The sequence below is a fragment of the Diospyros lotus genome, chromosome 9 (assembly GCF_014633365.1).
Source record: "Diospyros lotus cultivar Yz01 chromosome 9, ASM1463336v1, whole genome shotgun sequence".
NCBI lineage: Eukaryota > Viridiplantae > Streptophyta > Magnoliopsida > Ericales > Ebenaceae > Diospyros > Diospyros lotus.
In genome coordinates, this window is record NC_068346.1 from 18,597,031 (window position 1) to 18,669,119 (window position 72,089).

A 72,089-nucleotide genomic window follows, 5' to 3' on the forward strand; every position below is an offset into this window, starting at 1 on the left:
CTCGTGCCATGTATGAAGAGTGCTTAACTTAGAATTATCATTATCTTGAGTTGCGATTATTGGCAGAATCTCAAGGTATGTTAAGTGTATTTTGACTTATGATAGTTGCTTAATCCAGACTTTCTCATGCCATGTATGGAAAGTGCTTAACTTAGAGCTATCATAATTTTGAAATATAGTTAACTGCATAGCCTCAATTTTAATCCGTCAAAGTTAAGTATTTTGATATCTCTTTGGTAAATCAGTGGGCTGGCACATAAATTGCTTTGTCCCAAGATTGCCTTCCATACACAAACATCTTATTTTTAATCTGAAAAACAAATTGTTCATGTGAATTGGTCTGACAAACCCGTTTAGCACATAAAGAGTTTTCACCGCTTTCATTTCCATTTTGATCTCCCAGTGATTCGACCTGAACTTACCCAGAAAATTAAATTGTGCTACAGCGCACACTCGTACACTGGTGAGTATAAACGCCTTGTGCCTGCATTCATGTTTCTTCTTTGTTTATTTTGTATGTGTTTGTTTGAAATAAATGCACAAGGTTAAGCGAAGCCATGCATGGTAATCGAGGAGCCTTAACAGGTTCATTGAAGTTGGACTTCGCTATCATTAGGATTGTCCTAAGTCCTGGGTAAAGGATACTTAAGATCTTTTAGGGTGCTCTGGGGATTTGGAGAGATCCTCATAGTAGATTGATGGGATCGATTGATGTCAAGGAGTTGACGTATCCTGATTGCTACATGGCTGAGAACCTAGAAAGTCACATGCATATTGAGTAATATCGCGGATTGGTGATCCACTGCTATTAGTGTGTTCCTCGCCGCTGTTGGACAGTGATGTTGATTGTTATATTATGTGTGGGACATATGGATCTATGGTTATGAGATATGGCTATTGGATAGCAAGGCTTTAGAGGCATTTAGACAAAGCTGGTGCTTGGTAGACGGTTGATAGGTACATGAAGCGATCGACCATTTCAAAACGATGGACTGGTGCTCACATGTTGTTGACTGGTTGAATGCATTTGATTGGCGCATGAAGAAAGTCGACCGCCTCAAAACAGTCAACGAAGTACCTTATGTTGTCTATCGTTTCTGCAATTAAATACGATGCAGCTTTGTCGCATCAAAGCATTAAATGCTCTAATGCAAATGATGGAAAAAGGAATGGGAAAGGGTGAGGCATGCATGGAAATTGGCAGATAATAGGAGAGGATATGAGAGAGTTTGGGGGATTGAGGTGGCACGTAAGATTGGCACCTGATTGCTTTCCTCTTTCTCTTTTCTTCTTCTTCTTCTTCTTATTTTTCCTTTGCTCCTGCTTACTATCCATCTTCTTCTTCTTCCTCTAGAGCTAGGGCTTCTTCTTGTTCTTACTCCAGGATAAGCCGATGCAGCTCCCATCTTTTTCTTCTCCCCATAAAAAGGCTATTAGATAGCCAAGAAGAAACCAAGGAAGGGATCGCATATAGCTTAGGGTCACCTCCATTGAGAGGGTCCTAGCACGACTCTATTGGAGGGTTTTGTGGCGGCTCAAGGGTGGAACAACTAGGTTGTAGGGAAGGTGGATTCTGTAAGTAAATCAAAGATCGCTACGAGACAAGTAACGTAGTTCAAAAATTTGGATTTTACCCTGATCCCGGCAATTGGATCAATGTCAAAATCAAAACATTCACATACATAATAAAATAAATCTAACCTTTAGATTTTTGAGTAATTTGTGGATCCGATTCATTAAAGTGTCAGGCCTCTAACTCGTGATATGTGACACGCATCCTTTGGAGAGGAGAGCGAATTAGGAGTGCTAGCTCATTCTTCTTTTCGTAGCTTATGTATGGGCAGAAAGAACTTCCTCGTTTCAAATTGATGCAGAAAGAAAAAGGGAGAGAGTGAATGGCAACTTTTTTTAACTCTTGAAAAACAACAAAAACATTCATTAATTTGGATAACCCCTAAAGGGGTATTTATAGAGGAACAAGGCCTCCGAGGGTTCCCTAAACCTAAATGGATATTAGTCAGCCTTTTATTAGTCCAACTAGTAATTAATTAGTTTTTAAATGGCCCAAATCCAATTATAATAAGTTTAAGTAAAATATTTGGTCAAAATCCAATTTAGTCCAAATATAATATTTAATTTAATATTTGGTCCAAGCACTCTATTTAGCCTAAATATTAATTTAAGTCCAAATATATTTTATTTCTTATTTGTCACTCCAACAAATATAGAAAAATTATTAAATTAAAAGCTTTTTTCTAATTTAATCAATTGTCATTTTAAGAAACTCTTTTCTTTATGATAATCCCTCATCAAACCAACGTTATTACGTCTATTTGTGCTTTTTTCGTGAGAACCTATAACAGCATAACTTCTTGTCGAAGTGTCCCACTTAACCATACGTCTGCTCTCCTAGTTTAAGCTAGGGATCATACCATTTGTGTATGACTCATTAGGTTTCCAAATATGTTGGCAATGTGTCGGTACTAACACATAAGAAAAGATTGGCCTCTAGCAAGATATCATGCCTACCCAATTATTCAGAAGGATTCATAATCAGCAAATAACCTTTTATGAGCATAGTTATTGTGTAATTCGATCCTCTCGTCAATGTATCTTCTGTGATCTCAAGTTTGACGATGTGTTGGTTGATTATGATCACATGAGTTTTCTTCGGTCCTTTGGATATTCTCACTCAATAGAAAGTGAGTCAATAACTCATTATTGATCTATTTCATCATGGCTATGGATTTAAAGTGAATATCCACCGAAGGTGCCTTAGATACATCATCCTATATCAAGAGATAGACGAGTCCTTTCTTGGTTATACACCATCTCCATAAGCCTCATGATATATCAAACGATCTCCCATGTGCAGCTTTTGTCTAGGCCCATCGTAACGATGTCAAAGCATACTGGTCTTCTTATGAGATGACCGTGACAACCTTAGGTCCAAGGATTAGTTACTCCTATCTTATATGAGAATTCCATCAATATATAATCAAAATGGATTATCATGGAAACTCATGTCCAGTGACATGTTCTCCAACATTGGTCACCTATGTACTTGTCTAGGCATCCGCGTACCTATGGGTGTGTGACCCCCAATGCTATTAGATAGCAAAAACATAGTACATGCAAGTCTTACCGTAATTGTCAATGTCCATTCTTGACATTACTATGACTTGAGACATTTAATGATGTCTACAAATTGTGATGCATCATCTCACATCTTTATAGATTAATCACAGTATACATCATATGGACTTCTATTTAGTATTATCTAGTCATTACAATAATAATAAGAAACTAATAGAACTACTTCTTGTGAAATTAAATAGCTCTTTATTCAATAATAAATACGATTGCACTTTTCAGTGTACAACATGCCTAATCGGATTAGGTGTAGAGCACCTACACTAACATATTTTAGCTAGATAGAAACGGAGAAGATAGGCCCAAGAGAAAGCTCAATTCGTTGTCTAGGAGAGTTAATGCGGAACTGGAGGGAGAAAGGGAGTTTCCATGGTTCAGGGGAAGTCTTTGTTATCCAGGAGAGTTGGTGTGTCTCCTGAAGATGGTCTACAAGACAGGAAGTAATCAGAAGGCACGCGGGAATTTCTCTCTTGTGAGTCCTCCAATACTTAAGTCAGACAGTGTCATAGAGTCTAGAGTGTAGTATGCAGTATATAATGCTATGAAGAATATCCGAGAAAAAGAGTTTCCCCAGGAAAAAGTAGTGTTGTTGAGTGTCTAGGATGCAAAAGGTCACCTAGAATAGGAGTGTAGAAAGAGAAAAGAAAGATCCCAAAAGGAGTAGAGAAGAAGTCTTAGAGAGAAAGAAAGTAGAGGACCAGAGAAAAGAGAGTCCCTGAATATAAGGGGTTGAGGGCTATTTATAATCCTCAGTAATGACTAGGACACGTGGCACATGTTGGAATATGAAGTGCTTTTGGTGCAAGTGGTGTTATCCCAGGATTAAGCTTAGAAGAGGGCCTTCGTGAGATACCTCTCAAATGAGAGATCCCCCGGAGGAATGAGAGCATGAGGCAAGCGCGCCACGTTGTTTAAGATAACGTGGGGTAAAGATATGTGGGAAATGGGTCTCCCTAGGTCTTCTTCCAGAGCTGGGCTCAACCGAAAAGACTAGCTAGTTTTAGGAAAATTGTCGTGTGGTCCTCCAAGAGGATCAACCCAGGAGAACTACTTCTCCTGGGAATGTTGCCTTCTTTGGGAGAATTTGTAATACCCTTGATGAGTCATGATAAAATTATCGATTAAGGGAATAATGGCATATGAAAATTTTCATAATTGCCCTTGAATCAAATAGAAGGCACATATATATAGGATACCTTAAGAAGGGCAAAACGATAATTTGGAGTCCCGTACCATAAAGGTAAATTATTTTTGTGGAGAAAATATTTATAAATTGGGGAATTGGATTTGTTGGGAGAATTTAACTCTTGTTTAAATGCATGGGAAAATGCATGGATAATTAGGAATTAAAATGGAAGCCAAGTAGGGTAGATTGGTGACACTTGGCATGATCTTGTGAAGCAAGAGGTAGATTAAAAGAAATTCAAAAAGAAAAGGAAAATGGTCTCTCAAGCATTAAATGAGAATCATCATGGTGTGAATTAAAGAAATTCTTTATTAAATTGGATATTAGTCATGCATTTATGTGGAAAAATAGTGGATTAAAGTAAATGTAAATTAAAAAGGATTATGTCTTTCAAGAGTGATTTAAATTAAATCAAAAAGAAATAAATATTAGTCTCCTTTAAATGCTTGAAAATCTAGGGCATTTAAATTAAATGAGAAATGTTGAAAAATAGTCAATCCTGAAATTAGTCAATATTTCTTAATTTTGAAAATTAGGTAATTATGGGAATTGGAGCCTTGATCCAATGGTTAAGGATTTAGCTTGGAGAAGATCAAGATCAAATGGCTACAATTGATTCTTGGAAGTGGCATGGATTGCCAAATTTGCAAATAAATAAATATCTAATGAGCCTAATAAAAAGAATGGATGATGGAGATTTAAAGAGGCTAGATGGCAAGGATTGTGCTTTTCTTTAAGGGTGGAGATTTAATTTCATCTTGATCTATGGCTAAGAATAAACCCTCTTAAAGCACAAGGATTGTGCTAGTTTCAAGGGTTAGGATTTGTTCTTCAAAATAATGATTAAGGGCTAGAAATTAGTCTTGAATTTGTGAGATGTTAAGACATTTTATATAAAGAAGAAAAATCTCTAAGTGAAAGTTTTGCTTGGTGGAAGAAATTAGAGAACAAGGGGGAGTTCTCTTGTGAGCTTCCAAAGGAAAGGAAGGTAAGGTTTGATCTAAATCTTTTCTAGAAGAAAGAAAGAAAGTCTTCATTTCTCCTTTCATTCCTCTAGTCTTCAAGATCATCTAATGCTCTAAGAATCCTTTCCTTAAGGTGGTTGAAAGCAAAAGAAGTCTTGGAAGGAAAATCTTATCAAAGCTCTCAAGGGAGAAGAGGTAAGGGATGACCCCAAGTGGTAGGGTTTGCTTGCATTAGTAAGTGTCTTGTATGAGTTGCATGTAATGGTCACATTTGCATGATTTGTGTTCTAGTGTACCTATGGAGGTTATGAGGGCATGTAAGACTACTCATTTATTGCATTGCATTTTGCATTACATGTGTTTCTCATTTTTACATTTATTTATGCATAGCACCCTTACTGAGCAATGGCTCATAAGATCCTTTGACCTCTTTGTAGGTGAGGAATCTTCTAAAGGAAAGAAAGTTTGGGGAAGGTTGACGGAGATGGAGCAAGAAAAAGGGTATGTGAAGTTATATGTGTTTTAGCTTGTGTAATGTATGATGATGTATTTATTTAGTTGATATGTATGTATGCTTAATGTGGATGTATGGAGGAAAACTTTGATGTTTTGGAAGGTATTTGAGGTGTTTAAGTATTCTAGAAAATTTGGGTTAAAAAGGGAAAAAATATATATAAAATAAATATTTTTGGTTAGATGGCGGCTAGCGAGGTTGGGCACGCGCCAGGGGCGTGACGGGCGCGGCAAGTGCGCATGCGTGCAGGAGGCCTGCGCACTGGGGTGTGGCTGGTGTGGCCGCTGCCCTTTCCTGTTGTTGTTTTATTTTTTTTATATTTATTTCTTTTTATTTATTTTTGCTATTTAGAATTTCTGGGAATAAGGCATGTTTAAAAATAAATGAAGTAAATAAATAAATAAATAAATGTGGATTTGAGCCTCCAAAATAATTATTAAATTAATGTAGATTTTAATGCATTTTGGGAAAATTCCTATAATTTAGAAAATAAAATAAAGGTGTATTTTCCTTGAGTTTTGGAAAATGGATGAGGAAGCTTGATGTTTGAATTTCAAAAATTTACTTCCTAAAGGATGGAAATTTGAGGTATTTTTGAAATAAATAAAGGAAAATAAATAGAGATTTGTTAAGGAAGAATTTATTAAATTTTTTCAGAGGAAGATTAATCCAAATATTTTCTAAAGGATTTTGGAAGTGAGAAAAATGGGTTAATAATTGGGCCAAAATTTATTTTCTAATAATTAAGGCCTTATGCTATAGTTAAATGAAGCGAATATGGTTTGCTTATTCTGTTGAATCCTGGGAAGTCATCCTTGGCTCTTCATTAAGAGCTTGAGAAGGGGTGACACTTTATGAGGTTCCGGGTTTTATTTCCGTAGGGTCGTTTCAATATTTTCCCGGATCCTTGAGTGGAGCGAAGGGAGGGTGAAGCCTAGCTCCCACCTAGGGCATTTCTCATTGAAACATAGCCCGTCTCTTCATTTTTTGCCTTAGCGAGTGAATAGTTGGTTGATTATTCATGAGTAACACCTGTAAGTGGGAGCGGGGCATTATAGTTTGGTATCAGAGCCTCAAGTGAAGGACGCTTGGAGTAATGTGGTTGAAGGTTGATCCGTTAGCCTTGGAAGTAGGACCACATGTTTGAGAACCTTAGGAGTTGGGTCGAGGCATTGAGGCCTATGGTGATGTGAATAGAGTGCTCAGGTATTCCCGTGATAGGAATAGGAAAATATCATGGGTTGAGATGATATTTCGCAAATGCTGTACGGGTCGAGCCAAGAAGAATCAAAATACCAAGTATGGGTGTGGGTGTCGAGAACCCGAATGTGGAAATTTGGGGGAATATGAAGCGTTCTAAGGATGAGAGTTCCTTGTGATTGAAGTATTGAGGCTCGTGTGGGGACACGAAGCCGAGTCATGACAAAAATCATAAAGGGGCAAGGAGAGCCCGAGGTATATCTAAACTGGGAAGGGATTAGTACAGCATCCCTATGTTGGGTAGATGGTCAAGCATGTATAAGGGAATGAAATTGTTCCCGTAGAGGTGGTGTGTTAAGGGTTGTGTGCTTGAATTAGGGTGAGCTAAGGCTGAAATTAGCTCGAAGCCCAATGAAGGGAGTTGTCAACAGGTTCTATGATGAGCTTCAGGAATGGAGTAAGCTAAAGTTGCTTGCAGAGAGGCTCTAGGTGGAGCGAGCATGTGAAGCATATGCCTGTCATGGCCAGGGTAGGCATGACGTTGGTAGCTTGTAGAAAGACTCTGAGAGGAGTCGGGCATGAATAATGCATAGGGTGCTATGTAATTGTATGGTCATGGCAATCCCGGAGGGGATGTGCCTAGGGTATGGGTGGACCCTAGTTGGTTTCATGATGAAACAAGATTTATCCGAAGAAAGGATGTGTGTGTGGCAAATGGATCCTAGCGGGCGTTTGTATGAGATGAAAAATCCCTAGTAGGTCAAGCTGAGATTCAAGGGAATCCAGATTGGGGATTAAGGAGTTGGGCATGCGTTGATATGCGTGTGAGAGCCATTGGGTTAGAATTCCTAGTTGTGTAGGGCCAAAGGACCATTCATGTGAATGAGGAATGAGAGGCCAATCAAAACTCTCACTATGACGCTTGGGGTCTGGTGGGACACCTAAGGTCGGGAGATGAGAGGTGAATAGACCCTCATTGTGATGCTTGGGGTCGAGGATGATGCCTAGGGTCACGAAACCCTTGATGGGAGACGAGAAGGTCACCCAATGAAGGGTATGAATGGGTGTGTGGGCCGAGGGCGATGAGTGTGTGGCAATAGGACATCCATGGGCTATACGCGCATAAGAAATGCCAACTTTGGATGTCGAGTGGGCAGGGGCATGGTGAGTGATGTGGAGGCCCCGGATTTGAAATTCCAAGTCATGGGAGTCTGAGCGAGGCATGCTAGAAGGCCAAGCTGGGCATGGTGATTGAATGCATATGTGGGTGTACAAGGAGGGATGGGAGGTCTTGATTTACCTAGAGGGTAATGGTAGGTGCTCTATGGCTATGAGTGCCGGAGCTTGAGGTAGGCTTAGCATGTCGGTTGTGGATTGAGAGATCATTGATAATCAAGCTCTGGGATGAGCGGAGTGGTGAAGTGAATCCGATGGACTTGGATCCATTGTTGTGGAAAGTTTGAACTTTCAAATGTTGATTGAAGGCCGCGAGGTATGATCTTGTGGAGCAAGATCAGGAGGCCTTAAGGGTAGGAGTAGTTTGAGATTCTCTTAGGTAATAAGAGATGTAGAGGCTTGAGGAGCAAGGCTCATGGTGGGAGCTTGAGGTTATCAAGGCAAGGATAAACAAGTAAGATGGCTTTAGTAAGATGGTGGTGGGACCATCATAGCTCGTAGAGGCTTTAAAGTAACAAAATGCTACGGGTGCGAGGCTCATCGTGACGGATCTGATGCTATGGACCATGCGGTAGAGGACTAATGAGTTGGCTCGTAATGAGGGCAGGTAGCCCATGGGTCAGAGCAACTTAGTGAACTGTAGGTGAAGATCAGATGCTAAAAGTCTGGAGCAGCACCTTAAGAGATTTGGTTAGATGAGACCGATAATCTCTTGTAAGGGATAGGACAGCTAAAGTAGTCCTAAGGAGGAATCACAGAACGCGGTAATGATCCGATAGATTAGTGGCCGAGTAGGAAGCTTGGTGAGGATAATGGCTGCGAGTGTGGCGGGGTAGCCATGCCTGGTTTGATATCAGAGGTGGGACTGGAAGGCTTGGAGTCACACTATGGGTGCGAAGTAAATCAGTAATGGACCTGAGCCATGCTGTTGGGAACTGTTATTGGGCTAGTATAAGGGAGCAACATGGTAATGATGATTAGGTGTTGGCTCTCTGAAGCATAAGGCAACACGATGGGGAACTAGTGTTGGGCCAGTGTATGGGAGTGACACGGAAATGATGGCCAGGTGTTGACTCGCCTAAAGCACAAGGCAACATAGTGATTATGCAGATGGTCAGGGGCTGAAGAGTTGTGAGATGCACGATAGGGGTGGCGAAAGCTGTGGTCAGTTCCACAATTCAGCTGCGAGTAATAAGCGGTGTTGAGGTAGTTTAATGAATGTTGAGGCATTATAGCCTCTCGAGGTGTTTGAGAAAGAAACCCAAGAAAAAGAAAGGGGTCTAGCTTGGGAATAACGCTACGGTTGATGCCTACCGTTGACGGGTCTAATGCTAAGGACCACTAGATATAGACGGTTAGTTCACAAGGGGGACTGCAATCCTCTGTGTGGAGTAACCCGTCTGCGGTGGAGACGATTACTGGGGTATGTTGTAGGTTATGCCTGGGCCAAACCTAAATCTCCGTGAGGGTTGAAGTATCATGGTAGTGCCTTTGTTGTCATGGTAGCAAAAGGTTTGTGAATCGAAGTGGGTGATATCTTGTGGTGTGATAACAAGATGTGTGGTGATGCTCCTTGCTAAAGGATGCTAATGCAGTTGTGGTTAATTTGATCGAAGTTGATCGGGTAAATTTGATGTTTTACATTTGATATAATTTGATGATGAAAAACAATTGTATTTTGATGATGAAATAAAGTTATGAGATTTCAATGTTAAAGAATTTTATGATTCAAAATATTCTTTTTCATGTTATCATTTATCGTTTCAGTTTTTATAAAAAGAATAGTCGACTATGTGTTTATGTTCTGTTGACTATATTTGTGGATAGTCGACTATGTGGTTTAGTGCTGTCGACTATGTCTGAAAATAGTCGACTATGCTGATTTGATCTGTCGACTATTTAAGGCTTCTGTCGACTATTTTTTCATCTGTCGACTATCAAGTAAGGATAGTCAACTATGGCCTTTCATCTGTCGACTATTTTTGTTCATAAAATTCAAAATTTTCTTCACATTTTTGCAATAGTCGACTGTGCATATGTATCTGTCGACTATGGGATTTTTGTGTTATAAGATAGTCGACTATGTGTTTTTGTCTGTCGACTATGTTTTGTTTTATTTGTAAAAATAGTCAACTATGCATTTTCTTCTGTCGACTGTATCTTTTACAGAAAGCTTCCAACGGCTAGTTTTTCAACTCCAACGGTCACAAACGGCTACATTTCTCTTCAATCTTTTGGGAAGCCTATAAATACAAGTCAAGGATGATCAAGAGAAGACTAATGGAAGGAAAGGAAATTATTTGAGCTTACATCATGTACACATTTGTATTTATATTGACTGTGCTTTAATTTTCTCTCTTCAAGGCTTTGATCTTCACTTGTAATTATTCATTTCAAGCCTTGTATCATTTTTGAGAGACATTGTAACTAAGAGATTCATCTCTTAGATTCTCTTCAATTGTATACTTCTTGTTTTTCCTAGCTTATGTAGCTAGAGGGCCTACTTGGTTTAAGTAAGAGGTTGTATTTTCTAGCTTGTGTAGCTAGAGGGTCTACTTGTGTAAGTAGGAGGTTTTAGTGAATTGGTTTAAAATCCTTAGTGGGAGCTAAGGTAATGGATTAGGCTTGGTTTAAGCCGAACCACTATAAATCCTTTATCTCATTTATTCTTCTTACTTTACATTTTTCATTTTATATGTTCTATATTTTAAATCACTAAAACCTCAATTGGGTCAAAAAGTTTTCAAGTTCTATCAAGATTTTTAAAATATCCAATTCACCCCCCCTCTTGGTGTGTGCCATAGAACCTACATGTTCTAACAAAATTGAGATTATGGACCCTGTGTGACTTTATGGTGATGCGGGAAGATGGGTCGATTGGTGGAGTCGATAAGTGGCTCCAAAATATTATGTAAGTGCTGTGGAGAGCGAGACTTATGAGTTGGAAGCCAACCATGAGACGGCAATGCTGAAGCATGTGAAGGTTTCAAGGAAATGGACCTCTAATCTTGTGATGTGAGTTGGGGTAGGATGAACATGTGGCTAAGGCATGGTTTAGAATCTATGAAGGCTCGCAATTGCACAGTCTAATGTTAGTTCTAAATGTGTCGATGTGAAAATGAGGAAGTATCCTCATGTAGCACTGGAGGGGTTTCCAGTTGCTGACACAAGACCAATTGCCAGGTGGTAGCACCTGATGGCAATGATGGGAGCGTGAGTCTCGAGGACTATGATGTAAAAGCCTTGTTGATTTCCATGTATGCCTTTAATAAAAAGGTTCGGCAGGTCCTGGTGGTTAGACCAGGCGGATTTTGAGAAAGAGATCCAAGGTGATAAAAGTTGGTTAGTCAGGGCAGAATTGTGCCGCTAGAAAGAATGTTACTCCGCAGCGAGGGTTATAAATGGTAGAGTTGAAATGTGTCCTAGGTAGAACGTGAAAGGTTCTCACGAGAAAAGTTGAGCATAGGGCAACAATACAGGATAAACTTCCTAAGGCACTACAACTCTATCAGGATGGATCACCCAAGAAAGCCAACATGAAGGCAAGTGCCTGAGTAGGAAGATGAGTCCTACGGCATTGAGTGGAAGTGTGAATTCCACATGAATAGCAGGGGTGATTTCCAATGGATGGAATTTATATCGAAGTGGTAGTCAGTGATTGCAAGTGTAGTGCCTAGAGAAAGTTGTGTTAGTTGTGAGCCGAGTGATACGGCCAGAGTTAATCGAGTTGGTTAGATGGAAGATGAGGGTGAATTTAAGATGTCACCAATGGGTGACGAGAGCTCGAAGGAAAAGCTTGTGGGACGAGATTGGTTCCTAGGAATGGTGTTTAGGTGATGAAATCACCTGATAGCTGTGAGTGATACAACTAGGGGGATGCCTTAGTGTGTCGGCCATTGATGAGAGTTAACCTCGTGGTTAAGGGTTAATGGGTATGAAAGAAAGCAACTAACAGAGAGTCGATTGGTGACCAACTAAGGGTAGCTGGTGGTGACCGAAGGCACTGACCATTAATAGCAACAGCGGCGAGCGGCGGCTGGCATGGTCATGCAGCGTCGTGAGAGTAGTCAGTCAGTGGCGTAAGTGGCTTTGGAGTCGCAGTTGCGGTTGGATGTGGTGCTAAGCAATAGCAAGAGGTCGTCTTAGCCGATAATGGTGGCATTAGAGATAATGTGGTCGCTCACCGAGTGGTGTGAACTGGTTGTAGCAAAGTGTATAAGAAAATCTGGGAGAAGTCAGAGATTTTCAGGGGATTAGTGAGCCATCCGAGAAATGGCAAGATGGTAGAGAAAAGCTAATCCAAGAAAAGGGTTGTATGGGTCAAGTTGACCTATAAGATTGGAGATGCAATGATCGTGGAAGGAAATTCATTACTGTCATGGTATTTTCCTTGATGAGAAGGACAAAGGGAACCATTATGCATGGTTTAAATCAGGTGTCTATTGTGGATTGAGAATGAACCTGATTTATGTTGGCCGAAAAGTTTCATGCCTCTAGAGTAAGAGGCTCTGTCGAGAAATGGTGAGAATGGAAAGGTTCCAATGAAATTGAAGCTGAAAGTGGGTGATGAATTGAAAAGGGGTTGCTTAGGAAACAGTGCTTTGGTATAGGTATGAGACCCCTACTAGCGAGTAGTATCGGCCTAAGTATCTCTATATGCCTATGCGAAGAACTCCTAGTTTGGAGAAGGTTGTGGTCCAAGCGTGGTTAAGCTCGAGGTGAGAATGAAATGGTGCGGGCACCGCCAAGCTTGAGATGGATTCGGGTAGTGCACGTTATGAGCTGAAGCATGAGATTACCCACTATGAGGTGTGGGTATATGAGTTAGGTGTGAATCAACGTTCAGTGGCGATCGACTGGTCAAGGTGGGAGACCATGTGATGAATGGTTGAGTATGGCTAAAGGAGCCGAATGCTTGCTTCCCATATTATGTTGGCATGGTATAGTTGATCAGTAATGAGAAGTTGCCATAAGGATTGACTGAAACTATGTATGCATGTGATTAATGGCGGTATGCCATGGTGGAATGGGTGTTAGAGTGTCTTGTGGACACTAGAAGTGATATTGCGGCGGATGATCAATGCTAAGACGTTGCTGGTTGGACCAGCGTAAAGTCGTGGCCATGTGTGATTGGCAATGAAAAACGTTGTCGTGTGTGACCGGCGTAAAATTGTGGTAGGCTGATCAGTAATGCAATGTTAACGCATGTTTATTTCAGTTGATGGGAAAATGGGAAGTGGTCTACAAAGCGATGCTTCGAGGTAGTGGAAATCCATCATGAGATAGGCATTGCTGCAATAATCAGGTTCAACGACTAATGGTGCGGTTTGGCGAGAGGCCAAAGCGGTATTCGATTGATTAATAATCTCGAAAGTCGCAGGACCAAAAGCCTAAGAGAAGCCTTGAGGTGGGTATTGCCCGAGGTAAGGGTGAGAAAGGGATAGGCTATGAGATTCTCGAGTTTGAGAATTTGGTGAGTAGCCCAAGAATGTGATATCTGGGGCAGAAGAGAATGGTAAAGTAAATTTCAAGGACGAAATTCTTTTAAGTGGGGTGGAATATAATACCCTCGATGAGTCATGATAAAATTGTCGATTAAGGGAATAATGGTATATGAAAATTTTCATAATTGCCCTTGAATCAAAGAGAAGACACATATATATAGGATGCCTTAAGAAAGGCAAAACGGTAATTTGGAGTCCCGTCCCATAAAAGTAAATTATTTTTGTGAAGAAAATATTTATAAATTGGGGAATTGGATTTGTTGGGAGAATTTAATTCTTGTTTAAATGCATGAGAAAATGCATGGATAATTAGGAATTAAAATGAAAACTAAGTAGGGTAAATTGGTGACACTTGGCATAATCTTGTGAAACAAGAGAGAGATTAAAAGAAATTCAAAAAGGAAAGGAAAATGGTCTCTCAAGCATTAAATGAGTCATCATGGTGTGAATTAAAGAAATTCTTTATTAAATTGGATATTAGTCATGCATTTATGTGGGAAAATGATGGATTAAAGTAAATGCAAATTAAAAAGGATTATGTCTTTCAAGAGTGATTTAAATTAAATAAAAAGGAAATAGATATTAGTCTCCTTTAAATACTTGAAAATTTAGGGCATTTAAATTAAATGAGAAATGCTAAAAAATAATCAATCTTGTAAGACCCCATTTCGGCATAAAGTTGCCACGTGATTTCAGTGAGATTAAAATATCAAAAAATCGATTTAATAGTAAAATGAGTCGTCGAATTGACTGTAGAGAATGTCCTGGAGTGTAATTGGTTATGGAAAATGATATGGTCTCGATGAGCGTTCCAAAATAGGATTTATGAAAGTAAAAGAACTTTGAGTTGAGATGATTTTTGGTACAGCTAAAATACAGTTTCGTTTTAGGCTGAAATACCGAATTATAATAGAAGACTTCCGAAAAATCAACGGAACCCTAGGGGGCTCTAGTTTTTCATAACGATCAACTCTGAAGTGGTTTTAAGATGAAACAAAGGTCCGGTGATGGCGCATGGATGAAATTTTCCTTGTCGAGTAAGTTTGGAATTATTAATTTAGAATTTAATGTATCATAACGCAAATTAATTTATCGTTTGAGGATATAAGTGCAATTAGAGAATTTCCTAAGTGAAATGAAGATGAATTTTAGAATTTAAATGTGTAATTTTTATATAAGTTGATGCAATACATAATGTTATATATATATTTATGTATATTAGCTGTGTGAGTGTGTGCTGGTCTGATGGCTATGAGGATAAAAATGTATGCGAATGGAGGCGTGTGAGGCGGCCGAGATTCGCCTAAGATTTGAAGGAAATTTGTAGGGAGACTGGGCAGCAAAATTTGAGGAAAATCTGACGAGATAGGATTGCAACTGTAATATTTATATATATATATATATGTTGTGTGTGCTGTGTGCGTATGAAGAAATGGCCGAATCGGCCATGGCAGGGAGATGTGAGGATTTGGGCTTGGAAATGTGAGATCAAAGAGAGAGAGAGATCAGGCCATGAAGATGGCCGAAGGAAGCAACCGCTAGCGGCCATGGCTGCAAGCTCCAAGCGGCCATGGCAGCTCGGCAGGGGAGCTGGTGCGCGATGACGGGCAGCGAGGAGGGGACGCGGGCAAGCGCGGTGCAGGCGGTGCGATGGCCGGCGAAATGGGCATGGCGGAGGCAGTCGTGCGCAGGAAGCAGGGGAAGGGTAGAAGAAGAAGAAGAAGAAGAAGAAGAAGAAGAAGAAGAGAAGAAAGAAGAAAAAAAAAAAAAAAAGAAAAGAGGAGAAGGAGGAGGAGTTGCAGAGGCCACGCGAAGGAGATGAACAGGAGAGATGAAAAGAAAAGAAAAAAAAAAAGAAAAGAAAAAGAAAGAAAAGAAAAGAAAAAAATAGGAAAAGATATAAAGAAAAATCCTGAAAAATCCCCCAAAAAAGGAAATAAAGATGTATTAATATTTCGGAGATTTTGGTAAAAAAAAAAAAAATGGGTCGGGCACACATTCGCACGAAAATCGAGGTAGTGTACGAAAAATTGAGGTAATGCTCGAAAATTGATGTGGTGTGCAAATATCGAAGTAGGGTGCGAGAATCAAGGTCGGGTATGAGAATCGAAGCAAGTCTCGAGAATCAAGGTCGGTCACGCATTTCGAGGTTCGGTGCACGCATACCGATGCAATCTGAGAGGCTAGGTCAAAGTAAGTAAAATTCTCTAAAAAATTTCAAAAATTCAGAAATGTCATTTTATGTATTTTCATAGAGAAATATTTGAGAAAATAGTTAAGAAATGTTTAGTTTGGATTTATTGAGGAAAAATAGGAATAAATAAGAAGAAAAATAAAGGAAATGCAAGAAATTATGAAAAATAGGTTTTAATACTTATTTAAATAAATATGATGATTAGGATGTTTTGAAGCTTAAGTTGAAGTGATTTGTGCAAGTTTTGAGGTTAGCACGCAAATCGAGCCAGTCACACTTGAGGTTAAAATCACGCTTCTCGAGGTTTAAGCAGATTTCAAAGGTAAGTTAGTTTTCTCAAAAATTAATTTATTTATGAAAAGTATTTTCTGAAAACGTGTCCTATTGTTTGAAATGAAATGCCTATATGTTGAAATGATGTATGTTTCAAAGTATGTTTTGGCATGTTGACATGTTATGTTACGATGTGTTTGCACGTATGTGCATTGACATGTTATGATGAGATGCATACATACATAAACGTTACTATCCATCATGTATTGCATATGTTTGAGAGTACGGACAAGAAACGTCGGTTCAGGCCGATATGTAAGTTATTATGTCGGCTCAGGTCGATATGAAAGTTCTTAAAGGCTTGTCGGCTCAAACGGCCAAGTGGAAAGGACATTGTTGCATTTTGCACTCACGCATGCAAATTTTTAAATGAATGCTTATTTAGATGATTCATCATCTAACTTGGACTATGCCCCTGCAATATTCAAACGTTCCAGATGGAGATTGTAGCAGAAACGAAGATGAATGAGGCATGAAATGGCACTTGGCAAAGTGCATGATGAGATGAATGTGAATGAAATGTATGATATGTAGCCCATGTATTTAAGTTCTGCTACTTTGTTCTCTGAACGTTTTGAAAGTCCATGATGTAAGATATGATTTATGATTGAAGTTTAAGAAATGATAATGTATAACTCTATTTAAGGTTAATGTTGGTTAAGAACTTATATTATGTATTAAGTTATGTTGAGAGCTTATGTTCCATTAATGAATAGCCTTGTATTAAGGATTAAGTTCAAGAAGCGATGATGTAAGAGTTGATTTATGATTAATGTTATGATGTTAGGTTCGATTCTAGCTTCCGCATTTGATATATATGATAATTCTCTTTTGAGATAAATGTATGGAAATTTTTGGATAGATAAGAGCAATTATATAGTTTAGTCGTGGTTTAAATAGAAAAAAATTATTATCCCAAAATTGTCCCAGTTTAGTAGTGCCCAAAAAAGCAGGGCGTTACAAATCTTGAAATTAGTCAATATTTCTTAATTTTGAAAATTAGGTAATTAAGGGAATTGGAACCTTGATCCAATGGTTAAGGATTTAGCTTGAAGAGGATCAAGATCTAATGGCTACAATTGATTCTTGGAAGTGGCATGGATTGCCAAATTTGCAAATAAATAAATATCTAATGAGCCTAATAAAAAGAATGGATGATGGAGATTTAATCTCTAGTTTATCATCAAGGGTGGAGATTTAAAGAGTCTAGATGGCAAGGATTGTGCTTTTCTTTAAGGGTGGAGATTTAATTTCATCTTGATCTATGGCTAAAAATAAACCCTCTTAAAGCACAAGGATTGTGCTAGTTTCAAGGGTTAGGATTTTTTCTTCAAAAGAATGATCAAGGGTTAGAAATTAGTCTTGAATTTGTGAGATATCAAGACATTTTATATAAAGAAGAAAAATCTCTAAGTGAAAGTTTTGCTTGGTGGAAGAAATTAGAGAACAAGGGAAAGTTCTCTTGTGAGCTTCCAAAGGAAATGAAGGTAAGCTTTGATCTAAATCTTTTCTAGAAGAAAGAAAGAAAGTCTTCATTTCTCCTTTCATTCCTCTAGCCGTCAAGATCATCTAATGCTCTAAGAATCCTTTCCTTAAGGTGGTTGAAAGCAAAAGATGTCTTGGAAGGAAAATTTTGTCAAAGCTCTCAAGGGAGAAGAGGTAGGGGATGACCCCAAGTGGTGGGGTTTGCTTGCATTAGTAAGTGTCTTGTATGAGTTGCATGTAATGGTCACATTTGCATGATTTGTGTTCTAGTGTACCTATGGCCATATGGAGGACTAGTGATGTGGGAGGGGTTGGTTGGTGCCTTACCCTATGGAGGTTATAAGGGCATGGAAGACTATTCATTTATTACATTGCATTTTGTATTACATGTGTTTCTCATTTTTACATTTATTTATGCATAGCACCCTTACTGAGCAATGGCTCATAAGGTCCTTTGACCTTTTTGTAGGTGGAGAATCTTTTAAAGGAAAGAAAGTTTGGGGAAGGTTGAAAGAGATAGAGTAAGAAAAAGGGCATGTGAAGTTGAATGTGTTTTAGCTTGTGTAGTGTATGATGATGTATTTATTTAGTTGATATGTATGTATGCTTAATGTGGATGTATGGAGGAAAACTTTGATGTTTTGAAAGGCATTTGAGGTGTTTAAGTATTCTGGAAAATTTGGTTTAAAAAGGAAAAAATATATATAAAATAAATATTTTTGGTTGGATGGCAGTTGGCAAGGCTGGGCGCGCGCTGGGGCGTGACGGGCGCAGCTGCGCACCTGCTGTGCGCGGGGCCAGAAGGCCAGCCCTTGCGCGTGAGCGCGGGCGGCCTGCGCGCTGGGGTGCGGCTGGTGCGGCCGCTGCCCCTCCCTGCTGCTGTTTTATTTTTTTTATATTTATTTCTTTTTATTTATTTGTGCTATTTAGAATTTCTGGGAATAAGACATGTTTAAAAATAAATGAAATAAATAAATAAATGTGGATTTGAGCCTCCAAAATAATTATTAAATTAATGTAGATTTTGAGGCATTTTGGGAAAAATCCTATAATTTAGAAAATAAAATAAAGGTGTATTTTCCTTGAGTTTTGGAAAATGGACGAGGAAGCTTAGGTTGTGTTCTTTTTACTATTTTCAAGTCATTTTTAGTTTTCAATTTTCTAAAATAATGAAAATGCGTTCTCTTTGCTATTTTTAAAAATGTATTTTTGAAAATAAAAAAAAAATTATAAAGAAAACTCAAAACAACAAAAAGTTGTTTTGAATGTTTTCGTCCAAAACAAACACAAAACTCAAAACATATTTATTTATTTATATTTTATTATTGTAATGGAAAAAAATATTATAAAATTCATTAACTTTAAAATGTATATATATTTTTAATAATATATTAACATTAAATATTTATAATTTACTTAATAATCAAATTTATTGAATAAAATATCATTAAAAAAATATTTTCAAAATTTCAAAAAAGACGCGTTTTCTAATTTTCTATTTTGAAAAAATGACAAAGGGAACGCGTTTTCAATTTTTTAAAAACAGAGTATCAAAATAGAAAACTGAAAATGAATTCAAAACTCAAAACTGAAAATTGAAAAGTAAAGAGAACGTACCCTTAATGTTTGAATTTCAAAAATTTACTTCCTAAAGACTAGAAATTTGAGGTATTTTTCTAATAAATAAAGAAAAATAAATAGAGATTTGGTAAGAAATAATTTATTAAATTTTTTCAGAGAAAGATTAACCTAAATATTTTCTATAGGATTTTGGAAGTGAGAAGAATGGGTTAATAATTGGGCCAAAATTTATTTTCTAATAATTAAGGCCTTATGCTATAGTTAAATGAAACGAATATGATTTGCTTATTTTGTCGAATCCTAGGAAGTCATCCTTGGCTCTTCATTAAGAGTTTGAGAAGGGGTGACACTTTATGAGGTTCCGGGTTTTATTTCTGCATGGTCGTTTCAATATTTTCCCGGACCCTTGAGTGGAGCGAAGGGAGAGTGAAGCCTAGTTTCCACCTAGGGCGTTTCTCATTAAAACATAGCTCGCCTCTTTATTTTTTGTCTTAGTGAGTGAATAGTTGGTTGATTATTTACGAGTAACACCTGTAAGTGGGATCGGATTGCCCCCAAAGAAAGGGTTACAATAGTTTTTAACACTCAAATTAGTATACTAAATGAGCAGTAAAGTGCATTGAATACTTAAAACTTCTTTATTTATTTGTGGGAGTTCCATGCCTTTATATAGGTTAGGAGACCAAGATATTCGGAGTTATCACCTTTATGATTCTCATACTTGATGACTCGAGTTATGAGAAAATTTCTCGTACTAGATAAAAGCAGAAATGAGATGACTATCTTGGATTTCTCAAGTATGAGATGATTGAGTAAAGATAGTGTTGATCACTAATTATCTAAAAAAGAGATGAGCTAGATAGAGATATGGCCTTCAAATTGCTTGAAAATGTGATGAACCAAGAATTTATTTGTTGGTAGTTGTCCTTTAAACTGAGCTACAAGGAGCCATGTCATCTTCTTATCACTTAATGATACGATATATATACGTGATATACGTGATAAGATGAGGTTGCTTGTTCTTTTAGGGACGGCTTGGTAATTTTTATTTTTCTAAAGATTTCCACATCATAATGATATATAGTTGGAGAAGAAATCCCTAATGGTGAGACAATTTAAAAATATATAGTTGGAGAAGAAAGCCCTAATGGTGAGACAATTTAAAAGAACAAAAAAAGCCCTCATGTTGACAATGATCATTGTCCAATGGCCTAAAATTATTAAAAGGAAAAAAAAGCCCTAGTGTTGATAATAATCATGCCATTACTAACACAAAGGTCTTTTCTTTTCTTTGTGTTGGTAATCTCCACTCCACCTTCACTTCTTGGATTATATATCATAGCCCTTCTTACTTTTATGTCTAAATTTAAGGGGTATGCTTTAAACCACTATCAATCTCTCCACTTTATGAAAAAGTGAGTCAACAAAATGATATGGAGTAACGAGATATAAAAAATGTCACATCTCATTGAGTGGAGATAAAAGTACTAAAATGAGTATATAAAATTAAAAAAGAAACCCCGAATCTAAGATGAAACCCTTATCAATACTACATCTCAGAAAACATTACTCAAATTACACAACTTAAACAGGGAAATCAAACCCTGTTCCATTCTACAAAGCTTCAATAATCAATCTCACATGGTGTAAAGTGAGGAAGGGATTGAAAATAAAAATTAAAAAATGCAAACTTCGGAAATTTGACTGTAGATTGGAGTTTCCTATTTATCTATATTGGTAACTGTTTTCCTTCACTTTCACCCTCACCCTGTTGGATGAGATATTATACCATCATTGTTTTTTTTTTATATAATTATAATTTTAGCATCATAACAAAATTATATACCAATTTAACTATGGGTCGCATCTAAGCTTTGCCCCAATCAAGACCGCCGGTTGAAAGGGAGGGTCCTTCCCAACACTTAACAAAAAATTTGCAAGTGTTGAAACGTATACAGGATAAAGACCAACTAACTGAACCATTAAGAGTCTCTCTAGCAAATACCGGGGATCTCTATCTGGCCTACACCCCCTATTTCAACTGGGTGTCTGACTCTTGCTTGAATTCCGTTCAATGTTACATCGATGAATAAATTTCATTCTTATGCTCAAGTCATAATCAACGAAAAAATATAACATAATTCACTATTGCACATAAAAAATCGCGCAGTCAAATAAAAAGTAGTCCTTTTCATTGGTAAAAGGTAGAGAGGTCGATGTGTAGTTCACTCAGCATGACATATTACAAGCCATAATACAAGTCAGAACCAAGTTAGTTTGTTCTTCGTACAAGGGAGGACCCATGCATGTTGATAAAACAAATTCTGACTAGACAAGAAGGCGCAGAGAAAATTGGACATAAAAACTCGAAACTTGAAGGCAGCAGCAATGATTAAAGAAAACTTTGGCCCTTTTCAACTAGCTAAATGGCTGGGAGAGCTGTTGAACATAGTGTGCCACATATATGCTCTAGAAAGCACCATCTCCAGCTCTAAGTGTGTCCAATTTTGAGTTGGAAGGTGTTGCAAGAACATCACCATCTCTTGGAAATCAAGCTTCTGAAGCTGTTCTGACCACTGAAAATCAAGTACCACACATTAAGTATCTTGAATTACAGGCAAAAGAGAAGAAGTTATCATAACCACATTCATGTCTAATCCTGCGTACAAATCTGAGGTGTAGTTGTGGCCTTGTGGGCGAAAAAGTTTTTTTTTTTTTTTTTTTTTCATCATGAAAACTGACTTCTAGAGTTGAGAGAAATAATATAACACAGCATGAATGCACCCAGATGCTCATGTGACGGTTTCCGGCACATAATAGAACTGTAGAAGTATGTTTATTAAGTCAAGGTGATATGGATGTTACCCTACAATGAAATTAACATTGGGGACCATGGCATTAGATGGGTGGGTTGAGGGAAGAAATGCATGAAATGACACTGCTTTTGTTGAGGGTAAAAATTATAATATAAGAAGATAAGTTAACCCTTCATTTAACAACTTAAACCTTTATATGAGATAATGATTAGCAATTCAACGTGATATTAGAGCAGGCAAAAATACTGAGTTCAAACCTCATAACTAATTCAATATATTTTATCAACTGCACACATTTGGACTAATCACACCTGAGGAGGCATGCTGAGAATAAAAGATATAACATAAAATGGTTACCTGAACCCTCTATCTACCAACTTAAGATTTCAGATAAGATGGTGGTTAGCAACTCAATGGCTTGGCTCACAGCCAACTGCCCAAAATGTCATGGTAATTATCATTCAAAGGCACTGATAGCATGCATAGAAATGCTGCCTTCTTTTCTTTTGTTTTTTTTTTTTTTTGTTTTTGGTTCTTTTTGTGGAAGAGTTAAATAATTAAGGCAGCTTAAGTTTGTTTCTGTTAGTAGTTATTCTGTTAATATTGTTTTGCTTTCCGTGTGTTTTGAGCTATGTATATAAATAGCTCAACTGTTTATTTGTGGGGTGTGGTTTTATTTCTTGAGATCAGTAATACATTTTGTATTCTATTTTCTCTCAACCTCCATGTTCGTTTTACCTTGTTTTTGAATTTCACATGGTATCAGAGCCATTCTAATGGCTTCCGATCGAATTGTTGACTCCGCCCCTTCTTCTCCTCCTCCTCGTCAATATAATTTGTCAATATAATTTGAGCCTGTCAGTCACCTCGCAATCTGATTTCTCTGCAATTGTGAAGGCTTTTAGTTATATTCCTCTGAAATTGGATGCAAGAAATTACATTTTCTAGAAGGTGCAAATTCTCGCCACTATTCGCACCTTCGATCTTGTTTCGTTTTTGAACAAGACAACTCTTCCGAAGAATGTGACTACTCCTGACGGAGAGACAGTAATGAATTCGGAGTACATGAATTGGCTCTATTCTGATCAGCTCTTGCTCGGCTGGTTGTTTTCCACAGTCAGTGAAGAGGTGCTTGCTCAGGTGATATATTTAGAATTATAGGCTAAGGTATGGATTTTGTTGGAGAATTTATATGCTAGGCAGACACTAGCAAAATCTTTCCAACTTAAGCAACAACTATGATCTGTTAAGAAGGATAGTATGTCTATTAATGACTATGTTTTAAAGATCAAAACCATAGGCCACGAACTTGCAGCCATAGGAGAACCGGTAAATGATAATGAATTACTGCTGGCAATTTTAAATGGTTTAGATCAAGATTATGAGACTATTGCGAGTCTCATAACCTATCAAATGGACGACATAGACTTGGAGAAGGTCCAATATCTTCTACTCATGCACAAACAACGATTGTTTGCTAAGAATTCACCGTTAACAACACTTAACTTTGATGTTTCTGCACCTTTGACTGCGAATGTGGCGTCATACTATACTGCTCAAAGCAATGGAGGATCTAACAATAGTAGAGGAGGATTTGTTAATCGAGGAGGTGGTACTAGTTTTAGAGGCGGTAGAGGTCGTGGTAGAAACTCTAACAGACGTATCTACTATCAATTGTGGGGCAAGGCAAGTCACTTTGCAGATCGGTGCTACTACCGATTTGATAAGAATTTTCAAAGAATGACTGGTTATAATAATGGCAGATCACAAAGAGGTAATGGAAGTATTCCGCAAGTGGATGCTCGTGGTTATAGTCCTCAACTGGATGCTCATGCTTATGTGACTTCTTTTAGTGACTCTAACGGAGCATTCATGCCTGACTATGGTTCAATCCAGGGTTCTCACTATGGTTCAGTCCAGGGTTCTCACTATGGTAACCTTCCTTCTAAACCTCTTTTGCATCCTTCTGACCAATTTACTTCTCCATCAGGTGTTCCAAACTAGTCTTGGTTCGTGGATTCCAATGCCACGAATCGTATTACCTCGAATTTGAACAATCTGTCAGTCCACACTCCATATTATGGTGGGGATAAAGTTACTATAGGCAATGGTAAGCAATTACCTATAACACATGTTCTTTACAAACTTTTCCTCACTCAACCTCTGTTTTGTGTGTTCCAAACATTTTTCATGTTCCAAGTATGAAGAAAAATCTACTTAGTGTGTCTCAGCTTACTTGTGAACATAATGTGATAACTGAATTTCACTCTAATATTTGTTTTATAAAAGACAAAACTACCGGATGAGTGCTGCTCTAGGGACACCTTAAGGATGGGCTATATTGGTTGGAACCAGCTTCTAAGTCTATTGTTGACAGCAAGTCTGCCCATCCTCTAACATGTGTTTCAGTTCCTTCAGTGTCTTACCTTTCTTCTTGTACGAGTGATAATAAATGTACTAATCAACAATGTGATAGACAGTGCTCATTTGGCCATGAGATGTCTAAGTCTGTAACTAAGGCTAAGATTAAACCTAGAACAGTTGTATGTAAACAATGGCATGATCGATTAGGTCATCCATCTCTACATGTGTTACGTTTGGTGCTGAATAAAATTGGATTACCATGTTCCATTAATTATTTGTCTTTTTGCGATGCTTGTAAAGTTGGAAAACTAAGTCAGCTTCTATTTTCTAGGCATGATATCACAGTTAATGCCCCCCCTTAATTAGTCTATTTAGATCTTTGGGGTCCTGCCCCTGTATTGTCCACAAAGGGTTTTCGATACTATGTTATATTTGTTGATGCCTATACCCGATATACATGGTTCTATCCTCTTAGACTCAAGTTCGATGCTTTGTCAGCATTCATGATATTTCATAAACTTGCGAAAATTCAATATAAAACCAAGCTTTGTGCATTGCAAACCGATAATGGGGGGGAGTTTAAGTCCTTTGTTCCTTATCTTCAATCTCATGGAATTCAATCTAGACTTACTTGTCCTCACACTCATCAACAAAATGGTGTGGTGGAAAGGAAGCATCGACATATTGCTGAAATGGGCCTTACCATGTTGTCTCATGCTAGTCTACCATTAAAGTTCTGGGTTGAGTCTTTTCAAATAGTCGTGTGTCTCATAAATTTGCTTCCCTCTTCTTCTATATAGTTTCAAATTCCTTTTGAAAGATTATATAATCACACCTAACTACAGCATGTTGCAACCATTTGGTTGCACCTTTTTTCCACTTTTACGACCATATAATAAATACAAATTCAATTTCCATTCTGCCAAATGTGTTTTTCTTGGCTACAGTCAAAACCAAGCTGGGTATAGGTGTCTCCATCCTTCTGGTAGAGTTTATGTATCTCGCAATGTTGAGTTTAATCCTTCTGAATTTCTGTTTCCTCAGTTGTTTTCTACTTCCTACTCCTCTTCACTCTCAACTTCAAGTTCATGAGGTCATTCCACTGCTTTCCTTCATCCTACTGTTTCTTTTTCATCTTTCTTGTTCTATCCTAGAGCAGCTCAGTCCGTGTCCTCAGCTCTACCAACCCCTCCTACTGTGCCATCTTCTAGCACATTTTTGTCAGACACTTCTCTTACATCTAGCATGCCTGAACCTATAGCTCCGCCTGTTGCCTCTAAACCTAAGCCACCTGTTAAGTCTAAACTTGTTAGACCTATTTCGGCACCATCTGTTCACCCTATGCTCACCAGACTTCGAGCCAAGTCTCTTGCTCTGTCTCCTCCACAAGCCTTAGTGAGTTCTCTTGAACCTAGTTCAGTAAGTGAAGCTCTTTTAGATTCACGATGGGTTAAAGCCATAGAGGATGAGTATCGAGCCTTGGAGAGAAATCATACCTAGATGTTAATGCCTTTTTCCAGTGACATAAATCTGATTGGGAATAAGTTGATTTTCTGGATTAAGTATAATTCTAATAGGTCCATACTTAAGTATAAGGCTAGGTTAGTGGCAAAGGGATTTCTTCAAAAATCCAGGAGTTGACTATGCTGACACATTCAGTCCTGTGGTTAAGGCTCCCACTATTCACATTTTGTTCTCCTTGGCTGTTCAGTTTGGTTGGGAAATACAGCAAGTAGATGTAAATAATGCATTTCTCAAAGGAGATTTGAGTGAGACAGTATATATGGTCCAGCCTGAGGGGTTTGTGAGTTCTCAATTTCCTCAGCATGTCTGTTAGCTCAAGAAATTGCTTTATGGTCTAAAACAAGTTCCTCAAGCTTGGTACACTAAGCTAAAGACAGTACTTCAGTGTTGGGGCTTTGTTCGATCTGTATTTGATGCCTCGTTGTTTATTAAACAAGCTGCTAATCATGTGTAGTTTATATTGGTTTATGTTGATGACACCTTGATTACTGGCTCCAGTTCAGCTGCTTTGCATGGGTGTATAGCAGATCTTGGTCATGCCTTTGCCCTAAAGACTCTAGGAGTAGTGAATTATTTTTTGAGCTTTGAAGCATATAGAGATCGCTCTGGTCTTTATCTTAATCAGTCCAAGTATGTGCGTGATCTGTTGTGTAAAGCGTCAATGCAAGACTATAAGCCCTGTAGTTCTCCTATGGCTGCTGGAACTTATTTGACTGATGATGGAGAACTATTTTCTCAGCCTAGTTTGTATCGCACTCTGATTGGCTTACTTCAATATCTCATCTACACTCACCCTGATATAGCTTATACTACAAATAAGTTGAGCCAATTTATGACAGCTCCTAAAATGCAACACTAGTTGGCATGTAAGAGGTTGTTGAGGTATATTACGGGCACGATTGGTTTGGGGTTAGTGTTCACTTCCTCACCAAAAGATCTATCTTTAGTGGTCTACACTGATGCTGACCACGCTGGTTGTCAGGTTACTCATAGATCTACTAGTGATTATTGTGTCTACATTGGTCCAAACTTGATTGTGGGGGGATCTAAGAAGCAATCAGTTGTAGCTGGGTCTATTGGGGAGGCAGAGTACCGTGCAGTTGCATTGGGAGTGACTGAACTTTTGTGGCTTAAGCAGTTATTGATGGAGTTGGGTTATCCATGTGTAAATACTCCCATTGTGTGGTGTGATAATCTAGCAGCCAAAAGCATGGTTGAAAATCCTATGCATCATTCTTGTACGAAACATATTGGGGTTGATGTTCATTTTGTATGTGAAAAAATAGAAAATGATGAGGTGAAAATCAGGTATGTTCCTACTACTGAGCAAGTTGCTTATGTGTTTACTAAGGGACTATCAAGAGATCGTTTTGAACTGCTATGCTAGAAGTTGGGCCTTATAGAGACACCAGGTCACTTAAAAGTAAAGAAGAGTGCCAGAGTGTTGAAGGAATCGGAGCCTAAATTGAAGGGGAGTGTGGAAGAGTTAAATACTTAAGGCAGCTTAAGTTTGTTTATGTTAGTAGTTATGCTGTTAATATTGTTTTGCTTTCCGTGTGTTTTGAGCTATGTATATAAATAGCTCAACTGTTTATTTCTGGTGTGTGGTTTTATTTCTTGAGATCAGTAATACATTTTGTATTCTGTTTTCTCTCAACCTCCTTGTTCATTTTACCTTGTTTTTGAATTTCACACTTTTCAACTTGCAAGACTGATATGTGAATACTCATGTCAGAACTGATCTTGACCAGCATGCAAGACTGACAGTGTGGAAAAGCATGTTGTGTTAAACATGTCTTGCCCCCCAACAGGTTGTCAGGACAATGACAATCATTTTATGAAATTCTTTGAAACAAAAAACATTGTCTCCAGATGAATTTGGAACAGGTTTTTAGCAAGCCCATCTTCAAGTATGCCATATACCAAAGATGAATGACATTGACCCTTGCCCCGATGCCAAAATTTAAAACAGAAAAGTAAAAGAAATTGCAATAGGTACCAAATAAAATCAGCAAATCAAGTAAGAAGCTATATTACCGTCAAAAGAAAACTGGCAAATATGTACACAAGGAAATCTGGCAATGCATCTCCTTCAGCAAGGTAAGTGTCCCACAAGCGGGTAACGAGATGAAAAGGTATCTAGGAGGACATACAGATTTATTAGCTACCTGTTCTTTTTTATGATAAAATTAGTCATCTATCAATTTAACCATGTAATAATGCAATCTTGAGATAAAGGCCTTCACCTAATTTTTTCATTAAATATAAAATAAATAAACAAATAACTACTAAATGAAGCATAAAGTCAAAGCAAACCTCACGTATTAGAAGACAATTGAACCACCGGAAAGCAAATTGAAGGAATTCAAGCCCTTGCTCCTCCATGTGTCTTGAAACAGGTTCTGGAAAACTCAGAAAGAGCAGACTCATTGTAAGGCACATTATTTCAAAAAGAGCAGACCTGTTAAGATATAATGTTAACAACATAGATGTGGCATTCGAACACAATCCACAGAGAGAGAGAGAGAGAGAGAGATTAATAAAAAAAACAGTTTATTGGCATCGCCTCGTTCAAATTTTGCACCAAAATCACATAAAGAAAAGAAAAAGAAAATGAGAAGCCTAAGTATAACAGAAATTTGTAACAAAGACCAAAACTCCTGCATGTCAGTGGTTTTTCTGTGTTCCATCATTGCATAAAACTATACGTTTCAGGACATATAAACACGTTTTCTCCCATTATGTAGACAAGAATTTGCAGCAAAGCGAGTCAGGTTCCACTCTATGTAAGGTGTTTCTTAGGAGGTGTCAGATACTTCCATGATACCATTTGACCCATATAATATGACAGTAAAGAGTATCTTGTTTGCATGTTATTGTGATGAAACATGCTTTATCTAGTAACATGTTTTCTTGAATATTGCATCCTGGAGGTTGCTTGGGTTTTAGTTTAAAATTGCATCTAAGCACTTCATTTTCCAGAAAGCCTTTATTATTTTTCCAAAAGAGCAAGGTGGTCTAACTTTAGATATAAATGGGTCCCCAACATAACTTCAATAAACTAATATCTCAGTGAAAATTAATATCTAAGAGAAGAGATAGGTTGGTGAGAAGACCAAAATGTTAGCTGAATTAGAATATAAATTTTGGTATGCAAGGAGGGACTGGGACAGTTGTTGTGGGTAAGATTTTACAGGATGAGGTAGTTGATGTAAAGAGATTGGGAGATAGAATTATCTCAATTAAAGTTGCTCTAGAAGAGGGGGGTATGAATATTGTTACTGCAATACATCAGAAGTTGGAAAGGAAGAAGTGATAGAGGAATGTTGGAATGATTTAGAAGGTGGTTGCAAGGAATACCCAGAGGTGAGAAGACCATTATAGGAGAGGACTCAATGGTGAATGGTCATCTAGGCAGAGAAGTGAATAGGAATAAATGTGCATGGAAGTTATGATTTTAAAGAAAGAAATAATAAGGGAAAAGCTTTTGAATTTTATCATGGCATATTATCTCATTATAACTAATACCTTTTTTGAAAAAGTAGCTTATCTACTGCCCAAATAGACTTCCTATTTAGAGAAAAGGATTTTTTGTGGTCTTGTAAGGATTGCAAAGTTATACAGAGAGATTACCCACCACTCAATATAGACTTACAGTCTTCTAAGAAGCAAAGTCCAACAATAAAATTGTGTGATTTAAAGGGCAAAAAGAAAGATATTTTCAAGACAAAAAGTGTGACAAAATATATTCCATTGTGGAAGTGAGGCAGTACATTATGAGTAGGTAGAGTGAAATGAAAACCTGTTCCGGGAGAGTTGAAAGGAAAAGGTCCAAACCAAAAAGTCATGGTGGTGGAGTGGGGAAGCACAAGGAAAAAAAAAAAAAAAAACATGATACAGAAAACTTGCTACAAGACTCAACATGCATGACCTAATAAGAAAATTTTGAAGATGTATATTTTAGCTAAATGGAGGTAAAGAGGGGCATTACTGAAGCAAGGTGAAAAACTTATGAAATTGTTCAACCAAACTTAACACAAAAGACGGAAAAAGATATGCGTGCGTGTGTGTGTGCGCGTGTGTTGGCTTAAACAAGAGAGAGAATAAAGCAAGAGATTTGAACCAATAAAGGGTATAAAAGGCAAAAACCAAAAGGTACTAGTAAATGAGGAAGCAATCAAAGAGAGATGAAATGAGTATTTCTAGAAGCTATTCAATGAATTTGAAAATGAATTACTATGTTGGGACATCTTAGTGATTCTGAAAAGATAAAATTATGTTATTTTATGGATGCATTATAAAAATTATATATTCTATAGATGCATTTATCTAGAATAAATGAAGCAAGTGATACAAAAATTAAGAACGGTAAAGCAATTAGATAATGAACTCAAAGAGTTACATCAGGCTCTAATCTCTTTGCACTTGTAATGGATGAACTCAATAAACAAATTCAAGAAGAAATACGTAGGTGTATGCCATTTGTAAATGACTTTATCTTGGTGGATGGAACCAAAACAAGAGAGAGAGAGAGAGAGAGAGACTTGAATGCTTAACTCAAGATATAGATGAATATTTACAATCTAAAGGTTAATTTTTATGGAACATAAGTTTAGTAAAAAACAGTAGAAGTGTAGATGATATTATGGTGACAATTGAAGATCAAGTCATCACAAGAAAAATTAATTCAAACATCTTGGAATCTAGGATCAATTGTCCAAAATGATAAAGAGATTAATGAGGATGTTACTCAAAGAATTAAGGTACCATGGTTAAAATGAAAAAGTGTATCTAACATTTTATTTGGTAGTAAAATCTCATTAAAGCTAGAACAAAAGAATTATCAGAGGACTATAAGATAGGCTTTGCCACATTGGTCAAGGTTGAGAGAGTAAAGAAACAACAATTTCAAATCAGTACCTGAAAAAAGTTCAACAATTTCAAGATTTAAGACATTGATGTTAGAAGAGCTACCTACAGAGAATAGCTCTCACAAGGAACATGCAACATGAGTTTGACTTAGATCATGTAACAAGTCTTTCAAGCTAGCCACATGACCAGATGATCCCCAACCTTAACCACACTAATGTTAGGATAGGTTGGGCGATGAAAATTCTTTTTCCAAGACAGATTTAAAGAGTGCATACCATTGGACACACATCCAATTCCAATTTTTTGGGGCCTAGAAATAAGGAACTTTTTGCTTTAGGCAATCTTATTTTAGAGATTTCTTGGTCAAGAAGGCTCCCATTTGGTTAGATTTTTTCTTTTTTTAATAAATCAATTTTGATTAGCAATTATTTTGATTTCTAGGAATTAGACTTGACATTAGGTCATATGAATTTTAAGTTAGCGATTTCTATTTTCCCATATTTTCAGTTAATCAACCTTGTATTGGTATATAAAAGTTTCCGATATGAATTTTACATTCTAGAATACAACATTTCTTCTTCTTCTTCTTCCTCTTTTTTGTTTCCTTGTGCACACAAAAATCTTTTTCATACCCACAAATGACATGCAATTTTTTAGTATAAGCCAGAGTGATCTAGTTTTTGAACCTATGCTACACAAACAATACTAAACTCTTGGACATACCTATGCATAATTTTGATTTATATCAATATACTAAAATTAAGTTTAAGAAGATTTGGCACTTGGACTACATCTGCACCCCAAAATCATATACGCATCCATATAACAAAGAAGATAGTCATGGATAAGGATAGAGGAAGACCAAAGGAAGCCTGACAAGGCATGATATGAGATAAAATAGCCCCACAGAAAATATGATCATGGTTCGTTAGAGATCTCTGCATGCCAGTTTCTAAACAGAAGCATTTCCATTTTTTCGTAAAATTAAGTATTGTTCTCTTTCTTTCATTTTTTTGGTCAGGAAGTAGTCTTTGACAAACTTATCTATGAATTTCCAGTTTGCACTATAACTGGAGCAATAGTTTAGAAGCACTCTGCAAGAATTCCCTAATGTGTGGATATACAATAAACCTAGAAATAAAACCCATTAGTTCAAAAGTAAAAATTCCATACTTGAATATGTCCCATGCTGTACAAAAGGGCGTCCGTAGTGCATGGGCTCCTGGTTTTATAAGGCTTAGGAGAAGGTCATTTTTGTATACCCTTCCAAAGAGGTAGTTTTCCCAACTTGAAGCCATGACTTTCCAGTCACGAAGGGGTGTTGAGAGTAAAAATAATAATATAAAAAGTAAAGTTAAACCTTTATCTAGCAACATAGGCTTTTGAATCAAATGGTGGTTAATAATTTAACATGGTATTAAAGTAGGTAAAGGTCCTAAGTTCAAACCTCACCACTAACCCAATATCTAAATTGTTGCATTTGTTTGGACTATAGCTAAGTAGTGAAAAGCATGGCCACATGTGAGGGGACATGTCGAGAGTAAAAATAATAATATAAAAGATAAAGTTAACCTTCTATCTAATAGTTTAAGCTTTTAGATTAGATGGTGGTTAATAATTCAACAAGTAGCAACCTTACCATTGCTAACAAGGTTGGCATGAATATATAATTTTTTTAGAAAACAAAGGAGTCAATTAATATGGTTTTTTTTTTTTTCTATCAATTTTAGAAATTGCAGGTTTTCACATTTCTGAAACGCAGAAATTGACCTCACTCCTTAGCCTTCATCTATCAAGCGACAGTATACTTTGAATCCTCACAAGACCAAGCCTCCTTTGTTACAAGACTCACTACAATCTCTATAAAACTACATGCAATATGACTGAAGTTAAGAGTTCATAAAATCAGTGCATAAAAATAAATGTATTTCTAAGTTTATCTTGTATTCCTAGTAAGAAATACTTATAAAAGAAACAAAAGCAGATTAACTGGTTTCTCCACACATCAGGCAAAGCTTGACGAAAACATACGGAAAATAATCAAAAGTGGACAGCAAATGCAGTAAGAAATTGGGACAGAACTTAATTTAGCAAGTGGTGCAAGCAACAAAAACATTACACTATCAGTGGACATACCATCAATTCGCCTAACCAATTCCTTCAGCTTAAACACGAGCCTCTGAATTCCTGGTTGAGCAAATGTGTAATGGTCTTGCATGCCATCCAGCAACTTTGAGAGACACCAATAGCAGTCAGCTTCAACATTAGTGATTTTCTCAGGAGCTAGATCCAATGTAGACCAATTATCCACGCCCCCCTCCAAGTATTCTGACAAGAAAACTACTAAAAATGGTGTAGCAAGATCATTGATTCCCTGAACATATCCACTTGCAGGATGTCGTATAGCCCTGGGAATGGGAGAAAATGGAAAAGAAAAGTAAAGGAAAAGAAAGGGAAATTATAAATAATGGCCAAGAAGTAAGAAACTATTATGACCGGACCACCTATTTGAACAGGCTTTTTCCAGTGAAAAATGAAAAGAAGCATGTACAACAACACAGACAATAATTACAAGCCTTAATCCCACTAAAAACAAAAAAATCATACACTGTCAAATATGAAACTGATGGAGAAAGTGGATTAACAAATATGATATCTGTGGCCATAAATTGAGTGTGCAATTTCATGCCAAGGTACAAAAAGGACTTGAGGCTACCAATCCACAGTCTTCCAATCACAGTACGTGAGACATCAATATTCTTAGAAGAGGATTTTCTAATGCCTTTGCAAAGAGGTAGAATTGCTTTTATGCAAAAATCAATGCTAAGGTGCCGGACAATGTGGTAGCATCCATAAAAGGCCATTATTCTGGCGGACCTAACTTTTAAGGCACAATAATTGATATCAAACAGTTCTTCCCTTTCAAAAGAGCAGCACCAAGGTGTAACTTCAAAAGGGTGGGCAAAATCATTTATTTTCTTCCATATGTGCATGTGGTAAATGATAAAGCAATTCTTAACTTTAAAAACAAAACAAAAAAATAAAAAAAGGAATGGAAGAAAAAAAATAGAGAGAGGGGTACTTAACCAGGTATAAAGTATGCGCTCTAAGGATTTCTGAACAGCTGCTTGCTGAAAGAAGGGGACATCAGGAACAGTTCTAGGACAATCTACAGCGATCTAAGAAGGGAAAAGAAGATTAGCCACATTCGTAGTCAGAAAAAACATACTCAATGAGAAGGGAAGGTACATAAAAATTGAAAAAAGTGTTCGACACACATCTCAGTACCTGGCGAAGCATGTTAATCTCCTCATCTGTGCGCTCAGTATCTGAGATTTCACAATACTGAGCAACACAATCAAGATACTCTAGACGCTTTCTTCTCAAAACACCATCCCTTCGATCTGAATTAGGGGGTGCATATCCCTGTTGTCAGTCCATTTTTAAAATTTCAAACAAGCAACATATAGTAGAATTTGAGTTAAACAGATGAATATACTTTTCACTGTCTCACAAAGTCAACAGCAATATAACATTCCAAATCACCAAATAACAATCTAGTTCCTTCTAAAAGATACTATTACTTGCAAAAAGATGCACTAATAAATAGAAACTTCTCCAATCATTCTGGTCAAGAAGCTCGCCAATTTATGTGCCACCTTACATATTTAGAGTTATGCCACAGGAAATTCCAAATTCTTAATCATATTTTGACTTTTAAGATTTTTTTTTTTAAAAAGATGTATTAGTGAAGATATCCTTAGAAGAAATAATATGCATGATGGAAAATTATGAAGCATGGGCACTCCAAAATGGATGTTCCATAACTCATCAACAAGCTGAAACAGGCGTTAGACAAACCTTATGCAGTGTCCAACAATGATCCCTTGACTGAAATTGGGTCACCTAAAAAACTAATAATTGGAGCACAGGCTTTTGTTTTTGTATTTTTAATTGACACTGTATATTACCTTTGGTGTTTTTTGACCTGACTTTATCTTACTCTACATCTTTATGCCATATAATAGATTGAAGAGTTATTTTATATGCTTAAATTTTGTAAATTGAATTGAATCATCATTATCCATGTCAGTTTCTTGTTTCCCAGTCCAAATTGGTGCTCCATGCATTGAAGTACAACAAAAGGATGCCACTCATTTACAAAACAGGAAGAGAAAAAAACCTTTACAGCATCTAGAGTCTAGACATATTCATAATAAGGAATGTACATAAACTATATAAAATAAGATTGAGACATAACCCGTTAAAGAAAATCTACAAAAGTGTTCCTCAAGTTCTGCTTCTAGTATAATATTTCATCAGGAATTAATTCCCAAGGGAATTTCAAACTACCAAAATATTATTCTTGAATGTTGTGTGAAAAAATGATCTACAAGATCGCCTCCTAGCTGAAAAAAATGTGGTAGGAAAAAAAAAAAAAAAAAAAACCATTGTAAGGTATTTACCTAAAATAATATCCTTTTCTTTTTCCTATGAGCAAAAAGAAAGGGATCATGATCTTAGCTTCTATGATTCCCAAAACTAGTTGGATCAACATTAACTTTCAACAAGTTGACTGAGGATTTAAATCTAGCTTAAAGCAGAGTTGTGTGAAAAAAGTTATTCAACAAACATAATAGAGAGAACCATTTATCTGAAACATTCCAACTGCTGTATAACTTTTCATAAGAGTCACATTTATTTCTTTCAATAAGTAACAAGAAGGTATGGGGTAGACAAGTTGAAGCAGCAATATTATAGCCAAAAGGTTCTGTCAACAGTGAACTGCAAAATTCAGTTTTATTAAGATCTTGGTTTCATGACTATCATATTCACTAACGAGAAGTGTTCCAGAAGGCCTGGTCAGTTTAAATCTGATCTTACATGGTTATTTTGATGAATTATTCTTTTTTTTTTCCCCTTTCTTTTTTCATTGACAAGATACAAATATATAGGCAGAAGACAACACCTCATATGTGTGCGTGTGCACATGTGAGTGAGCAAATGTGTGTGTGATAGAACCTTCAAGATTAGGGTTCACAGAAAATTGGTTCCACCACTGGCCGGTAATCAGCCCTTGAAATGAATGAGGAAGAGAGATTTTCAACTGGGAAAAGATGGAAAGGAAACTGAAATCTGATTTTTATATTCCCAGAAAATGAATACAGCAGCTTATATACTAGAACTAGAATATTGGAGGGAAGAGTTCTTTTGGAGGAACTTTTCAACTAATTCTCAGCTATCTAACTATCTTCCAACTAACAGTAAAGAAACCAATAGACTGTTTACAGCAAACTAACAGAATTAACAAACCAACAATACAACTAATGAACATTACAGTGAACAAATAAACATAACTATTTCAACAGCTAACTTTCTCTGCAACGAACTGCCACATTTTCTTTTCCAATTGCTTCTCTCCACTCCTCTAGCATTTATCATTTCTATGCTTACCAATAATGCCCTTATCCTCAATGTTTAAGTTAGGATAGAATTGAGAAAGCTGCTAGAAATATTCCCAAGTAGCCTCTTCCACAGGTAAGCCATCTCACTGCACCAATACTTGCTTCCTTGAGCCCCATTTGGTCTCTAATATCATGTTGCTAAGAATGGCCAAGGGTGTGAGAACTGGTCAATTATTCACACTTCAGGACAGAAATGAAATGTGAATAGCTTGTGGATCAAGTCCTTTGAGCTAGGAAACATGGAAAACAGGGTGGATTTTACTGTTTTCTAGAAGCTTCATCTTGTAAGCAATCATCCCAATTTGCTTAGAACTTTATATGGCCCAAAAAATCTTTTACTCAGCTTTGGACACCTCCGTTTTGAGACTGTTTTTTGCTTATGGGATTGTAATTTGAACAAAATCCAGTCTCCTATACCGAAATGCAGGTCTCTTCTGTGCAAGTCAGCTTGATTTATCATCCTATCCTGAGCTTCCTGGAAATTTTTCTTGAGTTCCTGAATAAGCCGAGTCCTGGCAGCTTCCACCTTTGAAACCCCCTAAATGTAATCTTGAATATTTGGAGGTGGCCTACCATATAATGCCTAAATGAAGGTCATATTAATTGAGGTGTGATAAGAAGTTTTGTACCATAATTCTGCCCATGAAAGATAGGTAATCCATTGTACTGGCTGGTCTGAAACAAAGGAACATAAGAAATGCTCCAAGCATCTATAACCACTTTCAATCTGCCCATCATATGAACAGATCTTGCCAAAATTGGCTGAGAACAACTGGATCTCTACCAGTTATGATAGATTTTGGAAAAACCATGAAACTTGACTACCATGTTTATGAACTTTGCCACATTGATTGTAGTAAACTGGGATAATTAGAGCTCCAAAATGATCATATTTATCTATCAACTACTACTAAAATTACAGAGTCCCCTTTAGCTAAAGGCAACCCTGTTACAAAAGTCCATTGTCAACTCCTCAAATACCTTGGTGGAACAAATATTGGTTACAGCAGTCCAGTGGCTTTTTGGCTGGAACATTGCACCTGCTGACAAATCTCAAAATTCTGCACAAATTCTTGCACTTCCTTCATCCTTGGCCAATAAAAAGTGTTAGAAATTCTAATAAAGGATCTAGGAATTCAGCATCCCCCCAAGTAATGTTCCAAGAAACTAATGAAGAATGTTCCACTTGAGCGGAAGACTTGATACCAATCTGATCCTACCCTTGAAAAACAGGATTCCTTCTCTTTCAACGTAATTGTTTCTAGCTACCTTCCCCTCTCTAAGTTGCTGATGCAACTCAAGGAGTTCAAGATCAGTCTGGTTCACCTTCCTAATTTGCTCTATCAGCTCACTTGTAGGACTAGAAATTGTCGTCTTTAATAGGCTATAAAAGTTTGATCTCCTTCTTCAACTCCTTGTTGTCTAGACAATGCATCGGCTACAGGATTCTCCTTGTGTGGTCAGAATTGTATGGTATACTCATATCCACACAATTTACTGATGTACTGTTGTTCTTCAGGAGTTTGAATGACTTGATTCAAAAGCTCCTTAACGCTCACATGGTCTGTAACAATTGTGAACTTACAACCCAATGGATAGGACCTCCATTTGTGTATTTATCTGTACAATAACCATCTCTACTTTTGAAAAGTTGTATCAAATTCCCCCCAGCTGTTGGATAAGCCGCAAGTCAGCTTAAAAATACCTTCGTCATAAGCAAAATATATGGATTGCTCAAAATTCCCTCAAAATAAGTTAATGGTATATAATACCCTTAAGGGTTCCTCAATAAAATTACTAAATAATCCTTTAAAGTGATTAAAGTACCCAAAATGCCCTAAAGGATATTGTCCTTAGCTGAAGGAAGATTGGAGCTTGTGGTTATAGTGTAGTAAAGCTAGCTAAAGGATTGCAGATGAGAATAAAGATGACAAAAGAAAGATTGTGGAAGAGAAAGAAGATGGCAAAAACCTAACAAAGGATGAAGGAGAAAAAGGCGAGTAATTCCAAAACTCCAATTCCAGAACACTAGTTATAGAAATAGAAGGGTTTCTTTCCTAGGATTTTTTGTTATTATGGATGAAGAAGAAAGCACAAATTGAAAAGAGAATGATGGTAAGAGAGGGTGTTCATGGTAATTAAAAATGAAAATTTTTGTTTGATTATACAGCACCTGTTCCAAAACCTAATTTCTGGGTTTTTTTTTTTTTTTTTTTCATAACAGAATCTCCTCAGAAAATTTTGGAAACATGATGGGTACTCCCTGTATTTTCTAGAGTGACTGGTTAACAGAATGGCAAGTCAGGATTAATCTAGGCCCTTATATTACCAAAGAACAATGTGGTCTTTTAACCCAACTTAAAATATCTGCAACTTTTTGAATAAATAAAAATTTTTTCCCCTCTTTGCACTTAGACAATCTCATTGGTCCCTCTTGGTCCCCCTCCTTCACATGAACCCATATACCTGATGGCATGGAAGCACACCAGTATTGGCAGAGCATAAAATTGAACCCACAACCTTGACTCACCAGGTGATGCTGCAGAACATTCCTACCATTAAGCTACTACCTTGGGTGGTAATAAATATAAATTTCTTATTCGAAGGGTGAAATGGAAGCTGTACTTATTCATTAAATTTTTCAAATGCAACACTGTTTTAGGGGTCAGTGCAGTTTTAGAAATGTGGCGGGTGCTCATATTTTAGTAAAACATCATGGGTGTGCAGTTTTACTCTTAATAAAATTAAAACAAGCATAAGGATAAGGTTTATAGGAAGAGGATTATGTTAGTTCTTACGTGGATGACTATAAGTTCACTATTTTCATCTTGACAGATTGTGTTACTCCATAGATTTTCTAGGAGCACAGAATTACTATTTCATTAAAAATGTTTCCAATAATAAAGTCTGGATTCTTTTATTTCTTATGGTTAAGCAGTTATATACAGATACAGAAATTCCAAGCATAAGATGAAATTGTGCTGCAACTACCAAAGGCCTCAACTTCTTGAGCCCGTCTACCGAAGCTTCAGTATCATGGTATGGTTCCAAACCTTGATAGCAGCCACAGATTCATTGAAAAGGACGATCAACTGCTCCTTTCCTCTAGCCACCCTCCGCCTTCTCTAAGAAAAGAACAGAAGGATGCTTCTTGATTGAATGAAGATTTTAACAAGAGCCTACCTTCAGCTTATGAGATTAGCCAATTGAAATGTAAGTCCCTCTTTTCATAGCAACTCTCTCTCTCTCTCTCTCTCACACACACACACACACACCCCTACAAAGAAAGAAAAAAGACTAAGAAAAACCAAATAAAGGGTGAGAACAAAAGTCTTCTTTTCTTTTTTCTGAAAGAAAAGTGTGAAAATTAGAACATAACCATATACTGGGATAAGCGTGCTGCTCATGCTACTTCCCCATACTCCCTAAAGAAGACATCCATTACCAATCAAATAAAAATAAGCCAATAAATCATTAGGAAAGATTTCTTGATGTTTGGGATACCCTCACCTCTCCTAAACTAGACAATTGCAATGCCTCAAACATAATTGAAAAATATTAAGCAACACTCTCAATGCAAGGACAAACACATCCACTCAATAGGCCTAATAAAGTTAGTAACTAGCATTTAAGAAATCAAGCTTACCAAAAGAAGCCTCCACACAGTTGGACGCAAATATGACGGGACACCACTCCAAGCTAACTCGCGCAATTTATCTGGGAGAGATGTCAAATAAGATCCAATTTTCTAGTTAAAGGTTCAGATCATAAAAATGAGAAAACACACATATATCTAACGAGAAACAAGATCTCATGCCTCAAACGAAAAATGAGGTAAATTGTCTGTGAGATCATGTCCATGGGAGTATAAATTTAATTTACCAAAACAAAGTTCATTACACAGTTATAAAAGGTACTGTCATAAAACAAAGGGATAAATATTGCATGTTTTAGACCTCACTACTATTCATTGTGTGGGAGTACACTTGCTTTTCAGTTATAGACAATACTCTAACAGAATAATAGTTTATCACTGCATAAAAACAGCACTCTATTGAAAAAGCTTCTGTACATAGACAGAAATACCAACATAAAAGCCCCAAAAAGAACATGATATTAGAACAAAAAATAGATAGAAACCTCTACGTCCATCTGCTAAATTAGCACCAAGGAACTAGCTAACAAGAATTTGATTATCACTAACAACCACACCTACATCATCTACCAAAAAGTCACCTTTAGAAGATAAACAGATTTAGTCCTTAAGGAGTCCTATCCCTGGGTCAGTAGTGGCATTGCCCAAAGGAATCTTCCATTGAAATTGTTCGCGAACATCAAGAAAGTATTGTAATAGGCATGCCTACAAGCTTTTTACTAGTTTTATTTTTATTTTCTTTGGAAGAAAAAAAAAAGAAAAAATCTTGTAATCATGTCTAGATTAAAAAAAAAGTGATAAAAAAAAAAACTAACAGTCATGTCTAGTTAAATCCTTAAAACTTCATTTGCATGATTGTTGAAGATACATGAGATATCTTGTCCATATTCTTGGACAAGATATACTCACTTGATTGGTTTTACTTTCTATAGATGTATGGTATATCTTCTAGAAGAATATATGGCTGTGATTGTATTAATTAGTTGTATCCTAAAATTGTATAGATTTCCAAATCCATATTTGGAAACTGCCTATTTTGGTAGTCTGCCTCGTACATAAATTCAGTAAACCCTTCAAAGGAAACAAGATTGAATTTTTCCAGTCATTCTTGACATGGTATCAAAGCCTTGGGACGTCAATCACTATCCTTTTGTGACTTTGATTGTCATGGCCTTCATCAATATTCAATCTTCTTACATAAGATGTCAAATACCCACAACACCATGTCGGATTCGGCTAATTCTAATGGTACAACAGAAGTTTTGTTTGCTAGAAGTAATGGTGTAAGCTCAGGAGAAGAGCTACAAGAAGCTTACCGATTGAACGATAAGAATTACTTGAAGTGGTCTCAGTTGATCCAGACTTTTCTAAAAGATGCAGGAAAGCTAAGCCACCTACTTGGGATCAGGCCAAAGGAGGGTGATCCTATGTATGCAGCCTGGGATGAAGAGGACTCTCTAGTCATGTCCTGACTGTGGAAGACCATGATTCCGGAGATTAGTGGCACAGTCATGTTCCTAACAATAGCCAAGGATATTTGGGATGCGATGAAGCTTACCTATTCCAAGGTGCATGATGTTGCTCAGATCTATGAGATTAGGACTAAGGTAGCAGCTATCAAACAAGGCTCCCAATCCATTACTGAGTATGCAAATCTATTAGAGACTCTGTGGCAAGAGTTAGACCACTATCAGTGCCTTGAAATGAAGTATAGTGAGGATGCAGCCTTACAAAAGAGGTTTGTTGAGAAAGAAATGACCTATGATTTTCTTGCAGGCCTCAATATGGAGTTTGATGCAGTGAGAGTTCAAATTCTCGGTAAGGAGGATTTACCATCTCTAAATGAGGTGATTTCTATAGTGTGTGCAGAGGAAGGATGACAGGGAGTGATGTTGGACAGTCCTTCTACAAAAAGCTCTGCCCTTGTATCCTTGAAGGCTTCTACTCAGAGTAAGTGGCTTATAGAGGAGAAGAAAGTATTGGACAAGGACTCACTGTGGTGCACGTATTGCAAAAAGCCTCGGCACACCATAGAGAAGTGCTGGAAACTCCATGGGAAGCCATCCAGGGGAGGACAACTAAAGGGCCAAGGACAAGTCTATGTGGCCAGCATCCATCAACAAACTGAACGAAGGGTTCCAGAACAGGGAGATGCAATGGTACTCAACAGGGTAGAGATTGAAAAGCTGAGGAGTTTGTTAGAATCTCTCAAAAAGAAAGTTGAGGTAGGTACATGTTCTCTCACACTCACAAGTATCTCTTTTTCTTCTCTTACCTTCCATGCTTAAGAAAAATCTCATCCTAATGCTTGGATCTTAAGACTTTGGAGCCACCAATCACATGACCTATTCCTCACATCAATTCATCTCTTATATTCCATGTTCAAGTTCCAAAAAAATTACCATGGCAAACGGATCTTTAACCACTGTGGCTAGCCAAGGGGATGTTTTTCTAGATAAACATCTCACCCTAACGAATGTCCAACATGTTCCTAAACTCTTTACTAACCTTATCTCAATTCAAAAACTCACCTTAGATGCTAACTACAGTGTTATTTTCCACCCAACCTTCTGTGAGTTTTAGGAGCAAGACACGAAGAAGATGATTGAGCATGTTAGGGCTAGGGCTGGACTCTACTACCTTAAGGAACTGAGTGAGCGGGCTAATAGAAGGAAAGCTTCCCCTATGTCGAAGAGGGGGAGGAAAAATACTCCTATTATTCGATGCCCTTCTCCCACAACCATCGATTACATATGTAGCCTACCTAATAGTTTTAGGAGCAGGACACGGAGAAAATGATTGAGCATGTTAGGGCTAGGGCTGGACTCTACTACCTTAAGGAACTGAGTGAGCGGGCTAATAAAAGGAAAGCTTCCCCTATGTCGGAGAGGGGGAGGAAAAATACTCCTATTATTCGATGCCCTTCTCCCACAAACATCAATTACATATGTAGCCTACCTAATAATTAGTTTAACAGAAGAGGTTAGGTTGTTTAGCTCTTTAACTCCCTAACTATTTAACAACCCAACTACCAACTACCAACTGCATAACCACTTAACAACTACTAGCTAACTAGCTAACTGATACAAGTGCTTATTTATTGACAAATCCCCTTTTTACCCCTGGGATCGTGACATCCCCCCTCCCCCCCCGGCCTTCAAACAATTATTGTCCCCAAGAATTAAGGTAAACCCGCAGCCCTAGGGAATTGCTTCAGCAAGTCAAGCATGTTCTCCCAAGTGGTGTGCTCTGGATGTAAGTGGGACCAATGTACCAAAACCTAGGTTAAGGGTAGTGATCCTTGGTAGATAACCCGCCTCTCCAATTCTACCACTTCTTCCATTTCCTCTGCTACCGGAGGCAGATCCTGGCTCGTATAAACAAGAGGCTTAAGAGGCTCCTTAGCTTGATTGAGCAAGGAAACATGGAAAACCAGGTGAGTATTCACTCCTTCTGGATGTTGCAACTTGTAAGCAACTTTGCCCACCTTGGCCATGATAGAATAGGGCCCAAAATACTTGGGACTAAGCTTAGAAGTTGGGATGGATGTATAAGGGTGCTGTAAGAATCGTCTAACCTTAAGATAGACTTTGTCCCCAACATTGAATGACCTGTCACTTTTTCTATCAGCTACTTGCTTCATACCATTTTGGACAGTGGCTAATTCCCTCTTAAGGACAAACAACATTTGTTGCCTCTGCTATAAGTATTAACCTACTGCAACCATAGTAGGATTTGGACCAGAAATAGTAGGCAAAAGGGAAGGCTTAAACCCAAACATAGCCTCAAATGGACTCCTCTTAATAGCACTGTGGTAACTAGAATTATACCACCATTGTGCTAAGGACAGCCACTTATTCCGGCTTCTAGGTTTAGTAAAACACATGCACCTCAAGTATGCCTCCACACATTGATTGACCTACTCTGTTCGGCCATTTGTTTGTGGGTGATATGCAGTGGACATATACAATCTCACTCCCAACCTCTTGAATAACTCTTGCCAAAAAGCACTTGTAAAGATTTTATCTCAGTCTGACACAATAGACTTAGGTATTCCATGGATTTTTGCCACAGAGTCTAGGAATACTCGAGCCACCTCCTGAGCTGTAAATGGATGTGTCAAACTGATAAAATGGCCAAATTTGGTCAGACAGTCCACTATCACCAGTATAGCATCCTTACCTTCCAATCTTGGTAAGCCTTCCACGAAATCCATAGAAATGCCATCCCATGCCTGCTTAGGAATGGCCAAAGGCTACAGCAACCCTGGATAAGACACCTACTCCTGTTTGCACTACTAACATATGACACATGAAAGCACAAATTCCACCACATCCTTCTTTTGCCCAGGCCAAAAAAAATAGCCACTTCACCCTATGATAAGTAACTCACACTCCGGAATGACCCCCCAATGGTGAGCAGTGAAGTGCCTTTAAGATCCTTTCCTTTAAGGATTGGTCATCTCCTACCACCAATCTCCCTTTATATCGCACCAATCCATTCGTAAGTGTGTAATCTAAGGGACCCCCAAGCTGTACCAACAATTGGGTCACTGGCTCCTTTAGCCAAGCTACGTGCTCATAACTGACCTCTAACTCCTTAATCCATTCTGGAACTGCAACCGAAATGGCCGGCTTGGCAATCCCCCCTCTCTCCCCTTCTTGACAAAGCATCAGCTACCACATTTTCCTTCCCCCTCTGGTATTGGATTGTGTAATCCAATCCCATCAATTTAGATATTCCCTTCCTCTACAACTGCGTATGCAGTCTCTATTGCGATAAAAATTGAAGGCATTTGTGGTCTGTTTTGATTATAAACAGACTCCCTTCCAAGTAATGATGCCACTTATCCATTGCTCCCAACATAGCTAGCAACTCCTTGTCATACACACATAATCCCAAATGTTTTTGGGACAAAGCTTGGCTAATAAATGCCAATGGCTTCCCCTCTTGCATAAGAGCATCCCCTATCCCAGTATCACATGCATCATTCTCTACTATAAATGGCTTGGTGAAGTCTGGTAGAGCCAATACAGGGGCTTAAGTCATGGATTTCTTTAATGCTGAGAAGGTTGTCTCAGCTCTAGGGTTCCATTGAAAAGCATCTTTCTTAAGCAACTTTGTAGCCTACTAATTAGTCCATAATGCTAAATGAATTTCCGATAATACCCGATTAGCCCCAAAAATCCCCTTAACTCCTTCACTGTCATAGGTTTAGGTCATTCCACCATTGTTGCCACCTTCTTAGGATCAGTCCTCACACCTTCCCCAAAGATTATATGTCCCAAATACTCTACTTCTTTCTCAGCAAAAGTACATTTAGAAAGCTTGATATACAATTGATGAAATTTAAGGACCTCAAAAAATGGTATGAATGTGTGATAGATGTTGTTCACAATTAGGGCTATAAATGAGGATGTCATCAAAGAAAACAAGGATGAACTTCCTCAAGTAGGGCTGGAAAATTTGGTTCATCAATGCTAGGAAAGTAGCCCAAGCATTGGTTAGTTCGAAAGGCATAACAGTGAATTTGTATAGCCCTTGGTGGGTTCTAAAGGCTGTTTTAGGAATATCGGATGGCTTCATGCGAATTTGGTGGTAAGCAAACCTAAGATCCAACTTAGAGAAAATTTTAGCACCAAACAATTCATCAAGTAGGTCCTCTATAAGGGGTATAGGAAATTTATTTTTTATGGTGTTAGAATTGAATTGCCAGTAATCAACACAAAATTTCCATGTTCCATCTTTTTTTTCGACAAAAAGGACTGGAGATGCATAGGGACTTTGGCTAGGTTGAATTATGGTTGTGCTTATCATGGACTTAACTTGTTTTTCAATCTCTGATTTCTGAATAGGAGAATATCTATAAGCTATTATATTAATAGGAGCTGAGATTGGCTTAAGGTGTATGGAATGGTCTAGGGGTCGTTGGGGTGGCAAGGAATTTGGCCCATTAAACAGGTCCTTAAACTCAATCAAAAGTAAGTGCAAGTCATATGGGAGTTGTACCTTATTAGAGAGCTGAGAATCAATAGAGTTACCTGTAGGTGGTTGCTCCTCCTCCAAACTACCTTCTTCTTCCATTCCCATAGTTTGTATGGAATACAATTGTGCTATCTGACCTCTTTTTTTCAGCATCATTTTCTATAGCTTCTTCCCTTCTATCATCTTGCATTCCCCTTGCTCAAGGTTGCCCAGCAAGGTCAACCTTCTGCCCTCAATCCCTACCGTGACTTCCAGCTTGTTAAAATCAAAAGTCAAAAGGCTAACAGTCCTCATCCAATCTACCCCGAGGACAATATCACAACCACCCAATTCAAGAATCCTTAGATCTGCCGTAAACTCCTGCTCTTGCATTACCCACGTGAATCCCATACATTTGTAATGGCTATACATTTTGCTCCCATTTGCTACTATCACTGATAGGGAGGTAGTTGTTGTCAACGGACAGTTAAGGCTGGTAGCAGTAGCTTCACTAAGGAAGTTGTGAGTGCTTCCACTGTCAATCAGCACCATCAACCTCTTTTTCCCCACATGGCCCTTCACCTTAATGATTTGTCCCATGGGACTTCCTTTGATGCGTGGAAAGATATTTCCCCTCCTTCCTCCCCTTGAACTTCCTCTTGGATGCCATCTTCCTCTACAACCACTTCTTCTTCTTCTTTTTCCCCATCCGATCCCTCCATATTCATACAATTGATGCCCGGGGCTGTACTTATCCCCACATTTGTAACAAAGCCCTAATTGCCTCCTTTGCTCCATAAGGGTCTTTTTAGTACCATTGTTATTGTATGGTACTTTGGCTACTGCTTGATTAGGCCCTGTAAGCATGGACCTAGAGTTCCCTCTTGCTTGTTGACCAGCCACCGAGCCCAACCTATACGAGACCTTATGCTTCTTGAAATTGGCCTCCACCGTCAATTCTTGTAATTGTGCCTTTTCAGCAGCCTACCTCATAGATGTAGGCATCACCATCTTCACCATTGATCTCAATTCCTCCCTCAATCCACTTATAAAACTAGACACCGAGGACTGTTCCATTAATCCCAGTTGCACAATACATATAATTGACCTTAACTCCTCAAATTTCACTTGGTATGCCACCGCTAACCCTTGTTTTAGTTTGCTAAACTCCTCAATTACATTGGTCATGCTTCTTTCTCCAAACTGTTCACACAGCCCCTCTACAAATTCTACCCAATTCCCACCATTTCCCTCATCTTGGATCCACCCTTGAAACCAAGAATCGGCCGTATCATTTAAGTAGGCTGCAGCCAAATTTACCTTTTGTTCCTCCAGCACCCTATAAAATTGGAAGAATCTTTCACACCTTCGAATCCACCATCTTGGTTTCATCCCATCAAACATGAGAATTTCCAATATTGGCATAGGGGGGTGATTATTAGAAAAGGGATGGAAGTTCCTAACTTGCACCTCTTGTTCCGTCAGTGGTTCCTCCGCTTCAAGAACTCCCTGACTTCTTGGAACACTGCCCTGATGTGGCAAAATTAGATCGAGAACCCGTCATGGAGGGAAATCCAAAGACAATCGAAATTGGAGCAATGAGGGCAGCATATTGAGCACGTTGTTGAGTCTCTGCCCGTACCACTGCATAAACTCCTTATACTACTCCAAAATCTCTTGATTCTTTCCTGACTCCCCCCGCACTGTTTCCCTCAAAACCGCCACATCTTCCCTGCTTTAAGCCATCACCTCCTGAGTTTGGAACATCCCAAACTCCAAGGCTTTCATCCTTACCTCTAATTGCTTCATCCTAGTGCCTTCCCCCATTCACCTTTATCGTAATTCACCACTTCGATCGCTGCACTTCCCTAATCGCACCAGAACAACTAATGCCCGCCAATTCTAACACCTACCCTCATCGTGATACTACTCGTCGATCACCCCACAACCAGTTTGTCCGGCTCTGATACCACCAATGTCAAGCCCCAAGAATTGAGAGATGGACAGTTATGGAATTCAGTTGTTTGAACAGAATAGAATGAGAAAAATAGAGAGAGAGAAAGAGAGAGAGAGAGGAGGAAAAATACTTCTATTATTTGATGCCCTTCTCCCTCAACCATTGGTTACATATATAGCCTACCCCATAACTAGTTTAACAAAAGAGGTTAGGGTACTTAGCTCTTCAACTCCCTAACTATTTAACAACTCAGTTTGCCAACTGCCTAACCACTTAACAACTACCAGCTAACTAGCTAACTGGTACAACTGGTTATTTATTGACAAATCCCCTTTTTACCCCGAGGATCACGACAGGGTCCTTCAACTGTTCCTAACATCGTTGGGGCACATCGGTTTATTTCTTTTGTTGATGACTGCACCCAGGTAGTTTGATTGTATTTGCTAAAAAACTAAATCTGAGGTGGGAACCATCTTTCCTATGTTTTACAACATGGTTAAAAATCAGTTTGGGGTTGAGATTAAAAGATTCAGGTCTGATATTATCAAAGATTACTTCAATCAATCCTTATCTCTTTAGGCATTATCCATGAATCTTCTTGCCCTTATACCCCTCAGCAAAATGGAGTGGTTGAGAAAAAGAATGGCAAAATGGCCACCTCTTGGTTGTTACTAGAGCTCTTCTCTTCCACTATAATATTCCCAAACATTATTGGGGAAAAACAGCCTTAACAGCCACCTTTCTCATCAACAGGATACCTTCTCGAACTCTTGATTCTCAAAGTCCAACCCAGCTTCTCACCAAGACCTTCCCTGACTTCCATAAACCTAGTTGTTTGACACCTAAAGTGTTCAGTTGTGTCACTTTTGTTCATGTTCATACTCCTAACAAAGGCAAGCTTGATCCTCATGCCCTCAAGTGTGTTTTTATTAGGTATTCCTCCACTCAAAAAAGTTATAAATGCAATCATCCTCCTACCAAGAGAGTTCTTATTTCAACAGATGTTACCTTTGTTGAGGATACTCCTTATTTTGTCCAGACTTATCCTTAGGGGGAGAATACAGTTCTAGAGGATAAGGATTAGGATTTGGTTCTTCCTGAGCTACCATCTCCCCTCTATTATCTCAAAAGACTCATCATGTATGCCACTAGGGAAGCCTCCACTACTTACTTCTTGTCCATTGCAGGTACAACTGTATGTTGTTAGGAGAAAAGTACCAGTTCCTCTACCTATGCAAGCTACAACATCTAATTCAAGTCCTGCCACTGCCATTCCTATTGATATTTCACTAGGTATTTCACCTACTAAACCTATACCTAATGCTAAACCCGAATCCTCTAATTGTGATGTTGAACCTAAAGCTTCTAATTGTGATCTTGATCTACCTATTCCCCTTAGGAAAGGTACAAGGACCTGCACAAAACATCCTCTACATTTATTCCTAACCTATTCCAAACTATCACCTAGACATAAAGCTTTTCTCACTAGCCTTTATACCATTCCTATTCCCAAAACCGTTTCTGAAGCAATAGGTAATGAGAATTAGAAGATTGCCATAGAGGTTGAGATGGCAACTTGGAGAAGAATCAAACTTGGGAGTTGGTTTGGTTGCCTAAAGGGAAACATCCAGGGGATGGAAGTGGGTCTATACGGTAAAGTACAAATCAGATGGGTCCTTGGATAAGTACAAAGCAAGGCAGGTGGCTAAGGGTTACACACAAATTTATGGGGTAGACTATCTTGATACTTTTGCTCTAGTTGCAAAATTGAATACGGTAAGGGTGCTTTTATCCTTAGTTGCTAATTTAGGTTGGCCATTGCAACAATATGATGTTAAAAAGGCCTTTTTGCATGGGGATCTAGAGGAGGAGATTTATATGGAGTTGCCACCTAGTTTTGGTCTACCAACCAAGGAAAAAGTGGTGTGCAAATTAAAAAAGGCTCCGTATGGACTGAAACAGTCCCCAAGAGCTTGGTTTGGCCACTTTACAAAGGTTATGCTTAGCAAACCCAGGAAGATCATACTTTGTTCATCCACCACTCAGTTATAGGGGGAGTGACAGTATTGTTAGTGTATGCGGATGACATTGTTGTCACGGTGATGATGTGAAAGCCATGGAAATGTGAGAAAGTCTGATCAAAGAATTTGAAATTAAAGAGTTGGACAGATTAAAGTATTTTTGGGAATAGAAGTGGCTCATTCTAAGGAGGGAATTTTTATCTCTCAACAGAAGTATATATTAGACTTCTTTGCTGAAACGGGAATGTTAGGAAGTAAGGCAGTTGACACTCCAATTGAACGTAATCATTGATTAGGGGAGGTTCCAGAAGATGGGGTAGTAGACAAATGATCCTATCAAAGACGAGTTGTGTAACGCCCCGCTCCCACTTACGGGAGTTACTCGTGAACAATTACCCGAACTGTTCACCTGCCCGGTCTGAGATGAAGGGCGGACTATGTTTCAAGAAGAAACGCCCTAGGTGGGAACTAGGTTCGTCCTTCCCTTCGCTGAATCCCAGGATCCATAAACACCCTAGGACTTCGCGAGTTTCTTATGAATGAAGAAATAACCCGCTACACCGCCCAAGGGCTTCAAGGTGCTTCTTAACACCGGGCTAGACTAAGGGAAAAACTCATACTCAGAAAAATCCTCCAATTTTTCCAACATTTCGTCGCTCGGGGACTCCTTCGGGGATTTTATAACTTTTCTATAGCCCAAAATCTCCCAAAATTGGGCCCTATTATTTCCCCTTTTGTTCCCCTAATTTTTTTGAATTTTTCCCTTTTTTTTTTTTTTCCGCGCGCGGGCCCCACGGCCGGCTGGGCCCGGCCGCGCGCGCTGCCTGGGGCGGCCGCAGCCCGCGGCCGCGCGGGCTAGCCCCAGCAGCGGCCGCGCGGGCTGGCCGCGCGCCCCCGCGCGCGCCTGCCGCACCCGCCTGGTCGCCTGCGGCCTGCTGCTGATGCAGCAGCCCACTGCTGCATTTTTCATTTCTCTTCTTCTTCTTTTTTTTTTTCTTGGGGCTTCCAAACCCAATTTCTTTTTTTTTTTTCCAAAAATTAAAATAAATGAAATACCTCACTTTTCTTCAAATTTACCTTTATTTCTCCACAAATAAGGCTTAAACAAAATTCTTGATGCTTCCACAACATACATCAACCATTCCCTAATTTGCAACAAAGCTTACACAACCCCTTGATGCTTAAATCCCCTTTTTTTTTTTTAAGAATATAGCTTTACAATATATTTGCTACATCATACATCAAAAATAAAAAGAAATTTACAACATGCTTAGGCTTCCAAAAACCCAAGCTAAATTACATGAGTTCCTTAGGGTCTTCATTTCATCAAGCATACTTAACCTTCCAAGATCCCTTCCTTCTTACACATAAGATACCTACATGGTGAGGATAAAAACCTCATGAGCTATTAAGCTCAATAAGAGTGCAATGACAATAGTATGAACATGAAAATAAATGTGATGCCAATGCATGTATGCAACATGGTTAGGGCTTCCACATCCTCACAACCACCTTGGTTTGAGGCTTTAATCTACCCTACCCCACTCAACCTCATGGCCATAGGTCCTAGCTCAAACAACATGCCAATGCACACATAGAAATCATGCATCATACTTACAACTTGCAAGCCACCATCCCTTGGGGCTATCCCTTACCTTTTTCCATTCTTTGAAGTTCCCACATGCTTTAACTTCAAGGCCTTCATTGCTTTCAACCTTTGCTCTTTCTCAAGAAACCCCTTAAAAAAAAACATAAGGTAGCTAAGCCACCATACAAGAAAGATAAAGGATTTCTCTTTATTACTATAAGGTAGAGACCTTACCTTTGCATTCTTCATTTCCTTCTTCCTTTCTTCTCCATTCTTTCCTTTCTTCCTCTAAGCATTTGGCCAAAAAGCTTAGCCTTCTTCTCTACCTCCCTTTATATAGCCAAAATTCCCCTTAATTCTCTTATTTTATTTCCATGGCAAGAATAAATCTTAGCCCTAGGATCTCACTTAAGTTGGAAGAATACATCCTAGCCTTCCATAACAAGCACAATCCATGTGCTCTTGTCTTCTTTAATCTCCACCATTAGATTTCTTTTACTTTTGAAGACTAGATCTCAACCATTAAAATCCCTTTACATGTGGCAATCCATGCCACTTCTCTTGAATCATCTCAACCATTAGATTTTTTAAGACTAAATCTCCACCCTTGGATCAAGTCTTCCTTTCCATAAATAGATTTTCTTTTCTATTTATTTAATTTGAGAAATTTTCATGCCATCAACCTTGAAAGACATAATTCAAGGCTTTTCCCATTTATTAAATCCCCATATTTCAAGGCTTGATCCCAACCATTGGATCATGTCTCCAAATCCCATAAAATATCCCATTTCTCATTTATTTAATTGGGACTAATTTCACCACATTAAATATGAAAGACAATTTAGAGAGACATAATGCTTTTCTTTCCCATTTATTTTAGTCTCCCATTTTCCCCCATTAATGCTTGACTATTTTTTTTTTCTTTTGCATTTTCCTTTTTATGCAACATAATTATGTCTCCCATTAATTGCAAGAATGACCATATTCCAATTTCTTTTGCAATTAATTTGATCTTCATTTATCTTGGACACCACTTTGCCAAGTGTCACTCCATGCCACCAACCTTGGCTTCCAAGACTAAATCTAAGCCATCCATGTGGCACCCCCATATAAATACACCAATTAATTATTTCCACTCCCATAATTAATTTCCTCCTTTTCTCATAATTAATTCCTTTATGGAATTTCTCTCCAAAATTACCAAAACACCCTTTGTGAATTTTCAATCCCATTTATTTCCACATAATGTAAAATGGGAACTAATTCACTTCCACATTCAATTCCACCTTGGAATTATCTCCAATGTACCAAATTACCCTTTATTGGACTTCGCTATCCAAATTACCAAAATGTCCCTCTCATAGGGCACCCTCAATCTCAAGGATTTAACACCTTCTCAAGGGCATTTTTGGAATTTTTCTCACTTTCTTTCCTATTCTTTTAACACCTGTAACACCGGGTGTTACAAGTTGGGAGGCTCATTTATCTGGCAAACTCTCGGTCAAACATTGCCTATGCAGTGAGTGTGGTTAGCCAATTCATGCACAACCCAAAGGACACTCATCTAAAAGCAGTGTATAGGATCTTACACTACTTGAAGGGAACCCCCAAAAAAGGGATTCTATTTAAAAGGGAGAAACTATGTCTCTTGAAACTTACACAAATGCTGATTATGCTGGGTTTATGGTGGATAAAAGGTCTACATCCGGTTATTGCACATTTCTAGGGGGCAATCTTGTGACTTGAAGAAGCAAAAAACAAAATGTGGTGGCTTGGTCAAGTGCTGAAGCAGAATTCAGGTCAATGGCTCTAGGGATGTGTGAGTTATTGAGGCTTAAAATACTATTGGATGACCTTAGAATCAACTGGACAGCTCCTATGAGACTCTACTGTGACAATAAATTAGCTATAAGCATTGTCCACAACTCTATTCAACATGACCAAACAAAGCATGTTGAATTGGATAGGCATTTTATTAAAGAAAAATTGGATAGTTGCCTGATTTGCACCCCATATATATATCCTCAAGTGATCAATTGGCAAATATGTTGACCAAAGGTTTACCTATAGCTGTGTGTCAAAGGTTGATAAGAAAGATTGGAATGCATGACATTCATTCACAATCTTAAGGGAAAGTGTTAAAGATACACAAGATATCTTGTCCATATTCTCAGACAAGATATACTCACTTGATTGGTTTTACTTTCTATAGATGTATGGTATATCTTCTAGACGAATATATGGTTGTGATTGTATTCTAAATTAGTTGTATCCTAAAATTGTATAGATTTCCAAATCCATATTTGGAAACTGCCTATTCTGGTAGGTTGCCTTGTACATAAATTCAGTAAACCCTTCAAGGGAAATAAGATTGAATTTTTCCGGTCATTTTTGACAATGACAATGTCCATCCAAACCTAATTGTAGGATCACAAGTAGCATTAGTACAATACAACCAGAAAAATCTGGAGCAGTTGGCTTGACTTCTTTTTTCTTGATTTTTTCCCCATAAATAATAGCCTTATAACTCCTGTCAGTTTGAAAATGAGAGGCAGGAAATCACAAATAAAAAGCAAAAAGGCAATATACATGGAAAGCAGAATTAACAAAAAGGATGATAAAAAAGTTTATTTGCAAAGTGAGAGCAGACATAAGGCAGCAAAGATGCACCAAATTTCTGAAGAGAAGTCGAGGTTCATGTATTCAAATTTAATAGAAAAATTAGAAAAAAAATAATAAATTTTGAATTCATCACTTTTAGAAGAAATTTAGTTTGCCTCGTTTGAAACAGAAAAAATGCATGTTGGCATTCTTCTATTCAAGGTTGTATTATGTAAATCAAGGTTCCTGATAACATCAGTTATGGTTCTAGCAACTGGTAGAAGCATACCATTGTTTATCATGGTTTTGGCAATATCCAGCAAGACTAAAAGTGAAGTGGCTCAAGTTTTCTTACTGAATCTCTTTGCACTGGTACATCCGGCCACATTAGTGTTACGATTTCAAAACTTGTAAGTTAAATCCGGCAAAAGCCTAAGATCACTTCTGGTATGAAAGAAGCATGCATTATTTACTGCCATGACATTTGAAGCCAAGGATTCTGACAAAATACAACGTTAGTCTGATCCAATATTGCTATCTAATTATGCTTGGTGATATTTTGCAGGAATTTGAAACAAGATGTATTTAACATCAGAAATTACAAAGCCAAAGGTTGTGAATTCACTCTGGTGGCTAAGCCTTGTTTATGGGTAAAATACAGAGAGTGTTGCCCACAAATGTATACCTATTGAAAGTTGCAATAAACAGAAGTTTTTATTTACTTCTTTCCTGGTGCTACTCAGTTAAAACCCAAAAAAAAAGGCCAAAAAATTGCATATTTAGAATAATTACCAATGAAGCTCAGAATTCAAGAAGATGAGAATTGAATCCATTTTTTGTTTAGAAAATGAGGATTAAATGAAGGAGCAGACAGTAATTCAAAAGCAGGTAATTAGAAAACAAATTAATGAAAAAATCAGCTGCTAGAGAAAAGGCAGCTATATTCATATAGCATTCCACCATACACCACCAGCATCTATAGCCTACACAAAGCCACATGTTGATGACTTCAATCAAACAATTTATTTCCCAATTATCATACTTCATTATCTAACAAGAAACAAAATGCAAAGTGAGAAAGTTCAGCAATAGCATACCAAGAATGATAGTTGTCCCTGACAATACTTTTGTGAACTTCAGAAGCCTTGCAGAATCCGTAGCCCTAGCACCAATTGTAGACTTCTGAGATTCGCTAGAACTATTATCAGAGCTTGAGATCGATGATGCTGACTTGGTAAGGATTGGATTAGAATTCGGTTTCTTTTTACCTTGGATTTCATCCTACAGCAAAGAGAAAATAAATCCCTTATTAGTTTCAAATGCTAAATTTGGCAAGTATCAGACAGTAACCGATATTACCTCAACAGAATCATCCATCCGGTCACTTGTTCCGACATCTTTGTCTGAGAAACGCCTGTGAATGTCTGGAGAGTGCAAACTTGAGTCACTAAGTGGGTCTTGACTACGTGTTATTAGTACCTTGCCAGGGAAACTGCGACCTTTAAGAAGCCTAAATATTGATGAAAAAATATATCAAAGAAAAAGAAAATCATGATTTACAAACATTTACACATTGGCATCATGCAATTAACGCAGATGAAACTCAAAGAAAACGAGAATACGCCTGCACTATCTTCCCATCCAAACGGTATAGATCCGAAAAATCCCATGGCTAGGCAACAAATCAAGATGCAGTAATAGAATTGGGTGCACAGACCGAAAGAACGCATTATTTCACGTCGATTACCGTCAAAGCACATCAAATTCGACGATACCTCTCAAGATCAGAAATTATTTCCTAATGGATATTCAAATCTGGTGAAATGAGAGTCGTTGTGATTGAAATTTTGGGGTTTGTCGGTGCAAATCCGCTGGTAAGTAACCAAATTCGAGGGGAGTATTTGGGAGAAACGTACCCTTGAACATTGCGAAGCGTTTGGTTGAATCTGGAATCGAGGCTTGAGAGATTAGAAGTATTGGTGTCCTTCTTCCGATCCTCTTGTTTTCTGCTGTTGGTATCGCTGTTCATTGTTGCTGGGCAATGACCATCGTCTGCTTCTGCTCTCTTTCTCGAAGCCCAAGGAAGCTCGTTCAAAGTCGCGTGTGAATGTCTCTTTTCTTTTTTGTTTTTTTTTTTTTCTTCTCGGATTTTTCATGTAAGAATATAATTTACTCGCGGGCTGATCGAAATGACTAAAATATTCTTGTACTGTTAGTGATGGTCGGTCAAACACAAAGACATTTTTATTAATAAAATTGTTATTTAGATATTTAATTTAAATTTAAAATTCCTTAATATATAAATATTATTATAAAAAATATTACACTTGAATATTTATATATTTTCAGTTTGTCACTATTGTGTCGTTCACCATCACATTTGGACTGATATCATTATCTTACTTTTAATTATATTTTTTTTTTCAAAATATGCACCGAAGTACCTACAATAAATCAAATTAAGTGACAAGTTTCCGACTTTTTATCAGGTAATTTATTATCTTTTATAATTTTGCAAATGGAAAAGCATTCAAAAAATAATAAAAAAGAAACAACAATGCAGTGAGTAAAAAGCAAAAGAAACAATGGACAACTAGATAGCATGCTATGTCAAGGACTAGTTCATCAAATCGTCAGCCCAACTAGATAACTCATGAAATTGTTTTTTTAATAACTTTAAAAAAAAAATGGCTCACTACTCTTGTGGTTTGGTCTAAACATTGGATACCTCTAAGCTTCTAAAAATAGCAATAATCTTTCTTTTATTTTACAAATTTTTGTTGCAATAAACCCCTATCGCTATTTAACCTAAGTTAATTTTTTTAAAATTTAACTTAAATGCCCTCATATTCCTTATTGTCTCTCATCTATTTCACTTTTTTTCTCATTTTTTTTCTTTGATGACAGTAAATGTGATGTCAACAATGATGGCTTATTCACTCTCTGCCCTATTTTTCTTTCATGATTTTTCTTTTTTCTCACTAGGATTTGATAAACCCAACAAATTGTTGGGTTCTCAAATCCCCAAGTTTATTGTCAAAGTTGGATGTTAAAGATATATGAATGTGTTCACATGAACTTTATTTATCTGTTGGTGGTAATTATTTTGTATGTGTACAAAATAAATAAAAATCAAATAAATCGTATATTTCAATCATTCTCTTCTTATTAGGGACATAATTTATCTCATCATTTATCTAAATAAGTGAGTCATTTGTCTATATAACTAGGTAGCTATAAATAGATATCACCTCCCATAGATTAATGACAGTTCTATATACAAATTTCTCTTCATATACCATCCAAGAGTAGAGTTATGTGGGATTTACATCGTGAGCTTAGTGGTTGTTCTAGTAATAATTTTATACCCTAGACATCAAGAACTTTAGGACTTCAAACCCTGATGAGGGAATTAATTGTTGGATTCTCAAGGAGTGAGATTCAACCAAGACTTCATATCTTACTTGTGAAAGATACTCATTGGATTTATCGATAATTACCCATATCTAGTGGTTTATGTTTGAACTGTTATAAATATGAAGGAAAATTTTATTTTATTAACTTTGGTCAAAAGTCTTATCTTCGAGATAACTTTGAACAAACAAATCAAGGTATAGTTCTCAACAATTGTAAAGAGAAAAGATTCATGGTGTAATCCTCTATACTCAATCAAAGTGAAAATTTGAGGTTGGTGCTCAAGAAATTTGAGTATGAGAACTTGAATTAAAGAAAAAAATACAAAAAAGAAAAAATGCATAACTAATCAAAGATCTAAGCTAATCTAAACTATTAGAATAATAAGGTGTTGATTTTTATGTTTTTAAATGTTTTGATGATGATTATCTTATGCAAAACTTTTAATGTAAGGATTATTCTGTGTTAAGGATGTTTTGAGAATTATCTCAATAAATCTTGTTACATTATGTTCTTATAGGCTTATTAATATATTTTGTATATATAAAAATTATTTTATCATCCTTTAGAATATTGCTTAAGCTTATCTTAATAGAGTATATGTAGAGGTTGTCTTGAAAATATATGAGGTCAATGAACCTTGATAGGTTTTATCTTATTAGTATGATTTATCTATCAATGTCTCATATGTGTTAAAACTATTTTAGCCATATGCATGCTTCTCTCTTTAGGGTCATCCTAAACATAATACATTAGTATTTGAGAAAGTTCATGATATGCTTAAGTGATATAGGTGGCAGCATTACTCAAAGTTTAAGAGTAATGTGTTCTATATTTCATATATGATGTTTAAGTGTTAAACATTAAGATTTTTTAGTAAATGATCATATACTCAAATGAGGGTATTTGAGTTTTGATTTTCTTAGTATTTATGATAAAGTTGTGCTAATAACCTTAATATGTTTTGTTTATGATTAATTTGAAAGGCGGCCTAGAAAGCGCATCAAAAACACCAACTAAAGGTGGATCAATGCAAGAGTTTTATGCAAAAATATTTTTAAATTAAGAAAAATAGCATAGCAAAAGCATAAAACATTATAAATAGCGGACCAAAAATACCTTGCAAAACATGATATATATCATCCACATGCTTTCAAAGATAAAACCATGCCATAAGGGGTTTTATCGGAACACCTTTTAAAAGAAGTTTGGTGCCGGTTATCTAAAGCAATACCTCTTTTCCTTACTGCCCGGATGATCTCCCACGAACAAGCCGCTACCTCGGGTGATTACCCCACTTCCTCACATGTTGAGGACCTAGTCGCTTCACGCCTAAGACACCCTCGAAACCCCTCAATGGAGCCTTGTTATGACCCTTTCGAAGGAGGTGACTCGAAGCTCTACTGTGGCTCCCTCTTGGTTGCACCTTGGTTATCCACAACCTAATCTAAATGGGAGAATAAAAAGGGGAGCTGAACTAGCCAAATCTTGAAGCAAGAACAAGAATGGCAGCAACAACAATGGAGGAAGAAGAAGTAGCAGAGACGGGAGAGAGAAAGAAAGTAAGAAGAAGAGTAAGATGGGAGTTAGCAAGCAAGTGACATTTTCTCCAAAACCTTATTATCTTCAAAATTAGTCTTTTATTCATTCTCTTGCAAGCTTCACGTCTTCCCATGCCCACTTCTCATCATGTAATTCATCAGTGCATTAAATGCACTAACAAGACAATGTGACGGAAGTTTGATTGATTGAACTACAAGGTTCGATCGATTGAAGTCGACTAAAACCTTGCGATTTGGGTTCGGTCAACTGAACATGAAGTTTCAGTCGATCGAAGTTGCTTCTTTTACCAAACCTCACGATCCAATTCTGGTCGACCGACTTGAAGGGTTTGGTCAACCGAAGCAGCCCTATTCGACTACTTCATCTATTATACATACTAGCCCTACTATTAATAAGTAAGAGCTTTTGTATTATTCAATAACACAAACAAGGTCCCTCTACTAATCAATAGAAGCCTCCCATATCCATAGATTAATGTATCCAACGCATTCACGCAACCAACATAACTGACGAATAGTGACGAGGAACACACTGAGAGCAATGGATCACTAATTTAGACATTATTGAGTATGCGTGTGACTTTCTAGGTTCACAGCCATGTAGCAGTTAGGACATGTCAATTCCTTGATGTTAGCCAATCCCCATGGACCTACTAACAGAATCTCTCCAAATCCCCAGAGCATCTTAAAAGATCCTAAGTATCCTCTAGCTAGGACTTAGGAGGATCTTAATGGCAATGAAGTTGAGTTTCATATGAACCAATTAACTTGATTACTGTGCATTATAGTCCTTCCACTGACTAACATCTTAATCAAGTAAGAGTCATGGACTGATTAAACTCACAGGACTCGATAATTGGGTCTAATCGACACTAGTGTGACTAAGGTAGCATGTCGGAGCCAATCTGTAACGCCCCGCTCCCACCTACGGGTGTTACTCGTGAACAATCACCCGAATTGTCCATTTGCCCGGCCTAAGGCGAAGGGTGGATCGTGTTTTAAGACGAAACGCCCTAGGTGGGATCTAGGCTCGTCCTTCCCTTCGCTGAATCCCAGGATTCGCTAGCGGAATTGGGCTTTAGCCACACTGCATTGGCTATAACGAAAATCTCCTTCAGGCGCCCAATCGCCATTTTCTCGTTAATTCTTTTTCATCGAAGAATTTTACCGGGCTCCAAAAATCACCATTTAAACCAATCCATTGATGGATCACCAATTTTGGAGGAAAAACTCATCATTTCAATTTTCCAAATTTTTGGTGTTTTCTCCAAAAATGCCCGAAAATCCATTTGCTTTGAAAAATTCCTCCGGGGCCCAAAATCGATTTAGAAATGCCCCAATTTCTCCCAAAATTCCAATTTTTTTAAAAAAATTGGCCGGCGGGGCCCATTGGCCCGCGTAGGGCCCTGGCTGCGCGGGCTGGCCGCGCATGCCGCGCGGCCGCCTCCGCGCGCGCGGCCGCCTGCTCGCGCGCGCGGCCGCCCATGCGGCCCAGCCCGCGCGCAGGCTGCGGCCTGCTGCTGCTGACTTCCAGCAGCTTCCAGCTGCTGGTTCCCTCCTTTTCTCTTCCCTTTTTTTTTTTTTTTGGGCTATAAAACCCCAAGTTTTCCAGAAATTAAATTTAAATAAATAACTTCACATTCATCTTGGTTTGCCTCTAATTCTCCATAATTAAGGCTTAATCCACCTCTTGATGAACACACAACATATCATACCAAAGGGAAGTTCTTGCCTAGGCTTCAACATGCCATAAGCCTCAATCTCATTCACTAAAAAAATCAACCCTTCAAGGAATATACACTCTAAATATACACTTTGGGCTTAAGAAACCCTTACTTAAAGCATATACAATTTAAGCATAAATTACACCATTTGAGAAAAATATTCAATGTCTTCATGCCCAAGCTTCTTTCTCTTGCCAAACCCTTCCATAGCATGCTTCAATACCTACAAGAGGTCAAATAAACCTCATGAGCTCCAAGAGCTCAATAAGGGTGCAATGACATAAAGTATGGAAATTAACAACATAGATGCTAATGCCATATGCAAGTGCCTAGGGTTCCAATACCTCAACCCTCAAGGTTAAAGGCTTCAACATACCCATCCCAACACACAATTTCATGGCCATGAGTCTCATGCACACAAGCATATGCAAAGCAAGCACAAAAATGTTAAAATGCATACAAGAGTCATGCTAGCCTCCATCCACTTGGGGCTTTCCCCTTACCTCATACTCCATGGATCTTCAAGTTTCCAACAACTTCAAGCCTCCAAAATCACTTCCTTTAATTTCCTCAAACTCCTTACATGAAAAACAAGCCTAGGATTATAAAGAAATCCTTTAAAAATGAGAGATACAAGAAAATTATGAAACCCTTACCTCTAGGCTTCTTGGATTTCTTCTTCTCCTTTTTCTTCTTCTTTCTCTCTTCTTCATTTCTTTCTCCAAATGGCCAAAGGAAACCAAGACTTCCCTTCTTGCCATTTTATACTAGTTCCCTCATTTTTCAAGAATGCATCCTAGCCATTAGATTTATTTGGTGAGAATAAATCCTCACCATCCAAACTAACACAATCTGTGGCATTAAGTCTTGTTTAAAATCCACCATTGGATCTTTTCTCACTTTACAAGACAACATCTTAGCCATCCAAAGGAAGCACAATCCATGTGCTTTGCTAGGTTTTAATCCTAGCCTTTGATTTAATTTGGAGATTAAATCTCCACCTTCCAATCATTTCTCTTCAAAATCTCTCCACCCATTTGGCAATCCATGCCAACTTCCAAGATTTAATGGCAACCCTTGGATCACTTTCCCATTTCAAGAATTAATCTCATCCCTTGAAATATCCTTTCTTTCCCATTTAAATTTATGGGACTATTTTCATAACCATCACACTTGAATGACATAAATAAATTTCTTTCCCATTTAATTTAATGGGACAATTTTCCACTATCACATGAGAGACCACTTTGAAAGACATAAATGCTTTCTTTCTCATTTAAATAAATCTCATAATTTCCAAAGCATTAATGGGAGACTATTTTCCCATTTTCCTTTTCATTTATTTAATCCACCATAATTTCAAACATTAATGGTGACTATTTACCATTTTCTTTTGGATTTTCTTTAATCCATCACCATAATGTCTCTCATTAAATGCTTGAAAGACCAATTATCCTTTCTTTTTGCATTTAATTAAATCATTCCCCAACTCATAAATCCACATATATAATTTCTCTTAAATTTCCAAGATTATGCCAAGTGTCACTCTAAGACACAAACTTGGCTTCCAATTCTTTATCTTGGTCCTCCATGTGGCATTACCACATTAATTCACTAACTTAGGGAAAATTAAATTATTCTCCTCAAATAATTTATTATCCACCATTTTCCCTATTTCCATAATTAATTTCCTTCATGGAATCCCCCAAAATTCCCAAATACTATTTGTGAATTTATTAATCCCACATATTTCCTCATAAATATCATATTGGGATTTTTATTCACTTATACACCTAATTCCACATAGGAATTATTTTTAATTTATCTAAATACTCTTTTTATTGGATTTTCCTATCCAAATTACCAAAATACCCTTCTCATGGGCATTCTCAATCTCAAGGATCATCACTTCCTCAAGGGCATTTTTGGAAGTATACTCACTTCCTTTCCTATTCTCTTAACACCGGTTACACCGGGTGTTACACAATCCAACATTGAAACTTTTTCCAATCTCATGCTCACCCTAGCTAGGGAATTTCCATTCACCACTAACATAGACCACGCAAGACGTACCCTCTACAACCATTGGAGGTCAATGGATCCTATCAACAAACATCTATCTCCATACACCACTACATAAAGACCGCATATAGAACATTCCCACCTCTTACACCGGATGGTTCCTCTCAACAATAAATCCCTAACACCAATGTATAAGAAACAATGTTGCCTCTAGTCTAAGGACTAGATACACAATCAAGAGCCAACGACTAATCATTAATCCCAAAGCCATGTGATTGTCACAAGCGTCACATTCAGTGAATGTTCTCCAACACTCACCCACATGTATACTATATGCATCCCTATGTAATGTGGCGTGTGACTCACCACCCCACCCCATTAGCATTTCCATACTAAACAATGGTAGTTGCTTATGTGCCAATCCACTAATCGACAAACCATAGTCCCCTTCTTTTAAGTCTTAGGATTGAGAATACCTTCAAGAAATTCTAGACTAGATATCCAAGTCACACAGTCTCAAGCCTTTGAGAGTAGGAAGTCTAACAAGAAATCTAGGGACTTATTCATAAAGATGAGATGGAGAGTTATGAATGAATATATAATCCTTTTATTATCAAGAACATTCAACAGTGTCATACTTATGCATTACATGAAATGTAAATTTAACATCCAGGACACTATTTGTAATGCCCCGTTTTCTGAACGCACTATAACTTAGGACAATTCTGAGATAATAAATTTGTTTTTCTTAAAACTAGTGCTAATTCATATCACACCTCATATCTATCCCAAGATCTCCATACATTTATCTCAAAAGAGAATTATCATAAACATCAAATGCGGAAGCTAGAATCAAACATAACATCATAACATTAATCATAAATCAATTCTTACATTCTCATTAATCATAATTAAGGTTATACATCATCATATCTCAAAACGTTAAGAATTCAAAGTAGTAGAACTTAAATACACGAGCTACATAACATACATTCAACTTATCATGCACTTTGCTAAGTGTCATTTCATGCCTCATTCATCCTCGTATCTGCTGCAATCTCCATATGGAACGTTTGAATATTCCAGGGACAAAGCCTAAGTTAAATGATGAATCATCTAAGTAAGGGAACAAAACATTTAATGCTCATGTATGTATGCAATGCACATAACATCAAAACTCTCATGTTTGGGTCGACTATACCTTATGATTACCCGCCATTTTTTACAGTCTCCCTGCCAGACCGAGGTGTATGGGTGCACCATTGGCAAAGTAACGATGCCAGTACCTAATCACAAACCCATGCAATGTATGACCGTGAATCTCATCATGCTCATATCCATATTTAATAAATCAAAACATGTAAATGCAATCTACATGACATACTCACATCAAGGCATAATAACATGATAAGATCATTTATATAAAATTAGATTTTGGAATCAAACCACTTACAAACCAAGCATTTTCATATAACTAAATCCAGTTCGGAAGTACCACTTACCTTCTCAAGCTTATCGGGTTATCTCGATATTCATGCCTTGCCTCGAAATACAAGCATCATCTCGATTTGCGTGCCAATCTCAAAATTCACACAAGTCACTTCAACTTAATCCTCAAAGCACCCTAATTATCATATTTATTTAAATAAGTATTAAAACCTATTTTTTCATAATTTCTTGCATTTTCTTTATTTTCTTCCATCTTCCCCTCTAAAAATCCAAATAAATACCTTCGGGACTATTTTCTCCAATCTTTTTCCACAATAATTCATTAAAGTCTAAGAACATCAAAGGAAAATTACCGAACTTACCTCAAACCCTTGTTTGCATGCAAAACAAGGCTGGTCGGTAAGGAAACTGAGACATCGGGAGGCCAAATCCAAATCTTTTTGCATAACCCTCGATAAAACATTTTTCTAGAATTTATGGGATTTTCCCTAGATTTTTCCTCCCTTTCACGCACCCCCACGCGCTAGAGTGAGTGGGTTGCGTGTGATGACGTCGCGTGCAGCCCACGCACCGGTCATCTTCCCCAACACCAGTTAACCGGTGATGCTGGCCTCCTCCACCACTTGGTTCTACTCATGAAGTCGATCAGCATGGAACCTCCCTCGGCTTGAAAGAACCACCAGAAACACCTCAACGGGTCGCCCAAAGCTTCGATTTTGCCGCCCACCTCCTTCTCCGACGAAGCCTTGAAATGCCATTAAACCATCACGAAAATTCTTCTAACTTTTCAAAAACCATATTCAGGTTATGGGCAACAAAAACCCTTTATTCCCCTTGCTCAATTCGTTTAATAACATGGCTAATTTGAAGCTTCAACTTCTCCAATTTTTTGTCACTATGAACACCTATTTATAGGCAAAATCGGGCTTCCAAATGCCCTTGGCTGACCAACCCATACCCCTTAAAGCATCAACCTCCCCTGGATCGACCTCAAACGAGCCTTATCCGATCGAAATCACCACTTGCAGGCGTGCGATAAATCGGCCAACTTTCTGGTTGAATTTTTCTTCAAATTTCAGCCATTCCTATGGCCGTTGTCGACCCATGACCTACCATTGAGCCTCCCCCGACCATCTCTCGTGCAACCCGATGGCCAAAATTGGCCATCACAGACCGCCGATGTGCTGGTTGGATTCTCATTGGCCAATCTCTGCTTTAATTATACTTTGGCCCATCAACTTTTGGCTTTCCTAACTTTGGCCCTTTTCACTTAGCCCCTTAACTTTCCATAATTGCACTTAAGACCCTCAAGTCCTAAAACATACATTTGACCCCCCAAAGATTCCGAAAAATGTCATTTCGACCTCCCTCCAACAATTTTAGAAAACTGCACTTAGGCCCAAATTTTTGTTTTGGCCTTAAACCCTTTTGTTTCTTCCTGAAACCACTGAAGGGTTGTTTCTTATGAAAAATCGAAGCCCCCTTGAGCTTTTGTTGACTTCCCGGAAGTCCCCTATAACATTTTGATTTTTTAGCCTATCGTAGTTGTATTTTAGTTATGCCGAAAGTCGTTCCTGATCCAATTTTTTCAAGTACCATAAATCATGCCTCGAAATGCTCATCAAAGCTGTATCATTTTTCTTAGATATCTCGGCTCTAGGACACTCCCTACAGTTGATTTGGTACTTATAATTACTATCAAGTCAATTTTTCGATATTCTAAACTTATTTAAATTACATGGTAATCATAAGAAAATATGGGTTCTTACAATATTGATGTGAAAATTTATTCACACATTTATTGGTTATAATTGAGTAGTGTTTTAGCATTTTATATGTGTTCTACCTAGAATTGTCTAGTATTTTGAGTTTCCTTTACATATATTTAATTTCTAGTACTTCTTGTTATTTTATAAGAATACTACTTGGTGTTTGGGTAAAAAATAAAAATAAAAATAAAAAATAAAAAAATTATAAAGTTAAGTTCAAAATTAATACTATAAATTAATATTATAATATAAATAAAAAATAAATATTATAAATAATTAATGTTATAATATAAATAAAGTTAACATAATTAATAATATATTAAATATTAAATATTATATTATCTATTATATTATTTATATATATATTATATATTAAATTACTTATATATTATATATTATGTTATTAAGTAAAGTGCCGTGAACATGCATGGAGTTAGGGCGGCCTTGCCTTGTATATATATATATAGAAGGGCTAGAAAATAGAAGTGGCGCAAGAGATTGGAAGGCGAGAGAAGATTAAAAGAAAAGGAAGCAACGCATAGTAGCAGACGCGATTCAATCAGTAGATCTAGATCTGTTCTAGATCTGGGCAGGGGACTTCTTTTCTTTCTTTTTTTTTTCTTTTGAGCCTCTGCTTTCTGTTTTTCTTTAATTATTTAGAATTTCAATTATGCATCAACTCTTGGTTAATGTTGATAATATTTTATTTATTATGAGTGGCTAAACAATTGTCTAGGGTTTTTAAAGGATCCTATGCATTAAAACTTTATTGGTTACTAAATTTTTGGTTGTGATTGTTACATCAACTATGATTATTTTGTTCTAAACATAATGCTTGTAATTGCTTGATCATCAATTACATGATTTGAGATTTCTTATGATGTTAGATATAGATAAATAAGGAATAGACTTTAGACAAAATAACATGTGTTAATTGGGGAAGACATTCATTTGATTACATGTGTAATTTTATATTATATTTGTAATGAATATTTTCATATAATGAGTACCTATGCTTAATGTGTTCTCTAATTCTAGTTCACATAGACATATAGTGAGTTAGGTTAGTTGAATAAACTTGTTAGACCTAGACATAGGCCAACAAATAAATTAAAGTGCTCAATTGATAGAGTCTGTAATCTAATCAACAAAACAAAAAAAAAAATGAGATAATTTGATAAAGTGGATTTGCTAGGTGAATTTAGAAAACCCTAGGTCTTAACCAATTAATTTTTAATTCTTAAGTAATTATTAGTTATATATTAATTAATTTTCTTAATTAATCAATTGTCCAAATATAGTTAATTGTGAACAATTTTAGTATTTAAAAGGTTAGTAACCAATCTCCGTGAGAACAATATCTTATTCATCACTTTTCTTGTCTTGACCACATATACTTGCATATTATTTGTGGGTTATATAAAATCACGAACAACTATCACTAATATAATATTGTTTCTGTTTTTTAATATGTGTATTTGTGACCAAGCCTGTTTTGTTTCTTATCCATCTATATGCTTAATATGTCAATAAGTTGCTCTAAGATCTCAAGGGATATCTTAAGTATCCTAATGCATTAGTGTTATGGATAAATGTCATATATCCTCATGACACTTAGAGTAAACTTAAGATTGAGAAATATCTTGAGTACTCTAAATATGTGGAAGAATTTTCTCAAATTTAGGAGAAATGTGTTTTATTTGATCATTTTTACTCTTAAGTAAATGTATACAAGATTAGGCAAGTGAATCCTGTAATACCCTGTATTTAAATATTAAAGGTATTTTTGAAAATTGTGGGGTCAAAATGAAATTTATCAAAGTTTTGGGCCAATGTGTAAATTCCAAAACATGAACAAAGAGGTAAGTGACCATACCAAGATGAAACTTGGAGGGTAAAAATGCCCAAGGAATCATGGGTTGTCAAAAACAAGAGATCCACAAAGGTTTGGGGTCAAAATTATGCGATTAGGGGCATTTGGGCCAAAGTACAAAATCTAAAAACTGACGAAGGGTGGTCAGAACGATGGTTTTTCTAGACTTTCGAGGGTGTAGTAACACATCCTAAACTTGTGGGGTCTAATGGAATAAGTGAAAAGTCCAGGGTTTGAGAGATAAAGGCAAAATGAGAAATAACAAAAGTTGAGGGGTGAAAGTGCAAAAAATGAAAAATAGGTGTGAAACCTGCAAATCACCGACCAACTTTGCGGTGGTCGTCGGCGGGACTTCCAAGGGGTACCAAGATGCTCACCAGGCCATGGTGAATTGAATGGGCATGGTCATTAGGCGGGATCGATGATGTGGTGACGAGAATCAATTTTTAAAGAAAATCGAAAATTGGCAAAAAATTTTGAGGGAATTTCATCGCCATTTAGCTCGATTCGAGGCTTATAATGGTCATATTCGAGGCTTAGGGTATAGGAAAGGTTATGAATTGTTGAAAATTGGGTGCAAATCGGGTATAAATAGGGTTCAAAGGGCCGAGGGTTTCAAATCAAAATTGAAGGAAATTGGTCATGTTTTAGCTTGAATCGAGCCTTAGGGATAAAGGGCTTTTGTTTTTTGAGTTGTGGGAGAAAATCTGGAGAATTTGGGAGGGTTTCGTGTACGTTTTATCGGGTTTTAGCAAGATGGCTGGAAAGTCAGGCTTCGCTGAAGCCGCACCTGTAACCGGCTTTTAAGGGCTTTTCTGGTAAGAGTTTTGGCCACTAAGAGGTACCTTTGGATTCGCCTTGAGGAGCATTACAAGGGGGTGGAGGAAAAACGACCATCGGAGACCGTTGCAGACTGCTGAAGTTAGAGAAAAAGCTGCGCGTGGGCTTTCGTGGCTATGGGTGGCGCGTGAGGTACTGTTTGCCTTCAAAATTATTATTGTAATTTTCAGAAAAATATTTTAGGAATATTCATGGAAAAAGATTTGGTGAAAATGCATGATATATAATTATTTTGGAATTTCTAAAGAAATGAATTTATGGAAAAATAGATGAAAATATGGGAGAAATATAAATGTTAATTTCTAAGGATACGATAATGATCAAGAGACGATTTGACTATTAGAAGAAAAGATTGCATGACTTTTGAGGTATGACACGTTTTTTGAGGCAAAAAAATGGCTTTTTCCAAATTAAGGTGAGTGGTTCGATTCTAGTCTTACCTTTGTCTTGAAAGTGTTTTGGTGTATGTGTAGTGGGTTCAGGTGAGCGATTTTACCTTCTCGAGCTTCGGGTTGCATGTGTTTGGACCAGTTCTAACGAACGATTATACCCTCCAGAACTTATGTTGTATCGTATAAGCGTTTTACTTATGTATTTGTAGCATTGTATGCTTATTGATCATGTGGAATATTGCATCAACTGTTTTACTTATAAAAGAGTCGATTCATGGCACGTGGTTTTCATATTGTCAAGGTGTTGATTTTGTGTCGTTGTTTTCGAGATGGGATTTTCTTGAGAATGGGGCAAGATTAATCCTCGTGATCGGGTGACATGGATGGACACCCGGGGATTAAGTATGTAGCGACAAGGTCAAGCCCAATGGTGTGTGGAATGGATTTCCACGTGAGTATGCCAGGGGGATTTCTTAAGTTAGGCGTGTTGCATGTTGTTGTTGTTTGTATATGCCATGCTCGTGTGTTATTCATGCATTCTATAAGCTGTATCATGCTATCACTTAGATGTTTTATCATCTAATTTGGGTTATGCCCCTGGAACATTCAATGTTCCAACTAGGGACTACTGCGAAGGCAAGGAAGTGGCTAATTGAGGGCTAACGATGTTTAGTATGTTAGCGGTGGTATCATTTTGAGGCTATAGTACTTATTTTGATATATGTATGAATGGTCGCATGATAGTGTTGTTATCATTTTGTGACGTTGTAATACGTATTTTGATGTGGAGATACTATGTAAGAACCTCGTGGTAGGCCACGGTATTTTGATGTTGTTATATTCGCTGCGTAATACTATGTCTCGTTTAGTTTAATATTTATTGATCTTGTTAGTTAAACGGACAAGACTGGGGTTTTCGGGATCTTATCTGCATGTGAAGATTATTCATGATGCACCGCGTGTAATGAACTTCGAAAAAAAAAAGATTCCCGAAAATTCCCTTATAGTGACGCACGGGGTGTTGCAAATCCTTTTCCTCTGAAGTTAGAATAAATATCATGCAATTGCTTTATGAATATATAGGCCTATTCCCATGGCAACCTTCAGATATTTTTTTTGAATCGATGGGGTTGTTATTGAAAATGATCTTAAAGCTCAATCTCGAAATCAAACTTGCATTCCAAAAAAGAAAGACCTTTTCATCTGTAAAGCAAGAAGTAATTCAAATGGAAGTCATCAAGCTCTTTGTAGCAAAGTTCATCCGGGAGTCTTACTCACCACCTAGTTTTGCAATGTGATCCTTGTAAATAAGCATAATGGCAAGTGGAGGATGTGTGTAAACTTCACTAACCTCAATAAGACTTTGTCGAAAGATCGTTTTCTCTTGTTGAATGTCTATTAGTCAGTGGATACCACATCAAGTAACCAACTTATGAGTTTTATGAATGCATATTCTAGTTAAAATCAAGTTAAAATATTTAGAGTTGATGAACGTACCATTTTTATAATGGAGAAAGGATTGTACTTCTATACACTCATTCCTTGTAGCCTTAAGAATGCTAGAGCCACATACCGATGACTTGCCAATACCATGACTAAGCATCAAATTAGAAAAAAACATGGAAGTCTATGTGGATAATCTACTAACTCAGTATCAAACTAAAAGATCATGTAAAGGATCTTAAAGCGACATTCAAGACACTTTGACATTGTAGAATGGTACTTAACTAAAAAAAATACGCAATCGGAGTTATCAGGAAAATGTTTTCGACAAAATAAAGGTGAATATAGTGAAGCAATCCTAAGTATAGAGGACCCAAAGAGCAACCGAGACATCCAACGCCTCAGAAAAATTACTTCCCCCAGCTAATTCAAATCCCAGTTAATGAACAAATGCTTACCTTTCTTCTAAACTCTGACAAAGACATATCATTTCCAATGGGATGAAAGATGACATAAAGCTTTTGAAGACCTAAAGTAATATCATACTTCACAGCCACTCTTTACCAAGTTGGAGCTTAAAAAGGAGTCATTGTCCATTGGTACATTTGTTAACCAACAAACATGCACCAAATGAAGTCCTCGTCTAAGAAATTAGTCAGCACTAAAAATCTATTTATTACATTAGTAAAATGTTTCATAATGCCAAATTCCATTACTATATCATTAAGAAATTAGCTATTTCTCTAGTTGTTATGGCTTAAAAAATGCGATATTATTTCTGAGCTCACACAATAGTTGTTCAAACCAACATGCTATTGAAAAAAGTCATCCAAGCTCTACCTCACCAGCAAAATGTTGTCTTGGATAATAGAACTCAATGAGTTTGATATCCAGTATAAGCCTCGATTAACGTTGAATTCACAAGTCATAATGGATTTTGTGTTTAAACTTGTTGGACTAAGTGTCAAGCCCAATTCAAGAAAATCCAACATCCTAAAGATACCAAGTTATCATCCTACATTTTACATGTTAAAGGTAATCAAAGTGCTTGTAGTTTTGGACAAGGGGGAGGATCCTGATCACCCTATGGTCATTCCTAGCAATGATTGATTGTGTGTCATCCTCTTTACTATAGTATTTTATCTTATTTTTTGTTGATGGCTTGTACTTGGGTATATACTAGATAATGTTTTTTTGTCTGTAATGACGTGTTTCTCTTGGCCATTGCTTGTTTGAGAATTTTTTTTGTAATGACTCGTTTATTTGTGAATTTGGACGTAAGAAATTAATTAAAAAATATATATATTAAATTTGGTATGTTTTTGGGTTTAAGATAATTTATTTATAATTATTGAGGATTTGAGGAATTTAATAGGAAATATTAAGTTTACTTGGAAGAATTTTTGAAAGTTTTGGGGTATAAGTGGAATAAAAGAAATGGAGGCAGCAACACTATAAATATGAAATAAGTACAATAGTAAAT

At 37.3% G+C, this 72,089-nt stretch overlaps 1 protein-coding gene across 4 annotated transcripts; it reads right to left on the reverse strand.

Annotated features, from left to right (window-relative positions):
- Positions 1 to 21,455: 21,455 nt before the first annotated feature.
- LOC127809820 (GTPase-activating protein GYP1) lies at positions 21,456 to 56,247 on the reverse strand. 4 transcript variants are annotated; one of them, XM_052348946.1, is made up of 10 exons: positions 56,035 to 56,244; positions 55,478 to 55,628; positions 55,216 to 55,399; positions 39,979 to 40,049; positions 34,156 to 34,293; positions 33,955 to 34,046; positions 33,004 to 33,275; positions 28,312 to 28,397; positions 28,033 to 28,134; positions 21,456 to 21,867 (listed from the first exon to the last, which is right to left on the reverse strand). In XM_052348946.1, the coding sequence occupies exons 1-10, from the start codon at positions 56,145 to 56,147 to the stop codon at positions 21,706 to 21,708; spliced, it is 1,371 nt and encodes a 456-aa protein (XP_052204906.1). In that variant the 5' UTR covers positions 56,148 to 56,244; the 3' UTR covers positions 21,456 to 21,705. The 4 variants fall into 4 exon arrangements, 3 of the variants coding, with proteins under 3 accessions (XP_052204906.1, XP_052204908.1, XP_052204907.1); XM_052348948.1 differs by having other exon boundaries at positions 55,478 to 55,542; positions 56,035 to 56,177; XR_008025287.1 differs by having other exon boundaries at positions 21,719 to 21,867; positions 28,317 to 28,397; positions 56,035 to 56,246.
- Positions 56,248 to 72,089: the final 15,842 nt, after the last annotated feature.

Bases quoted from the DNA above. Each gene is read 5' to 3' on its own strand.
- LOC127809820 (XM_052348946.1), bottom strand. From the start codon at position 56,147: ATGAACAGCGATACCAACAGCAGAAAACAAGAGGATCGGAAGAAGGAC. The intron at 55,629-56,034 runs GTACGTTTCTCC...ATCAATATTTAG, and splicing joins ACGCTTCGCAATGTTCAAGG to GCTTCTTAAAGGTCGCAGTT. The intron at 34,047-34,155 runs GTACTGAGATGT...TTCCCTTCTTAG, and splicing joins AGATTAACATGCTTCGCCAG to ATCGCTGTAGATTGTCCTAG.